Source organism: Amblyomma americanum, chromosome 1, assembly GCF_052857255.1.
Source record: "Amblyomma americanum isolate KBUSLIRL-KWMA chromosome 1, ASM5285725v1, whole genome shotgun sequence".
Classification (NCBI taxonomy): domain Eukaryota; kingdom Metazoa; phylum Arthropoda; class Arachnida; order Ixodida; family Ixodidae; genus Amblyomma; species Amblyomma americanum.
In genome coordinates, this window is record NC_135497.1 from 151,160,716 (window position 1) to 151,217,984 (window position 57,269).

The 57,269-nt window shown below is 47.5% G+C and overlaps 3 protein-coding genes and 1 pseudogene across 4 annotated transcripts; all 4 read left to right on the plus strand.

Annotated features, from left to right (window-relative positions):
* Positions 1-5,248: 5,248 nt before the first annotated feature.
* LOC144114286 (tubulin beta-4 chain-like) lies at positions 5,249-15,450 on the plus strand. The gene is made up of 6 exons (XM_077647919.1): positions 5,249-5,743; positions 11,922-12,030; positions 13,050-13,160; positions 13,407-13,551; positions 14,712-15,148; positions 15,299-15,450. Exons 1-6 carry the CDS (start codon positions 5,249-5,251, stop codon positions 15,448-15,450), a joined length of 1,449 nt encoding a protein of 482 aa, XP_077504045.1.
* A 4,388-nt stretch (positions 15,451-19,838) lies between these two features.
* On the plus strand, positions 19,839-25,873 carry LOC144136439 (tubulin beta-4 chain-like). Of its 2 annotated transcripts, none has more exons than XM_077668762.1 (7): positions 19,839-20,101; positions 20,807-20,915; positions 22,010-22,120; positions 23,038-23,282; positions 23,432-23,631; positions 25,139-25,575; positions 25,722-25,873. In XM_077668762.1, exons 1-7 carry the CDS (start codon positions 20,045-20,047, stop codon positions 25,871-25,873), a joined length of 1,311 nt encoding a protein of 436 aa, XP_077524888.1. In that variant the 5' UTR covers positions 19,839-20,044. The 2 variants fall into 2 exon arrangements, with proteins under 2 accessions (XP_077524888.1, XP_077524898.1); XM_077668772.1 differs by having other exon boundaries at positions 22,013-22,120.
* Positions 25,874-30,383: 4,510 nt separating this feature from the next.
* On the plus strand, positions 30,384-36,353 carry LOC144136448 (tubulin beta-4 chain-like; annotated as a pseudogene).
* A 4,400-nt stretch (positions 36,354-40,753) lies between these two features.
* LOC144136456 (tubulin beta-4 chain-like) lies at positions 40,754-46,745 on the plus strand. The gene is made up of 7 exons (XM_077668796.1): positions 40,754-40,911; positions 41,617-41,725; positions 42,817-42,927; positions 43,839-44,083; positions 44,233-44,432; positions 45,932-46,368; positions 46,517-46,745. Exons 1-7 carry the CDS (start codon positions 40,855-40,857, stop codon positions 46,666-46,668), a joined length of 1,311 nt encoding a protein of 436 aa, XP_077524922.1. The 5' UTR covers positions 40,754-40,854; the 3' UTR covers positions 46,669-46,745.
* The last annotated feature ends 10,524 nt before the right edge of the window (positions 46,746-57,269 follow it).

Consider the following 57,269-nt stretch of genomic DNA (forward strand, 5'->3'; position numbering starts at 1 on the left):
TCGATACTCAAAACGTAACGCGTGTAAGAACGCTTAGTAAATCGCTCATTCTCGCGTATTCGCCGATCACGACAGCCAAGCGCATGGGAACTAGAAATTTAGTCTACACGGACACCCGCCGCGGTGGCTCAGTGGTTAGGGCACTTGGCTACTGATCCGGAGCTCCCGGGTTCGAACCCGACCACGGCGGCCGCGTTTCGATGGAGTCGAAACGCAAAAGACGCCCGTGCGCTGTGCGATGTACGTGCACGTTAAAGATCCCCAGGTGGTGAAATTATTCCGTAGTCCTCCACTACGGCACCTCTTTCTTCCTTTCTTTTTTCACTCCCTCCTTTATTCCTTCCCTTACGGCGCGGTTCAGGTGCCCGCCGATATATGAGACATATACTTCGCCATGTCCTTTCCCCCCGAAACCAACCAACCAACCAACCAGCCTACGCGGACTGTTGTAATGGGTAAACAGCTTTGAAACTTTCGCTCCTTGCAAACGTGTACGGTAGCATTCTCCTATGAGGTCAAAAGACTCAGAAATAGGTCAGTGAATGGCATTGCTTTTGAGCGTCATCTCGAATTCTGTGCGCTTGGGCGGCGGTCTTATGCTAGCCCTATAGGAACGAACAGTTTTGTTAATTAGTGCCACTGCTTTAACACAGATACCTGAGTAGATTCTGTACGGATTCTTCTTGCGGTTCGTTCCGTCCTTGTATACCAGTGGCAGCTATCCCGGGTGACACAGCATATGGTTAGGATACGAAAAATTGGAGGCGACATTTACGCTCCACCTTAAGATTATGACGTGATAGAGTTAATGGGAAATGCCCATATATAAGAAATCGGTCATTCTCGTCTTTAGATTCATAGATCCCTGGGAGTCCTGAAACCACTCGTGGCACAGTGGTGCAGTAATAAGTGATGCGCCACTGCGATGGAATGTGCTGCGGTGGGACTTGTGCAACTCAGGCTGCTTTTTTCGAGCGACCTTTCCCGACCAATCATTAATTTAGCTGCCATCTGCCACGTTGGTCAGTTTGCTCACAATCCGGTGGGCAGGTTGTGATGACACCACAAGGTCACGTGACCTAGGTGGCCCACCTATGTTTCTTCGGAGATTTTTCGCTCACAACGCTGACGCTGATGACGCCGGATTTTCTGCAAAAAATGGATCTGTAAGCAAATCGTTGCGAAATTCGACTTCAGGTCTTCAAATGCAGGAATGAATTTAACATCTATATTCGCGGACCTCTGCGTCTATGATGCCCGCTGTATACGTAATTAAGACCGAGCAAAATGTTATTTGATCAGCTCGGCTTGCCAAATTTGTTCAGGGCACAACAACAACACTGTTAAGACGCCCTTACGCTCTTTCCGGAGCCCTCTGCTTCCCTTCTCTTTCACGCCAACCTCCTTCTCGGCAGACACCTCAACCACGTCGTGGAAGACCACGACGTGGTTGCGGTGTCTGCCGAGAAGTAAGATAGCTTCTATCTTTTCCTTCCTTTTTATAATCATTTTAATAAAAACCACTTACTACTACATTTCCTCAAAGATCGATTTTCAATTTTATTTCGCAACAACATCATGGTGTTCTATTAAAGCTCCCGTAAGAAGGCATTTTCGGCAGAATACAAGGACCTCTGATGGAGCTTCTGTTATCCCATAAATACGAGCATTAATTCGGTCTGAGCGTGTATAATCTACCCTCCACCAGAACCTTCACACGAGGAAACATCTTTCTTCATCCGTCTGCCGAGCTCCAATTGCGTTACCTGCCGCCGTAACAACAGGAATGGTAAATCGAGTATGCCAGCGACACTATTTACTTCCCGCTCACGGCGAGTCGCTAGAGGCGGACAAAGCAAAAGCAGACTACGTCTGCCGTCATTTCCCAACAGAAAACGGGTCTCTTTTAACATCAACGGGTTATCAACATGTGAGATTTTCCTGGAATTTTTGTAGAACTCGGCACTTTGAAGTCTCTGTGACGAGGCAGCGCTGCCGTATCCGTCCTCTAAATTTATATCGCCACAGGTCTGGTTTGGCGCTCTCTCCCCTCTGCGCAATTTTCCGCGAACCCAAATCTATATCTTTTTTGACTCTACTGCCACCGCTACACCTCATTGAGAAAAAGGTTGCTGGAGGAGCCCTTGCAACATCTTGGCCTTAGTTTGAGCAGTCCACTCATGCTGTCATTTAAATTTAAAGTGGTTGTAGGGGGAAAGGAAATGGCGCAGTATCGGTCTCACATCTCCACCACATTTGGTTTCAGCTACAGGTCTGTCCCGCAGATCAAAATTTCTTGCTGGAATTTCATCAACCACCTTGCTAAACCTTACAATATTTTATTTTCTTTGGGTTAGTTCATTTTTAAATATGTTAGATATCATTTTTTAGTTTCAAAATCATTTTTCCTTTCCAGTCCATGCCCTACTTGACTTAGAACCCACCGATGTTGCACTTGCACGTGAGTTTAATCCAAATTTATTTATTCTTTTCATTTTGTTATATTGTTATTATTATTTAGGCCTTTAAATGTACAGGCGAATAGCAATGTATGCCTCCCGATTCTTGGCCGATCCCGCTGTGTGGGTATGTGTCATATATTGTAATGCCAACAACGACAACTAAGTATAAAGACGACTTCGCCTCTGCCGCTTGTCCTGTTGTAAGCCAGAACTCTTGGCGCCATCCTCCGTGTACACGGGGGGTTGGTAGTCCTGACGACCGGAGCTGAAACTTCGCTGTGCGGTCACACGAAATATTGTTTTTGTTAGCCTTACACAAGATGGCACATACCCACACTGGGGGATCGTCCAAGAATCGGGAGGAAGCACGCGGAAGTGCAACAGCGGTGGATTCTACCTCAAATAAGCATGGACTAAAAAGAGATGAGAATTTGTATGAACAAGACAGAGAGAGAAAATATCAATAAATTATTATGACAAAATATGATAATGCACAGAAAAGAAAATATTGTAACGTTTAGCAAGTCAGTCGATGAGATTCCAGCAAGAAATTTTGAACAGCGATGCAAACAGATAGTGGCTGAACCCAAGTGTGATGACGCAAAATCATAGCAAGAGCGGGCTGCTAAAAATAGGGTCAAAATACTGCAAGGGCTCCTCCAGAAACCCTCCCATCTACTCATCCTTCCAATCCCTAAGAACAGGTACGCTGAGCACGACGGAGAACGCAGGGCAGCCCGCGCCGAAGCTCTGCACAAGCTCTATGACAACAGTTCCGAGGTAGTCTACGTGGACGCGGCAGCGCACTCGTCGGGCTCCCGCATGATTCTCGTTGTCGCTAATAATCAGGCCCGACTAATCGCATCAGGATCCGTCACCAGAGACTCATCGGAAGTTGCAGAGGAAGCGGCCATCTTCACCTCTGCCATCAAAATTCTCTCCGACTCGAAATACACCCTATCCAATTTCGCCAAAGGCCTGATATCCCGCACCGCGGCTCGTTTTCTACGCTTCTGGCACCCCATCCATCCCGTAACCCTTATCAGGAACTGCGCACACGCAGGCCTCCCGGGTAACGAGGAGGTGCGCTCCCTCGCCCGAGGTCTCACTTTCCGGGCCGCGTTGGACCTCCTCCACCATCCCAGGAGCGTCTTGCTTACGTTCAAAGATATTCTTACCTACTACCGAGATACCCGGTGCGTTTACGCACCGCCGGCTCCCTCCCTAACCTTAACGCAGGCCTCCCACTGGCGCCGACTCCAGACCCGAACTACTCTCTACCCTATTCGCCTTCATACCCGCTACCCCGATCAATTCCTGTCTTCTTGTAAGCTCTGCGGGAAACCGGGAGACTTTCTTCACGTCCTCCTCACATGTCCTACCTTCCCACACCCCCCACCCAAACCACGGCGGAGTTATACTGGGAGACTCCTGGCCAGCTCCGCTGCTGCTGACCAGCGCCGGAAAATTACCGACGCCCTGAAGCGGATAGCTCTCTAAGGGCTGTCCTCCAAGGGTTGCCTCGTGTCATGTTAGGAGTCTGCCCTCCTCTGTATTGCTTGGCAATAAATGTTTCCACCACTACCACCTCCAGCAACTTTCTTCTAAAAGAGGTGAAGCGGCTACAGTGAAGCCAAAAATGATCGATAGATTCAGGCTCAGGGCAAAATGCACACGCGATATTTTGGTTGGTTGGTTGGCCTCATATAAAGCTGGCACATACCCACTAAAGGGGAGTTACCAAGGCAAAGGCAGTTAACTGCTCGAGACAGGAACGTTTTGAAGGGAAAATGAGTAGTAATAGTGTATAGGCTGACAGATTGGAAGACGCAGACAGGGGCCCTGTTAACTTGTAGATCGAAGACTGGACAATGGCTTAATGCGCATAACCGTATACAACGCCTGTGATGTTGTTGTTGTTGCCTCAAAAGCACATACCCACGGTGGGGGATTCTTGTTGTTGTTGTTGTTGTTGTCTACATACTATGGCACATGCCCACATAAGTGGATTGGCCAAGAATTGAGGGGCACAGAAAGTTTATGAGGTAAATAATACGTGGACGAAATTAAAATGAATGGTAAGGACGGAAGAAGCAAACAAAAAGAAGCAACGAAATGAAACGGGAAATGCACAACGCACGCAGGAGATCGAGACTCATGTTTATAGCCGAGTAGTTAAATGATAATGATAATTGTAATAATAAAAATAATATTGAAAAATAAAAAATTAACAAGGTAGCCGTCTTGATTCCATTAAAATATTTTGCACGGCAGTAAAAACAGACTTGTGGCTGTACCCAAGTATGGTGGCTCCAAACGACAGTAAGACTTGGCTGTTCACACAAAGGGCAAGCTGTTGTAGAGGTTTCTCTAAAAACCGTCTTCGCATCATGGTGTACCGGCGACAAAACAACAAAAAATGGTCCATGGTTTCGTTCTCACCACAAAATGCGCAGAAGGGATTAAGCGCCAACCCAGACGTGTGCAAATAAATATTTAAGGGTGGGATCCGGCACCGGAGCCTTGATAGAGATACCTCAACCTGCCGTGAATGGCATGATTGCCTGCTCCACGAATACTTCAGGTGCAGGTAATCATGAGATCTTAAAAGAGATCCAGCTGTCATTCTTAGCAAATTTTGTCGCCGGAACCTCGCTGCTGTAATGTACGCTGTAGCCGGAACGATAGGTAGCACGGGGCCATTGTGGAACGGCTTTGCCAGGCAGTCCAGGTTTCAATTCCGTACTGAATGAACTTCCTTTTCTTCCCATGATACACCCATCAGCATGGCAGCAGCGCGTGCTGCCACCAACCGCATTCCACCTTCCAGAAAGTCGACCGCTGCTCCACTTCAGGCACCTACATTCGCGATAGAGACCTCCTCGGGTGGCTCCGAGTCGGCCCGCCGCCGCCGCTCCAACCACGAGTTCGTCGCCTGGCTTCCGGTCGCCATGGTTGTGGGCCTGTTCGCGTGGGCCTACTACGTGTACATCTTCGTGTTCTGCGGCTCCCTGGTCAAGGAAGGCGCGCAGCGCTTGGCCTTCAGCATTGTGTTCCACCTGCTGCTGCTGCTGTGCCTCTGGTCGTTCGTGCAGACCACCGTGACCGCAGTGCCGCCCATCCCAGGCTACTTCGGCCTCAGCGAGAGCGACCAGCGTCTGCTGGAGCAATACGCCGACGACGAGGCACGCGGAGAGTTCCTCGATATCCTGGCGGAGAACCGGGGCGTGCTGACGCGGGGTCCCAGCGGGGGCGTGCGCTTCTGCGAACGCTGTCAGCAGGTGAAGCCCGACCGAGCGCACCACTGCTCCCAGTGCCGTAGGTGAGGGTTCGCTATGGCCCTGCTATGTACAGCCTTTGTAAAAATGAAGTGGCTATATTGCCGGCAGCCGGCAGATTCTCCAGAAAAATACACAGGAGGCTTTCTTCCCGTCTTTTCTTAGTCACTCCTTTATTCCTTTCCTTACGGCACGGTTCAGGTGTCGGCCGAGATGCGACAGATATTGCGCCATTTCCTTTCCCCAACAACCAATTTTCATTTTAATAATAAACCCGCCGCGGTGGCTCAGTGGTTAGGGCACTCGTCTACTGATCCAGAGTTCCCGGGTTTTAACCCGACCGCGGCGGCTGCGTTTTCATGGAGGAAAAGCGCTAAGGCGCCCGTGTGCTGTGCAATGTCAGTGCACATTAAAGATCCCCAGGTGATCGAAATTATTCCGAAGACCTCCACTACGGCACCTTTCTCTTTCTTTCTTCTTTCACCCCCTCATTTATCCCTTCCTTTATGGTGTGGTTCAGGTGTCCAACGATATATGAGGCAAATACTGCGCCATTTCCTTTCCGGAAAAAACCAATTATTATTTTAATAATAATAATAGTAATAATAACTCGTATTTGGGGAAAGGAAATGGCGCAGTATCTGTCTCATATATCGTTGGATACCTCAACAGTGCCGTAAAGGAAGAGAAAAAGGAGGGAGTGAAAGATGAAAGGGTAGTGGAGGGCTCCGGAATAATTTCGACCACCTGGGGATATTTAACGTGCACTGACATCGCACAGCACGCGGGCGCCTTAGCGTTCTGCCTCCCTAAAAACGCAGCAGCCGCGGTCGGGTTTGAACCCAGGAACTCCGGATCAGTAGCCGAGCGCGGTCGGGTTCAAACCCGGGAACTCCGGATCAGTAGCCGACCGCGCTAACCACTGATCCCGAGTTCCCGGGTTCGAACCCGACCGCGGGGGCTGCGTTTTTATGGAGGCAAAACGCTAAGGCGCCCATGTGCTGTGCGATGTCAATGCACGTTAAAGATCCCAGGTGGTCGAAATTTTGATTTTCATGTCCCCTTACGGCGCGGTTCGGGTGTCCACCATATATGTGAGACGATTACTGTGGCATTTCATTTCCTCAAAAACGAATTTAAAATTTTCTGGTGTCCTATTATTGGTTACCCGCCGCGGTGGCTCAGTGGTTAGGGTGCTCGACTACTGATCCGGAGTTCCCGGGTTCGAACCCGACCGCGGCGGCTGCGTTTTTATGGAGGAAAAACGCTAAGGCGCCCGTGTGCTGTGCGATGTCAGCGCACGTTAAAGATCCCCAGGTGGTCGAAATTATTCCGGAGCCCTCCACTACGGCACCCCTTTCTTGCTTTCTTCTTTCACTCCCTCCCTCATCCCTTCCCTTACGGCGCGGTTCAGGTGTCCAACGATATATGAGACAGATACTGCGCCATTTCCTTTCCCCCAAAACCAATTATTATTATTATTACTATTATTGGTTCGCTGTAGTCACATGACGTGCACCCCTCTCTCCCCCTCGTTTGTGAGGGTTTTTTGTTTTTATAAAAGAGAAAAAGAAACAGCACAAATCAATATTAGTCCCCTCCCCTCCCCCCTGGGGGATCGAGTGTGTCCCTTTAGGTAGCTAGTTAGTTTAGTTTATGGGGGTTTAACGTCCCAAAGCGACTCAGTCTATGAGGGCGCCGCAGTGAAGGGCTCCGCAAATTTCGACCACCTGGTGTTCTTTAACGCGCACTCTGTGATTCTTTGGGTTAGGTTTGATTACCGGCAGTTTTTTGCGCAGGGTACATTCTGCCGGCAAACAGTTGGAAGAATTCCAGGAGTGTCGTTTCATTAGCTTTGTGCCGTTATTTGACTAGAATTAGCCAATCGGGTCAAAATGCCGGCAATGTTCCCTGCGGGCTATTTTTCCGAGTGCTGGCACACAGGTTTCTTCATAAAAATACGCACTCTTATAGGAGTCTGCTTTTGAAAAAGCCTACTTTTTCAAAATTACTTAGTCTTCCCTGAAACACTAAAGATCCCCAGGGGGTCGCAATTATTCCGGAGAGCTCCACTACGACACCTCTTTCTTCCATTCTTCTTTCACTCTCTCCTTTATCGCTTCCCATACGGTGCGGTTCAGGTGTCCGCCGATATGTGTGACACATACTGCACCATTCACTTTCCCCGAAAACCAATTGTCAGTTTTCAATTTATGCCCTTTTTTTATCCCGCCGCGGTGGCTCAGTGGTTAGGGCCCTCGGCTACTGATCCGGAGTTCGCGGGTTCGAACCCGACCGCGGCGGCTGCGTTTCGATGGAGGCGAAACGCTAAGGCGCCTGTGTGCTGTGTAGTAGTAGTAGAAAACATTTATTCCAAAAAGATAGGATAGAGAGGCGAAAATACAGATTTTGGGTGGAGTCCTTATTTCAGGACCCCAATGTCCACCGCAGTTGCTCTTGCTTGGGATATCAGCTTTCGCTGCGTCGCCAAGTCAGAGCTGAGCAGGGCAGACTCCCATTGTTCCTCGGAGTGATGTTTGTCTAGTTCGGGCGGCTTGGGACCGGAGCAGCCTCATGTTACGTGATATGTTGGAATTCCGCCACACCAGGAGCAGATTCTGTCATATCTGTCGGGGATGATGATGTAGTACTTGTGTAGGCTAGGAAAGGTGTTCGTCTGTAGTTGTCGCCATTCCCTCGCCTCTGCCGCCGTTAGCTTACGGTGTGGTGGGGGATAGACTCGTCTTTGTGTTCCGCGAAGGAGGAGGCGCTCGCCGTACGTAGAGGGGAGATAGGTGAGGTCGGGGAGGTTAGTCGCTCGGTTAGTATATCCTCGAGCTAGAGTGTCCGCGGCCTCGTTTCCCTCGAGCGCCTCGTGCCCAGGAGTCCCAGTGATTTGGTGCTTGCATGCGGAATTTTGAACTTGTGGGGTAGTCAGAATGGGAGCGACGGAGTGTGGAAGTCTGCCAGAGAGGAAGAGGCGACACGCGGAATGGGAGTTGGTAATAATTTTGACTCATTTCCCGTAGCATCGCCGTGCTGGATTGCGAGGGCAATTGCAGCAGTTTCTGCTACTGTGGGAGAGCAGTTCCGTAGGAAGGCGCTGGCGATTTCCTTGAAATTGGTGTCAAAGACGACCGCCACCGCGTTTGTTGAATCGGGGTACATGGCTGCGTCGACGTATGCAGCATTTTGTGCCTGTCGATGTGTGCGACGCAGATAGTCCGGTCGCGCCTTTCGTCGTCCCTTTTGTGGGTCCGAGTGCATGTTCTTCTGGAGTGGAGCTACATACACGCGAGTTCGCAGAGTTGAGGTGCTGTGCTATACCAGTGCACGTTAAAGATCCCCAGGTGGTCGAAATTATTCCGGAGCCCTCCACTACGGCACCTTATTCTTCCTGTCTTCTTTCATTTCCTCCTTTATCCCTTTCCTTACGGCGCGGTTCAGTTGTCACCCGACATGTGAGAGATACTGCGCCATTTCTTTTCCCCCAAACTAATTTTCATTTCCTTTTTCTAGCTATACTGCAGGAAAGGAAAACGTTATAAAGAAAAGTCGAGACACCTTTCTTTGTGGTAGGATGAAATGAGTGAGAAAAGAGAGTGAAAGAAATGAAGCAAATGCACAATACGCAAGGGGTTAAATTTAATCGGGCAGGCCTCCACTGCGGCCCCTCTTTCCTACTTCCTTTTTGCCGTCCCTCCTTCCCTTTCTTCACAGCGTTGTTGATTTGACCACTGAGAGCGACACAGATTGAACCTTTCCATTTCTCAGAGCATGCGGCAGCGCTAGTCGTGAGGGCCAGTAATGGCTGATTACCCTACCGCGCTACTCAGTCGAGTCCACTACAGCCCTGGACTGTCCGAGGAGGAGCATACCCCCTTTTTATCTAGAACCTTCGACTAATAATATATGTAAGCCAAGGACACCGTAACAGGGGGGGGGGTCGAGGGGGGCTGTCGTCCCCCCAATGTTCCTCCACAGTGGTAAGCCCCCCCTCCCAACAGTCTCCAATTGCCTGCACTCAGGTCAGATTTTTGGAAAACGACTCAATTCAATTCTAGGACGTTATTTATACAGAGCACAGTGGGGCCGCAGTGGGGCTCCGCTAGTTGGCTTCGTAGCCAATCGTAAAGCATTTCGTTTCAGTAACCTAAAAAATCCTGTCGTCACAACAGAAGATTGTCTGGTCACTGTTCATGAGCAAGATTAGAAGAATTGAGACAGACTGCACAAGCTTTATTAAAGCACCCCATCGCTCCTCGTTTGTACAACATTATAAAGCTGCCTATTTCTATTGGTTTTATATGTATTGACGAGTACACCTTTGAACAATGAAAAATAAGAAAAATATAAACAAGGAATAGAAAATATATTACGAAAACAAGACTTTGAATAAATAATCAACTTACAATACAATCTGGAAGGCTTGCTCCAGGCGGTCGAAATTATTCTGGAGCCCTCCACTACGGCACCTATTCCTCTCTTCATTCAGTCCCTCCTTTATTCCTTCCCTTACGGCGCGGTTCAGGTGTCCAACGATATATGAGAGAGATACTGTGCCATGTCCTTTCCCCCAAAAAACAATTATTATTATCCCTTACGGCGCGGTTCGTGCCCACCGAGATATGTGAGAGGGGTGTCATTTCCTTTCCTTAAATTGTCCAACGGGCAAGGCATCGCGCCGAACGGGCGATGGCGTTCCATGGACCCCTTGGCAACTCCGCAACACGCTGTGGCGTCCCGCTCTTAAGGCTTAAGCGCCCTCCAATTTTTTATGCAATTGGCTGACACAATATTTTCGGCCATTTCGTCGGAAGAAGGTATGAACCACTAGGTTTGCGAGGCCAACAACAAACTCCGATGACTGCCCATAAATCTGCTCTTTTTTGAACAACTGGAACATCACGTCGACTCGATTTTTTGCGCGGCTCTGAAGGAAGCATGCACGCAAGCTTCCTTGCAAGTATATAATGTGTTTCACCTATGACTTCACACAATTTTTAATACTACGGTTTTTGTGTTAGAAGAGCGCTTTTTTCTGCATTGCGTTTCCAGCAGTGTAGTACATCAGAATATAGGTACAAGACGTGCTAACTAGCGTGCTGATTGACTAATAGTGTACAGTTAACTTTTTAACAATTACTGTTAGGCTGCTTAATTACTGAGAGGCATGTTTTTACAATTTCAAAAACGCGGTTACTGTCGGCGCTGTGGCCCAACAAATTTTGACTAATTCGACGAGTTACGAGCACTGGAGAGCTTGCTTTGCCTGCGGGCTTCTCATAATAATAACAATTGGTTTTAGGGGAAAAGAAACGCCGCCTTATCTGTCTGATATATCGTTGGACACCTGAACCGCGCCGTAAGGGAAGGGATAAAGGAGGGAGTGAAAGAAGAAAGGAATAAAGGGGTGCCGTAGTGGAGGGCTCCGGAATAATTTCGACAACCTAGGGATCCTTAATGTGCACTGACATCGCACAGCACACGGGCGCCTTAGCGTTCTGCCTCCATCAAAACGCAGACTTTCTTACGACCTCAGTGCCTGTTCCGAAGCGTTTTACGCTAGCGATTGCGTTGCGGCCTTAACACCGTGCTCTAGGATGTAGTTTCAGGCTCCGGGTTTAAGTACTTAACTTGTAAAAAAGTCATGGCTGGTAGTAGCCGCACTGCTTTTGTACTTAGTCGTGCCTTCTGTGCGTAGAACGTTGCGCCCCGGCGCAAATGGAATCTCTGGTTCTTGACCATTGTTTTCGAGTTGACATTTTACTTGCCGCTCGCTATTTGAGTTTCTTGTTCGTTTATGTCACCTACCTGAGCCTTTACCGTCGTTCTTGGCGGAGAGGAGGCATGTAGCAGTCTTAGGCCCACTGACTGCCTCAAAAGGGATAACGCGGAGGCCGGGGATTCTTTAATGGGATTTTTTCCCGTATCGTCTAGGTTTCGCGCCTGACGCTATTCAATGGACTGAAGTGCTTTAGGCTCTGCCAGTTTTTCGCCATCAGGAACGCTGATGATTATGAGCCCCAGAAGGCCACCTGAACCGGCTTCAGCTATGGTCTTTAAGGTCTTTGGAGTCATTTCGTGTTAGAAGCGAATTCATGCCTCTAAATGTGCTTTGATAGTGGTCGCTGCTCACTGTGACACCATGATGAGTACCAATGTCTTTACACGTTTGCAGTTTTGGGAGGTCATTTCCGATGAGCACGGCATCGATCCAAGCAGAGCGTACTATGGTGATTCGGACCTGCAGTTGGAGCGCATCAATGTCTACTACAACGAGGCCCCCGGTACACGTCTTCCTGCATTTCGGTTGATAATTTCACTTTGGAACTTTCTCGTACCGTAGAGCGCGCTTTGCTCTTTAACGCTGTTAAACTGACCCCTGGCCTCTCAGCGGAGCATCTTGAGCGGCACGCCCTGGCGAGTTTTACACCGCAAAACCGATCGTCGATGATTTTGATTAGTCGCACTGAACGCGTGATGGCCTCTTCTGCTTGCGGCATGTTATGCCAGTGCAGTTGTTCAGGCCACATTTTTTTCAACACACCTAGGTTCACTTCGAACGTTCTTCATCAAAAACGATTTTTTTTTTCACAAATCAGGATTGTTCGCAATGCCGCTGACGGAGTCATGAATCATAACATGGTCAGGTTTGACGATGACACCGTTAGTCTCACCTCGACAAAGTTTCCTCGTGTTGTCGTGGGTGGGATGAAAGCTTTAACGCCATGTTTGGCAACAGTAACGTTGTTGTGCTTCAGTGGCTATGGCGTTCGGCTTTAGCGGCATCGTGGGATCGAATCTTGCGGCAGCGGCCGCATTTCGATGTAGGCTAAATGTTAAGACATGTGCTCGGTGATGTCATCGCACGTGAAACAGCCCCAAGTGGACCAAAGTAGTCCGTACGCCTGCATTACTGCCCCTCTGATAACCCAGTAGCGCCTTCCCAATTATAATACCATGTACCGCATTAAACGTTTAGTAATAGAGAACAGAATGGCTTAAAGCAACGTTAATTGCAGTAACTACATTTTAATGCATTTAAATTGTCCTAATCACATTGTAAGTGGTTTTGCTACTCCAACCAAATTTAATAAATATTGTTGAAGCTGCTGTTTAAGGATTGGACGGAGGGGAGAGGGTCTAGGGCTATTATAGTGCTGCTTTTATCAGCTGTCACATCTTTATTGTTAGCAGGATCTCATTTCTTTGCTTCTTTTGCTTATTTCTTTGTGATGCACGCATGGCTTGTAACCACAGGAACGTACTTTTGTTGCACCTAAGTGATATTTATTTTTTGTTTGAGGAGGTAAATACGTGCCTCGGGCCATCCTGGTTGACCTCGAGCCGGGAACCATGGACGCCGTCCGCTCGGGACGCTTCGGACAACTCTTCCGGCCGGACAACTTCGTGTTCGGTAAGGGATTGCTCGTCATTTCCTGAAGCAACATATTTAATTTTGCACCATTTCATATTAAAGCACACTAAATCAGCACTCTCACAAGAGCGCACGATATAGACTAAACTTTAATGCGCAGAACTGGCTAAAATTTGTGCCCATATCTCTGTACGCACTGCGTACCCTTGTTGAGTTCAATCCAGTCCAAGTGCCAGTCAGTTTCATGCAGCCACGAAATCAAGTGCCATTGAGTTGAATATGAAGTCACTTTTATAAGTTCCGTTAGAAGGGGCCCCAAGACTCACGCGACTCACAACAGCTTCCGGACGCTGAAGCTCACGACTCCCACCTACGGAGACCTTAACCACTTGGTTTCTGCAACGATGTCGCGTGTGACCACATGCCTGAGGTAAGTATTTCACAGCTTCGTTCAAGGGGTCACTTAAGCGCCTCATGCATGTTCATAAAGAGCCCAAAGAGGTCGACACCGTCCGCCGAATTGCTAGTTCCGACGGCAGTGATCGGTTCATTATGGAACAAGCACTGCAAAGACTGCGGTCGCCAAGGTCTTTTACAAAATATTTAGAGTAATAAACTACAGCTAATCTCTATGTATGAAGTGCATGTGGTGGCAATATTTTCAGAAAATACAATGACGAGCAAGAAAGCAAATAAAAGCACCCTCACCATCCGCATAAAAACTAACAAACACCGCACCCGCTATAGCCAGCCAAGCAGCTGCTCAAGGAAGCTTTGAAAAGCACTTCAAGGAAAGTGAATTCGGCAGCGGCAGCAATAACGAGAAGGCGGCTGTCGTCGGGAATAATGGAGCGGCGCCTAATCTACGGCATGCAATTGCACACATTGGGAATAAAATGGAGGTGTTTAACCCCTGAACCTCAGAAAACTCATGAGTCATTATGGAATAAATATCGGTTGCCATTGTTGGGGGATGGTGTTTTAGGGCCTGGAGAACGATCACATAATTTTAAAGTGCCACGACAACCGGCAGACCGGTGAAGTTAATACCCATCGATGTTCTCCTAATGTAGTAATTTGTATAACCTTTGAAGCTGGATACGAAGCAGTGACCACGTGAATAATCCATTTTTATTTTTTGTGATTTTGCCAATGAATCGAAACCAGCAAAAGAAGAAATCATGTTATCTTACTGGAGCTGGTTTGTTTCTCCGCCGTTGTAATTTGGCTGAGGCAAATAACAGGCATGCAGTTTTAATGTCCTCTAGAACAGACTGACAAAGTGTAAACTATGTCACTTCTGAAATTTCCATGATTTCGTTCTTTCATTGGGCTTCGTTGTCTGCACTGGCGTGAAGAGAACTGAATTTCAAATTTGATGACCCGATATTCAAAAGCTGTGAATGAAGAGCGGCAACATTCGCGACATTTTACAAGATGCCTCCACTTACCGTTGTAGCTGCTCCATAATCTTACCACAATCTTGTTCTGACTGCTCCCAAACAAGAGCGCCCGACATACCTCTGTAAATTCTCTCTCCCCTTGTGAATTAAGCGGGCTTCTAATCAAGCACCGTCTCATTCCTCACAGATTTCCTGGGCAGCTGAATGCTGATCTTCGCAAGCTGGCCGTTAACATGGTGCCCTTCCCTCGCCTCCACTTCTTCATGACTGGCTTTGCTCCACTCACGTCCCGCGACGGCCAGCAGTACCGGGCTCTGACTGTGCCGGAGCTGACGCAACAGATGTTCGATGCCAAAAACATGATGGCTGCTTGCGACCCCCGCCACGGTCGTTACCTGACAGTTGCTGCAGTCTTCAGAGGCCGAATGAGCATGCGGGAAGTCGATGACCAGATGGTCAACATCCAGAACAAGGACTCGAGTTACTTCGTTGAATGGATCCCGAACAACGTAAAGACAGCTGTCTGTGACATACCGCCTCGAGGTCTGAAGATGTCTGCTACTTTCATTGGGAACAGCACCGCCATTCAAGAGCTTTTCAAGCGGATCTCCGAGCAGTTTACAGGTGACCATCGTGTTTGATTTGAAAGTGCTTCTCAAAAGCACATGCTTTTATTGTAGGTACCCATTGCTGTCGATTTTCTGGAACAGCGCATTTTCGGGAACAGTTCTAGGAGTGTGACCCCGCCTGCTTGATATATCATTTTTTTTGCAGCTATGTTCCGCCGCAAGGCCTTTCTGCACTGGTACACCGGAGAGGGCATGGACGAGTTGGAGTTCACCGAGGCAGAGTCCAACTTGAACGAACTGGTGTCGGAATACGAACAGTACCAGGAGGCCACAGCTGAGGATGAAGGGGAATTCTAGGAGACCCAGGCAGAGCCCTAGTTTTTTGTGTGCAGTGCTTTTTTTCTTTCGCTTTACAATAAAGTGTTTGTTTGTCATGGATCCTTCTTTTTGAGCCAGGTGCGTGTGCACTTCAGTATCTCGTAGGCCCGGAGTGCGTCATAAGGATGGTCATGCAAAGCAGCTAACCCTTACTGTATTGCAATGTGCGCACATCTGTAAATAGCCGTGTGACCGGCGTTTTCAGCATTTTGACGAAACTCTAAAATCTGTTAAAATCTTCTCATCGAACCACTTATAGAGCGAACCCAAGGTGATCTTAAGGAAAACAAGTTTTGATGAGCCATTATTGGTCTCGGATACTTCCTGTCTGATGATGTGGCAAATTCTCTGTGCTGTCGAAACTGATATGAGACGAGCCGGTTTTTAGAACATCGCTACGGAGAATACATTTTGCTTATTATTCTCAGCGTTACTTGACTGAGTTTTTTTGGCGTATTATCTAGCCATCATCTTCTGTCTCATTTTTACGATTTTTAACAAAAATTTCAGTGACGGGATCTTCGTCAATACAAGGACGATCGAATCACTTTCCTTGAGAGAGCCTTCTACTTGAGGGAAGGAAAACACGTTGAGAAGACGCCGACAGGACAACAAGTAGCATTTGACGCTGCTTGACCAATTCATTGTTCAGCGATAGTCGAGCTCCTCGGGGCTGCTGAACCTGTAGCCATCGAACCACAAGGTCCATATCTCGTTCTTCTGTGAGCGCCATAGCCCTAACCCGGGACGCAGCGCAGAAAGGTTCGTCGCCAAAGGCTTTGGCGATTCGCCACTGTGAGGAGCCCTCAACCCTTAATACTCAACGAACATTGCCCGTGTTGAATTCTGCGCTATTGATTCAGAATTCCTTAGCGTGGTGTCCACAGAAACGGAGGGTAGGTGCTTTGGAAGCCACGCGAGCTTTCGTGATCTGAAAGCCCTATGGTTGGAGGCGGGAGCGATATTTCCGGCGAGGGCCTGGGGTAAACAGCTCTTTGTCTCTATAGCAGTTTAGCGTCAGCATCACCAGCTCTTAACGCAATAGCGGTAGAGGCCCCGTTCACCCGAAAATCCGGTGCCGATGTTCGTGTTTTCGGTGTTGTGAGTGAAAAATCGCAAGCTCTTGATTGCCCAGGTATTGAATGCCCAGGTATTTTTGGATACAAAGTAGAGAACGACCGTTTGCATATATGGTAATTAACCGATTGCGCTACCGCGTTATACCCTTAGGGCGGAGCTTAAGTGATCCTTCCAAGTTTTGCATGGCAGGTAGGAAAGCGCTTCCTGATGACCCTGAGGGGCTCAAGTATGTCTCCGTAGTACGTTTGCTTTACAGGATAAGTTCCCACTTCGTCGACTACCGCTTGGTTTTATGACCGCGAGCTGTGGCGTTCGTGATTTGATTCCCGGTGTGTAGAGCCCATGTCATGGTAAGTGGTTCTCAGCTGGTACCCCCATGGCGGAATATTTGGGAAACCTTCTCGATGGGGCTACCGCTGGTATAATTACGACTGATTGTCTGCGAGTCGAGGTTACTGTCAAGGATCTATGCCATCTGTTGCTGTCGGCGACTGCGAGGGTTTTCGTGGTCAAATAGCATCCAGGTCGCGGCAGTGTAACGCGAAATTCGGCGACAACTCGTGCACTACTGGATTGGGACTCGTTGCATTTTTATCGCCTTACCGTAATATCCGGTATACAGTCCGCACGCAGTGTATAGTCCGCAACGCACAATTTTGGCTGCTTATGGATTGTAAAACTTTTATTTCCAACAGTTTGAGAGGATTTAGGCCCTTCGCCTAAACGACAGCAAGAATGTCCTGGCTTGTGGCGGCGTCTTCGGCCAGTTGTACGACCTTTGTCTGAATCATCAGATCGGTGCTGAATAGGAGAGCCTCCCATTGGTCAAGCGACAGAACTTTTTTTTCCTCCAGGGGGGCAATAGGGCATTTCCAATATATATGGTTGAGATCCGCGTTGTGGTGACATAGCTTGCACCCATTTGAATATTGTGACGGATAATCAAGACTACACATAACTGGGTTCTGGAATGTATGGTCTGGAGACGGCTGCCAAGAAAAAAAAATTCTAGACTTTCCGCACTCTTTACATACACTATCATAATCAGGCGTGCGAACAGCACATAAAACTATATTTGGCGCAGTTCAAGTATCACAAAACGTGGCAATAGAGTAAGCTTCCCGAACTTTGTGCCACATTCAGCGATGTTGAAAAAGAAAAAAATGCTGTGCAGTGCATATATACAGATGGTCCGCAAAGCGCAAAATATAAAGTTTTTAGCATGTATAACTCGCAGACTGTATACCAGAAACAATAGTATATGTTACAGAATTTCGGTCCCTCCCCCTGTCCCTCCCCCTATATATATATAAAATCAAATTCTTTCTCAGTATACAGGAAATGCTAGGCATCTCACGGCAAGGAAATATGCTACAGATTAGAAATTACGACCTCCACTCCGCTCATCATCCTCGTCCGTAGCGTTTTCCTCGTTCCAATCACTGACAAGCACAAGGCACTCCGAGCGTATGCAAATTCAAAAGCTTCATTTGGGTAAGCACAACGAATGAATGAGTCAAATAACATTTATTTACTTACATTCAACCGCATAAAGGAACAGTTCGATCAGTGTTTATATTTTTTAACGGCAAGCTCATGATTCACCCAAAGATGAGGAAGACGAGGTTTTCGACGTTCCGCGATATGTTCATCTCTAAAAACTCAAATTTCCTTTAAATAATATAAGGTACACTTTTTACGCACTTCTTGGCCTTCGCCGGATTCTGAGCTGATCCCTCTTTATGGGAGTGAGTCATTAACCTTGCGAGACCAACGACAACCAAAGACGGTTGACCACAAATCACCTGCTCCTTCAGTGCAGATGCCCGCCGCGGTGGCTCAGTGGTTAGGGCGCTCGACTACTGATCCGGAGTTCCCGGGTTCGAACCCGACCGCGGCGGCTGCGTTTTTATGGATGAAAAACGCTAAGGCGCCCGTATGCAGTGCGATTTCAGTGCACGTTAAAGATCCCCAGGTAGTTGAAATTATTCCGGAGCCCTCCACTACAGCGCCTCTCTCTTCCTTTATTCTTTCACTCCCTCCTTTATCCCTTCCCTTGCGGCGCGGTTAAGGTGTCCAACGAAATATGAGACAGATACTGCGCCATTTCCTTTCCCCCAAAACAAATTATTATTATTTAAACGACTGCCATCATGATCTGTAGTTTTACACCTTCTATCCATTTATTTCGGTCTTCTCATTTTATTACATTCCTATTGCTGTTTTTCTTTTCTTACCACCCTCAACCATCTCTGAGAGAAACTGAGTTGCTCAAATTTGAAATATCGTCTCATTTCTGCCCCATGCAATCTACAAAAGTGGTAGTCACCGCCGGGTCATGGCCAATGCCTCTTGTGAGTATGCGCGATTTTTCTCAGGCCAACAACAACAACTGATATCTTTGCCTTCCTATTTTTAGCGGATCCTCTAGTGCGGGTACGGGCCATCTTTTGTAAGGGCAACAACAACAACAGCAACCCTGTATATCCTGGAGGGCCAGCAGGAATTCATCCAACAAGTTCGCCGGGCGGCCAACGCCAGTCGAATCCTGAAATGAGCAAACCACCCACCGAGCTTAAGGGAAGTCCCGCCATACGATCCTAATAAAGTTTCTTCTCTCCCTTGTATTTTTCCATCTGCCTCCTCCCATCATCATCATGTCCCGTCGTGACCCTCTTTTTTCTCCTCTTCCCGTTCCCCAGTGCAGAGTAGCAGGCCAGATATTTATTTTTCAGGCCAGCCTCTTTCTCTTCTTTTCTACCTATTTTTAGCCGATCCTCTAGTGCGGGTACGGGCCATCTTTTGTAAGGGAAACAACAACAACAGCTACCCTGTATATCCTGGAGGACCAGCAGGAACTCATCCAACAAGTTCGCCGGGCGGCCAAGGCCAGTCGAATCATGAAATGAGCAAAACCACCCACCGAGCTTAAGGGAAGTCCCGCCATACGATCCTAATAAAGTTTCTTCTCTCCCTTGTATTTTTCCATCTGCCTCCTGCCATTATCATCATGTCCCGTCGTGACCCTCTTTTTTCTCCTCTTCCAGTTCCCCAGTGCAGAGTAGCAGGCCAGATATTTATTTTTCAGGCCAGCCTCTTTCTCTTCTTTTCTACCTCTCGAGCACTGAGAAAAGAAAGTAAAAGCTGGCCATGACGCGTGCCAGCGCGTTCGCCCCTGCAGCCAGGTGTGAGCACCCCGTATGGCCGGATGATATCCGCAACGAGAAAAAGTTCGTATTGTACTGCGCATATGCTCTACACGGCATCTATTACGTGTACTGAAAGTCTTACATACGGGCTCAAAGGCACATTTACCTTGGGAGAAAGAGCCTGTAGCGCTTTCTTAGGTGCTATCAAGTTGCCACGTGTAAACATAGGAAAACAGTTGAGGAAGAAGTTAGCGACGTTGCGGCGCAAGGCTACAGATACGTGCACCCCTGACCCAGGCTTGCAGTCGGCACCTTGGCAGCTGAGTCGCGGAGAGGCATCCAAAATGCGCGAGATACTCCACATCCAGACAGGACAATGCGGAAACCAGATTGGAGCGAAGGTAAGCCACCTCTTTCACCTCGGGATATTTCGTGGCTGGAGCTGTCGCGACTTTCTTACGACCTCAGTGCCTGTTCCGAAGCGTTTTACGCTAGCGATTGCGTTGCGGCCTTAACACCGTGCTCTAGGATGTAGTTTCAGGCTACGGGTTTAAGTACTTAACTTGTAAAAAAGTCATGGCTGGTAGTAGCCGCACTGCTTTTGTACTTAGTCGTGCCTTCTGTGCGTAAAACGTTGCGCTCCGGCGCAAGTGGAGTCTCTGGTTCTTGACCTTTGTTTTCGTGTTGACATTTTACTTGCCGCTCGCTATTTGAGTTTCTTGTTGGTTTATGTCACCTACCTGAGCCTTTACCGTCGTTCTTGGCGGAGAGGAGGCATGTAGCATTCTTAGGCCCACTGACTGCCTCAAAAGGGATCACGCGGAGGCCGGGGATTCTTTAATGGGATTTTTTTCCCGTATCGTAGGTTTCACACATGACGCTATTCAATGGACTGAAGTGCTTTAGGCTCTGCCAGTTTTTCGCCATCAGGAACGCTGATGATTATGAGCCCCAGAATGCCACCTGAACCGGTTTCAGCTATGATGTTTAAGGTCTTTGGAGTTATTTCGTGTTAGAAGCGAATTCATGCCTCTAAATGTGATTTGATAGTGGTCGCTGCTCACTGTGACACCATGATGAGTACCGATGTCTTTACACGTTGGCAGTTTTGGGAGGTCATTTCCGATGAGCACGGCATCGATCCAAGCGGAGCGTACTATGGAGATTCGGACCTCCAGTTGGAGCGCATCAATGTCTACTACAACGAGGCCCCCGGTACACGTCTTCCTGTATTTCTGTTGATAATTTCACTTTGGAACTTTCTCGTACCGTAGAGCGCGCTTTGCTCTTTAACGCTGTTAAACTGACCCCTGGCCTCTCAGCGGATCATCTTGAGCGGCACGCCCTGGCGAGTTTTACACCGTAAAACCGATCGTCGATGATTTTGATTAGTCGCACTGAACGCGTCATGGCCTCTTCTGCTTGCGGCATGTTATGCCAGTGCAGTTGTTCCGGCCACATTTTTTTCAACACACCTAGGTTCACTTAGAACGCTTTTCATCAAACACGATTTTTTTTTCACAAATCAGGATTGTTCACAATGCCGCTGACGGAGTCATGAATCATAACATGGTCAGGTTTGACGATGACATACCGTTAGTCTCACCTCGACAAAGTTTCCCCGTGTTGTCGTGGGTGGGATAAAAGTTTTAACGCCATGTTTGGCAACAGTAACGGTGTTGTGCTTCAGTGGCTATGGCGTTCGGCTTTAGCGTCATCGTGGGATTGAATCTTGCGGCAGCGGCCGCATTTCGATGTAGGCTAAATGTTCAGACATGTGCTCGGTGATGTTATCGCACGTGAAACAGCCCCAAGTGGACCAAAGTAGTCCGTACGCCTGCATTACTTACTGCCCCTCTGATAACCCAGTAGCGCCTTCCCAATTATAATACCATGTACCGCATTAAACGTTTAGTAATAGAGAACAGAATGGCTTAAAGCAACGTTAATTGCAGTAACTATATTTTAATGCATTTAAATTGTCCTAATCACATTGTAAGTGGTTTGCTACTCCAACCAAATTTAATAAGTATTGTTGAAGCTGCTGTTTAAGGATTGGACGGGGGGAGGGGGTCTAGGGCTATTATAGTGCTGCTTTTATCAGCTGTCACATCTTTATTGTTAGCAGGATCTCTTTTCTTTGCTTCTTTTGCTTATTTCTTTGTGATGCACGCATGGTAATGCTTCGCAGAACAACCGTGCGCCAGAGAGGCTCACCACGGTATTGATGTGCACAGCATACATGCAGCGTTTGTAACCACAGGAACGTACTTTTGTTGCACCTAAGTGATATTTATTTTTTGTTTGAGGAGGTAAATACGTGCCTCGGGCCATCCTGGTTGACCTGGAGCCGGGAACCATGGACGCCGTCCGCTCGGGACGCTTCGGACAACTCTTCCGGCCGGACAACTTCGTGTTCGGTAAGGGATTGCTCGTCATTTCCTGAAGCAACATATTTAATTTTGCACCATTTCATCTTAAAGCACACTAAATCAGCACACTCACAAGAGCGCACGATATAGACTAAATTTTAATGCGCAGAACTGGCTAAAATTTGTGCCCATATCTCTGTACGCACTGCGTACCCTTGTTGAGTTCAATCCAGTCCAAGTGCCAGTCAGTTTCATGCAGCCACGAAATCAAGTGCCTTTGAGTTGAATATGAAGTCATTTTTATAAGTTCCGTTAGAAGTGGCCCCAAGACTCACGCGTAAGCTTGAAGGTTCAACACGACTTTAATGTGCAGCGAAACGGGCGTAAGTACGAGAGTGGCAATATATGTGCTTTTTCCAAATTAAGATTCTATCCGCAGTTGGTATACCGCAGAACACAACGCCCCACATCACTCCAGCAAAACAAGTATGTGACATATTAATTAACGACTGGATGTAGTCCTCAGGGGGAGAAATCTGGCAGAGTGCAAAAAAAAATTAGGACAGCGATAAAAGATGGGTCCTGCAGAGAGCCTCCTTCTGTCCTCGTCTTGTCTGCCACATAGCTCTTTTACCAGAGTGACTTATTGCCGAGATTGAGTTCTGAAGGCCCAGTGAAACATAGCCATCACTTGTTATAGTCTTTACATGCCTGAAAATTAATTAAATTAATTCACACGTAACAGCATCCTAATATTATCCAAACTTAACTTTACCTATGAAATGCGGTGTTTATCCCCCTATTGGCTACGGCCATCTGGCCACTTAAGTCAATTTTTGTTGCCTTTCTGGCTGCTGTGTGAAGTGTGTTTGGATAGTGGCTTTCCTTTATTGCATATTCCAGTACTGATTTTCTTCAGGATACAGTTTCTGCAAGCATATGCCTTTCACAACCTGCCCCTTCAGGTCAGAGTGGTGCTGGCAACAACTGGGCCAAGGGCCACTACACCGAGGGTGCTGAACATGTGGACTCGGTGCTCGACGTTGTGCGCAAGGAAGCGGAATCCTGCGACTGTCTGCAGGGATTCCAGCTGACCCACTCCCTGGGCGGTGGTACTGGATCTGGCATGGGCACACTGCTCATCTCGAAGATCCGTGAAGAGTACCCCGATCGCATCATGAACACCTACAGTGTAGTGCCCTCTCCAAAGGTGTGTGACATTATCTTCAGGACCCAATTTCTGCATCTTTGAAACAAATCAAACATGACATTTCGGCCTTGCTTTATAAGGCGTCTTCCTTGAATTTTGATTAGCCGTTATGCACAAAGTCCTCATTCTCTTCCTGCGGCTACTTCTAGGTTTCGGACACTGTCGTCGAGCCCTACAATGCTACTTTGTCAGTGCATCAGCTTGTGGAGAACACCGACGAGACCTACTGCATCGACAACGAAGCACTCTACGACATCTGCTTCCGGACGCTGAAGCTCACGACTCCCACCTACGGAGACCTTAACCACTTGGTTTCTGCAACGATGTCGGGTGTGACCACATGCCTGAGGTAAGTATTTCACAGCTTCGTTCAAGGGGTCACTTAAGCGCCTCATGCATGTTCATAAAGAGCCCAAAGAGGTCGACACCATCCGCCGAATTGCTAGTTCCGACGGCAGTGATCGGTTCATTATGGAACAAGCACTGCAAAGACTGCGGTCGCCAAGGTCTCTTACAAAATATTTAGAGTAATAAAATACAGCTAATCTCCATGTATGAAGTGCATGTGGTGGCAATATTTTCAGAAAATACAATGACGAGCAAGAAAGCAAATAAAAGCACCCTCACCGTCCGCATAAAAACTAACAAACACCGCACCTGCTATAGCCAGCCAAGCAGCTGCTCAAGGAAGCTTTGAAAAGCACTTCAAGGAAAGTGAATTCGGCAGCGGCAGCAATAACGAGAAGGCGGCTGTCGTCGGGAATAATGGAGCGGCGCCTAATCTACGGCATGCGATTGCACACATTGGGAATAAAATGGCCGTGTTTAACCACTGTACCTCAGAAAACTCATGAGGCGAAAATGTAAATTAAGGCCTCGCGCTGTAAATGATGAAAAACTACTCTGTTCAAAAAGCAAACATCTCAAATCTCTTGAAAATATTTTAGGTGTGTGTCAGGGGAGAATGCTTTTTGAACTGTTTCTCCTTTATAAAGCGCACATTTATCTCGTTCAGCTCCTTAATCCTAGCGTACAGGACCTCTATATAAAGCCTCACGTACAGTGAAATCAGTTATCCCCGTTTTCTCTTCGGGAAAAGGGAATACAAATTCCCACGTTTTGGTATGGAAGTTTTTCTTCGATAAATAGTGGCACTTTCTGAGGAAGTTGGGAGCAGAGTACCACATCAGCCTGCTGAGCAGTCATTCTGGAATAAATATCGGTTGCCATTGTTGGGGGATGGTGTTTTAGGGCCTGGAGAACGATCACATAATTTTAAAGTGCCACGACAACCGGCAGACCGGTGAAGTTAATACCCATCGATGTTCTCCTAATGTAGTAATTTGTATAACCTTTGAAGCTGGATACGAAGCAGTGACCACGTGAATAATCCATTTTTATTTTTTGTGATTTTGCCAATGAATCGAAACCAGCAAAAGAAGAAATCATGTTATCTTACTGGAGCTGGTTTGTTTCTCCGCCGTTGTAATTTGGCTGAGGCAAATAACAGGCATGCAGTTTTAATGTTCTCTAGAACAGACTGGCAAAGTGTAAACTATGTCACTTCTGAAATTTCCATGAGTTCGTTCTTTCATTGGGCTTCGTTGTCTGCACTGGCGTGAAGAGAACTGAATTTCAAATTTGATGACCCGATATTCAAAAGCTTTGAATGAACAGCGGCAACAATCGCGACATTCTACAAGATGCCTCCACTTACCGTTGTAGCTGCTCCATAATCTTACCACAATCTTGTTCTGACTGCTCCCAAACAAGAGCGCCCGACATACCTCTGTAAATTCTCTCTCCCCTTGTGAATTAAGCGGGCTTCTAATCAAGCACCGTCTCATTCCTCACAGATTTCCTGGGCAGCTGAATGCTGATCTTCGCAAGCTGGCCGTTAACATGGTGCCCTTCCCTCGCCTCCACTTCTTCATGACTGGCTTTGCTCCACTCACGTCCCGCGACGGCCAGCAGTACCGCGCTCTGACTGTGCCGGAGCTGACGCAACAGATGTTCGATGCCAAAAACATGATGGCTGCTTGCGACCCCCGCCACGGTCGTTACCTGACAGTTGCTGCAGTCTTCAGAGGCCGAATGAGCATGCGGGAAGTCGATGACCAGATGCTCAACATCCAGAACAAGGACTCGAGTTACTTCGTTGAATGGATCCCGAACAACGTAAAGACAGCTGTCTGTGACATACCGCCTCGAGGTCTGAAGATGTCTGCTACTTTCATTGGGAACAGCACAGCCATTCAAGAGCTTTTCAAGCGGATCTCCGAGCAGTTTACAGGTGACCATCGTGTTTGATTTGAAAGTGCTTCTTAAAAGCACATGCTTTCATTGTAGGTACCCATTGCTGTCGATTTTCTGGAACAGCGCATTTTCGGGGACAGTTCTAGGAGTGTGACCCCGCCTGCTTGATATATTTTTTTGCAGCTATGTTCCGCCGCAAGGCCTTTCTGCACTGGTACACCGGAGAGGGCATGGACGAGTTGGAGTTCACCGAGGCAGAGTCCAACTTGAACGAACTGGTGTCAGAATACCAACAGTACCAGGAGGCAACAGCTGATGATGAAGGGGAATTCTAGGAGACCCAGGCAGAGCCCCAGTTTTTTGTGTGCAGTGCTTTTTTTCTTTCGCTTTACAATAATGTGTTTGTCATGGATCCTTCTTTTTGAGCCAGGTGCTTGTGCACTTCAGTATCTCGTAGGCCCGGAGTGCGTCACAAGGATGGTCATGCAAAGCAGCTAACCCTTACTGTATTGCAATGTGCGCACATCTGTAAATAGCCGTGTGACCGGCGTTTTCAGCATTTTGACGAAACTCTAAAATCTGTTAAAATCTTCTCATCGAACCACTTTTAGAGCGAACGCAAGGTGATCTTAAGGAAAGTTTTGATGAGCTATTTTTGGTCTCGGATACTTCCTGTCTGATGATGTGGCAAATTCTCTGTACTGTCGAAACTGATATGAGACGAGCCGGTTTTTAGAACATCGCTACGGAGAATACATTTTGCTTATTATTCTCAGCGTTACTTGACTAAGTTTTTTTGGCGTATTATCTAGCCATCATCTTCTGTCTCATTTTTACGATTTTTAACAAAAATTTCAGTGACGGGATCTTCGTCAATACAAGGACGATCGAATCACTTTCCTTGAGAGGGCCTTCTACTTGAGGGAAGGCAAACACGTTGAGAAGACGCCGACAGGACATCAAGTAGCATTTGAGGCTGCTTGACCAATTCATTGTTCAGCGATAGTCGAGCTCCTCGTACTGCTGAACCTGTAGCGATCGAACCACAAGGCCCATATCTCTTTCTTCTGTGAGCGGCATAGCCCTAACCCGGGACGCAGCACAGAAAGGCTCGTCGCTAAAGGGTTTGGCGATTCGCCACTGTGAGGAGCCCTGAACCCTTAATACTCAACGAACATTGCCCGTGTTGAATTCTGCGTTATTGATTCAGAATCCCTTGGCGTGGTGTCCACAGAAACGGAGGGTAGGTGCTTTGGAAGCCACGCGAGCTTTCGTTATCTGAAAGCCCTATGGTTGGAGGCGGGAGCGATATTTCCGGCGAAGGCCTGAGGTAAACAGCTCTTTGTCTCTATAGCAGTTTAGCCTCAGCATCATCAGCTCTTAACGCGATAGCGGTAAAGGCCCCGTTCACCCGAAAATCCAGTGCCGATGTTCGTGTTTTCGGTGTTGTGAGTGAAAAATCGCAAGCTCTTGATTGCCCAGGTATTGAATGCCCAGGTATTTTTGGATGCAAAGTAGAGAACGACCGTTTGCATATATGGTAATTAACCGATTGCGCTACCGCGTTATACCCTTAGGGCGGAGCTTAAATGATCCTTCAAAGTTTTGCATGGCTGGTAGGAAAGCGCTTCCTGATGTCCCTGAGGGGCTCAAGTATGTCTCCGTAGTACGTTTGCATTACAGGTTAAGTTCCCACTTCGTCGACTACCGCATGGTTTTATGACCGCGAGCTGTGGCGTTCGTGATTTGATTCCCAGTGTGTAGAGCCAATGTCATGGTAAGTGGTTTTCAGCTGGTACCCCCATGGCGGAATATTTGGGAAGCCTTCTCGATGGGGCTACCGCTGGTATAATTACGACTGATTGTCTGCGAGTCGAGGTTACTGTCAAGGATCTGTGCCATCTGTTGCCGTCGGCGACTGCGAGGATTTTCGTGGTCAAATAGAATCCAGGTCGCGGCAGTGTAACGCGAAATTCGGCGACAACTCGTGCACTACTGGATGGGAACTCGTTGCATTTTTACCGCCTTACCGTAATATTCGGTATACAGTCCGCACGCAGTGTATAGTCCACAACGCACAATTTTGGCTGCATATGGATTCTAAAACTTTTATTTCCAACAGTCTGAGAGGACTTAGGCCCTTCGCCTAAACGACAGCCAGAATGTCCTGGCTTGTGGCGGCGTCTTCGGCCAGTTGTACGACCTTTTTCTGAATCATCAGATCGGTGCTGAATAGGAGAGCCTCCCATTGGTAAAGCGACAGAATGTTTTTCCCTCCAGGGGGGGGCAAAAGGGCATTTCCAATATATATGGTTGAGATCCGCGTTGTGGTGACATAGCTTGCACCCATTTGAATATTGTGACGGATAATCAAGACTACACATAACTGGGTTCTGGAATGTATGGTCTGGAGACGGCTGCCAAGAAAAAAAAATCTAGACTTTCCGCACTCTTTACATACACTATCAGAATCAGGCGTGCGAACAGCACATAAAACTATATTTGGCGCAGTTCAAGTATCACAAAACGTGGCAATAGAGTAAGCTTCCCGAACTTTGTGCCACATTCAGCGATGTTGAAAAAGAAAAAATGCTGTGCAGTGCATATATACAGATGGTCCGCAAAGCGCAAAATATAAATTTTTTAGCATGTATAACACGCAGACTGTATACCAGAGAAACAATAGTATATGTTACAGAATTTCTGTCCCTCCCCCTGTCCCTCCCCCTATATATATATAAAATCAAATTCTTTCTCAGTATACAGGAAATGCTAGGCATCTCACGGCAAGGAAATATGCTACAGATTAGAAATTACGACCTCCACTCGGCTCATCATCCTCGTCCGTAGCGTTTTCCTCGTTCCAATCACTGACAAGCACAAGGCACTCCGAGCGTATGCAAATTCAAAAGCTTCATTTGGGTAAGCACAACGAATGAATGAGTCAAATAACATTTATTTACTTACATTCAACCGCATAAACGAACAGTTCGATCAGTGTTTATATTTTTTAACGGCAAGCTCATGATTCACACAAAGATGAGGAAGACGAGGTTTTCGACGTTCCGCGATGTGTTCGTCTCTAAAAACTCAAATTTCCTTTAAATAATATAAGGTACACTTTTTACGCACTTCTTGGCCTTCGCCGGATTCTGAGCTGATCCCTCTTTATGGGAGTGAGTCATTAACCTTGCGAGACCAACGACAACCAAAGACGGTTGACCACAAATCACCTGCTCCTTCAGTGCAGATGCCCGCCGCGGTGGCTCAGTGGTTAGGGCGCTCGACTACTGATCCGGAGTTCCCGGGTTCGAACCCGACCGCGGCGGCTGCGTTTTTATGGAGGAAAAACGCTAAGGCGCCCGTGTGCTGTGCGATTTCAGTGCACGTTAAAGATCCCCAGGTGGTTGAAATTATTCCGGAGCCCTCCACTACAGCGCCTCTCCCTTTATTCTTTCACTCCCTCCTTTATCCCTTCCCTTGCGGCGCGGTTAAGGTGTCCAACGAAATATGAGACAGATACTGCGCCATTTCCTTTCCCCCAAAACAAATTATTATTATTTAAACGACTGCCATCATGATCTGTAGTTTTACACCTTTTATCCATTTATTTCGGTCTTCTCATTTTATTACATTCCTATTGCTGTTTTTCTTTTCTTACCACCCTCAACCATCTCTGAGAGAAACTGAGTTGCTCAAATTTGAAATATCGTCTCATTTCTGCCACATGCAATCTACAAAAGTGGTAGTCACCGCCGGGTCATGGCCAATGCCTCTTGTGAGTATGCGCGATTTTTCTCAGGCCAACAACAACAACTGATATCTTTGCCTTCCTATATTTAGCGGATCCTCTAGTGCGGGTACGGGCCATCTTTTGTAAGGGCAACAACAACAACAGCTACCCTGTATATCCTGGAGGGCCAGCAGGAACTCATCCAACAAGTTCGCCGGGCGGCCAACGCCAGTCGAATCCTGAAATGAGCAAACCACCCACCGAGCTTAAGGGAAGTCCCGCCATACGATCCTAATAAAGTTTCTTCTCTCCCTTGTATTTTTCCATCTGCCTCCTCCCATCATCATCATGTCCCGTCGTGACCCTCTTTTTTCTCCTCTTCCCGTTCCCCAGTGCAGAGTAGCAGGCCAGATATTTATTTTTCAGGCCAGCCTCTTTCTCTTCTTTTCTACCTATTTTTAGCCGATCCTCTAGTGCGGGTACGGGCCATCTTTTGTAAGGGCAACAACAACAACAGCTACCCTGTATATCCTGGAGGACCAGCAGGAACTCATCCAACAAGTTCGCCGGGCGGCCAAGGCCAGTCGAATCATGAAATGAGCAAAACCACCCACCGAGCTTAAGGGAAGTCCCGCCATACGATCCTAATAAAGTTTCTTCTCTCCCTTGTATTTTTCCATCTGCCTCCTGCCATCATCATCATGTCCCGTCGTGACCCTCTTTTTTCTCCTCTCCCCGTTCCCCAGTGCAGAGTAGCAGGCCAGATATTTATTTTTCAGGCCAGCCTCTTTCTCTTCTTTTCTACCTCTCGAGCACTGAGAAAAGAAAGTAAAAGCTGGCCATGACGCGTGCCAGCGCGTTCGCCCCTGCAGCCAGGTGTGAGCACCCCGTATGGCCGGATGATATCCGCAACGAGAAAAAGTTCGTATTGTACTGCGCATATGCTCTACACGGCATCTATTACGTGTACTGAAAGTCTTACATACGGGCTCAAAGGCACATTTACCTTGGGAGAAAGAGCCTGTAGCGCTTTCTTAGGTGCTATCAAGTTGCCACGTGTAAACATAGGAAAACAGCTGAGGAAGAAGTTAGCGACGTTGCGGCGCAAGGCTACAGATACGTGCACCCCTGACCCAGGCTTGCAGTCGGCACCTTGGCAGCTGAGTCGCGGAGAGGCATCCAAAATGCGCGAGATACTCCACATCCAGACAGGACAATGCGGAAACCAGATTGGAGCGAAGGTAAGCCACCTCTTTCGCCTCGGGATATTTCGTGGCTGGAGCCGTCGCGACTTTCTTACGACCTCAGTGCCTGTTCCGAAGCGTTTTACGCTAGCGATTGCGTTGCGGCCTTAACACCGTGCTCTAGGATGTAGTTTCAGGCTACGGGTTTAAGTACTTAACTTGTAAAAAAGTCATGGCTGGTAGTAGCCGCACTGCTTTTGTACTTAGTCGTGCCTTCTGTGCGTAAAACGTTGCGCCCCGGCGCAAGTGGAATCTCTGGTTCTTGACCTTTGTTTTCGTGTTGACATTTTACTTGCCGCTCGCTATTTGAGTTTCTTGTTGGTTTATGTCACCTACCTGAGCCTTTACCGTCGTTCTTGGCGGAGAGGAGGCATGTAGCATTCTTAGGCCCACTGACTGCCTCAAAAGGGATCACGCGGAGGCCGGGGATTCTTTAATGGGATTTTTTTCCCGTATCGTAGGTTTCACACATGACGCTATTCAATGGACTGAAGTGCTTTAGGCTCTGCCAGTTTTTCGCCATCAGGAACGCTGATGATTATGAGCCCCAGAATGCCACCTGAACCGGTTTCAGCTATGATGTTTAAGGTCTTTGGAGTTATTTCGTGTTAGAAGCGAATTCATGCCTCTAAATGTGATTTGATAGTGGTCGCTGCTCACTGTGACACCATGATGAGTACCGATGTCTTTACACGTTTGCAGTTTTGGGAGGTCATTCCCGATGAGCACGGCATCGATCCAAGCGGAGCGTACTATGGAGATTCGGACCTCCAGTTGGAGCGCATCAATGTCTACTACAACGAGGCCCCCGGTACACGTCTTCCTGTATTTCTGTTGATAATTTCACTTTGGAACTTTCTCGTACCGTTGAGCGCGCTTTGCTCTTTAACGCTGTTAAACTGAACCCTGGCCTCTCAGCGGAGCATCTTGAGCGGCACGCCCTGGCGAGTTTCACACCGTAAAACCGATCGTCGATGATTTTGATTAGTCGCACTGAACGCGTCATGGCCTCTTCTGCTTGCGGCATGTTATGCCAGTGCAGTTGTTCAGGCCACATTTTTTTCAACACACCTAGGTTCACTTAGAACGCTTTTCATCAAACACGATTTTTTTTTCACAAATCAGGATTGTTCACAATGCCGCTGACGGAGTCATGAATCATAACATGGTCAGGTTTGACGATGACATACCGTTAGTCTCACCTCGACAAAGTTTCCCCGTGTTGTCGTGGGTGGGATAAAAGTTTTAACGCCATGTTTGGCAACAGTAACGGTGTTGTGCTTCAGTGGCTATGGCGTTCGGCTTTAGCGTCATCGTGGGATTGAATCTTGCGGCAGCGGCCGCATTTCGATGTAGGCTAAATGTTAAGACATGTGCTCGGTGATGTCATCGCACGTGAAACAGCCCCAAGTGGACCAAAGTAGTCCGTACGCCTGCATTACTGCCCCTCTGATAACCCAGTAGCGCCTTCCCAATTATAATACCATGTACCGCATTAAACGTTTAGTAATAGAGAACAGAATGGCTTAAAGCAACGTTAATTGCAGTAACTATATTTTAATGCATTTAAATTGTCCTAGTCACATTGTAAGTGGTTTGCTACTCCAACCAAATTTAATAAGTATTGTTGAAGCTGCTGTTTAAGGATTGGACGGGCGGAGGGGGTCTAGGGCTATTATAGTGCTGCTTTTATCAGCTGTCACATCTTTATTGTTAGCAGGATCTCTTTTCTTTGCTTCTTTTGCTTATTTCTTTGTGATGCACGCATGGTAATGCTTCGCAGAACAACCGTGCGCCAGAGAGGCTCCACCACGGTATTGATGTGCACAGCATACATGCAGCGTTTGTAACCACAGGAACGTACTTTTGTTGCACCTAAGTGATATTTATTTTTTGTTTGAGGAGGTAAATACGTGCCTCGGGCCATCCTGGTTGACCTGGAGCCGGGAACCATGGACGCCGTCCGCTCGGGACGCTTCGGACAGCTCTTCCGCCCGGACAACTTCGTGTTCGGTAAGGGATTGCTCGTCATTTCCTGAAGCAACATATTTAATTTTGCACCATTTCATCTTAAAGCACACTAAATCAGCACACTCACAAGAGCGCACGATATAGACTAAATTTTAATGCGCAGAACTGGCTAAAATTTGTGCCCATATCTCTGTACGCACTGCGTACCCTTGTTGAGTTCAATCCAGTCCAAGTGCCAGTCAGTTTCATGCAGCCACGAAATCAAGTGCCTTTGAGTTGAATATGAAGTCATTTTTATAAGTTCCGTTAGAAGTGGCCCCAAGACTCACGCGTAAGCTTGAAGGTTCAACACGACTTTAATGTGCAGCGAAACGGGCGTAAGTACGAGAGTGGCAATATATGTGCTTTTTCCAAATTAAGATTCTATCCGCAGTTGGTATACCGCAGAACACAACGCCCCACATCACTCCAGCAAAACAAGTATGTGACATATTAATTAACGACTGGATGTAGTCCTCAGCGGGAGAAATCTGGCAGAGTGCAAAAAAAAATTAGGACAGCGATAAAAGATGGGTCCTGCAGAGAGCCTCCTTCTGTCCTCGTCTTGTTTGCCACATAGCTCTTTTACCAGAGTGACTTATTGCCGAGATTGAGTTCTGAAGGCCCAGTGAAACATAGCCATCACTTGTTATAGTCTTTACATGCCTGAAAATTAATTAAATTAATTCACACGTAACAGCATCCTAATACTATCCAAACTTAACTTTACCTATGAAATGCGGTGTTTATCCCCCCTATTGGCTACGGCCATCTGGCCACTTAAGTCAATTTTTGTTGCCTTTCTGGCTGCTGTGTGAAGTGTGTTTGGATAGTGGCTTTCCTTTATTGCATATTCCAGTACTGATTTTCTTCAGGATACAGTTTCTGCAAGCATACGCCTTTCACAACCTGCCCCTTCAGGTCAGAGTGGTGCTGGCAACAACTGGGCCAAGGGCCACTACACCGAGGGTGCTGAACATGTGGACTCGGTGCTCGACGTTGTGCGCAAGGAAGCGGAATCCTGCGACTGTCTGCAGGGATTCCAGCTGACCCACTCCCTGGGCGGTGGTACTGGATCTGGCATGGGCACACTGCTCATCTCGAAGATCCGTGAAGAGTACCCCGATCGCATCATGAACACCTACAGTGTAGTGCCCTCTCCAAAGGTGTGTGACATTATCTTCAGGACCCAATTTCTGCATCTTTGAAACAAATCAAACATGACATTTCGGCCTTGCTTTATAAGGCGTCTTCCTTGAATTTTGATTAGCCGTTATGCACAAAGTTCTCATTCTCTTCCTGCGGCTACTTCTAGGTTTCGGACACTGTCGTCGAGCCCTACAATGCTACTTTGTCAGTGCATCAGCTTGTGGAGAACACCGACGAGACCTACTGCATCGACAACGAAGCACTCTACGACATCTGCTTCCGGACGCTGAAGCTCACGACTCCCCACCTACGGAGACCTTAACCACTTGGTTTCTGCAACGATGTCGGGTGTGACCACATGCCTGAGGTAAGTATTTCACAGCTTCGTTCAAGGGGTCACTTAAGCGCCTCATGCATGTTCATAAAGAACCCAAAGAGGTCGACACCATCCGCCGAATTGCTAGTTCCGACGGCAGTGATCGGTTCATTATGGAACAAGCACTGCAAAGACTGCGGTCGCCAAGGTCTCTTACAAAATATTTAGAGTAATAAATTACAGCTAATCTCCATGTATGAAGTGCATGTGGTGGCAATATTTTCAGAAAATACAATGACGAGCAAGAAAGCAAATAAAAGCACCCTCACCGTCCGCATAAAAACTAACAAACACCGCACCTGCTATAGCCAGCCAAGCAGCTGCTCAAGGAAGCTTTGAAAAGCACTTCAAGGAAAGTGAATTCGGCAGCGGCAGCAATAACGAGAAGGCGGCTGTCGTCGGGAATAATGGAGCGGCGCCTAATCTACGGCATGCGATTGCACACATTGGGAATAAAATGGCCGTGTTTAACCACTGTACCTCAGAAAACTCATGAGGCGAAAATGTAAATTAAGGCCTCGCGCTGTAAATGATGAAAAACTACTCTGTTCAAAAAGCAAACATCTCAAATCTCTTGAAAATATTTTAGGTGTGTGTCAGTGGAGAATGCTTTTTGAACTGTTTCTCCTTTATAAAGCGCACATTTATCTCGTTCAGCTCCTTAATCCTAGCGTACAGGACCTCCAGATAAAGCCTCACGTACAGTGAAATCAGTTATCACCGTTTTCTCTTCGGGAAAAGGGAATACAAATTCCCACGTTTTGGTATGGAAGTTTTTCTTCGATAAACTTTCTGAGGAAGTTGGGAGCAGAGTACCACATCAGCCTGCTGAGCAGTCATTCTGGAATAAATATCGGTTGCCATTGTTGGGGGATGGTGTTTTAGGGGCCTGGAGAACGATCACATAATTTTAAAGTGCCACGACAACCGGCAGACCGGTGAAGTTAATACCCATCGATGTTCTCCTAATGTAGTAATTTGTATAACCTTTGAAGCTGGATACGAAGCAGTGACCCACGTGAATAATCCATTTTTATTTTTTGTGATTTTGCCAATGACTCGAATCCAGCAAAAGAAGAAATCATGTTATCTTACTGGAGCTGGTTTGTTTCTCCGCCGTTGTAATTTGGCTGAGGCAAATAACAGGCATGCAGTTTTAATGTTCTCTAGAACAGACTGGCAAAGTGTAAACTATGTCACTTCTGAAATTTCCATGAGTTCGTTCTTTCATTGGGCTTCGTTGTCTGCACTGGCGTGAAGAGAACTGAATTTCAAATTTGATGACCCGATATTCAAAAGCTTTGAATGAACAGCGGCAACAATCGCGACATTCTACAAGATGCCTCCACTTACCGTTGTAGCTGCTCCATAATCTTACCACAATCTTGTTCTGACTGCTCCCAAACAAGAGCGCCCGACATACCTGTAAATTCTCTCTCCCCTTGTGAATTAAGCGGGCTTCTAATCAAGCACCGTCTCATTCCTCACAGATTTCCTGGGCAGCTGAATGCTGATCTTCGCAAGCTGGCCGTTAACATGGTGCCTTTCCCTCGCCTCCACTTCTTCATGACTGGCTTTGCTCCACTCACGTCCCGCGACGGCCAGCAGTACCGCGCTCTGACTGTGCCGGAGCTGACGCAACAGATGTTCGATGCCAAAAACATGATGGCTGCTTGCGACCCCCGCCACGGTCGTTACCTGACAGTTGCTGCAGTCTTCAGAGGCCGAATGAGCATGCGGGAAGTCGATGACCAGATGCTCAACATCCAGAACAAGGACTCGAGTTACTTCGTCGAATGGATCCCGAACAACGTAAAGACAGCTGTCTGTGACATACCGCCTCGAGGTCTGAAGATGTCTGCTACTTTCATTGGGAACAGCACAGCCATTCAAGAGCTTTTCAAGCGGATCTCCGAGCACTTTACAGGTGACCATCGTGTTTGATTTGAAAGTGCTTCTTAAAAGCACATGCTTTCATTGTAGGTACCCATTGCTGTCGATTTTCTGGAACAGCGCATTTTCGGGGACAGTTCTAGGAGTGTGACCCCGCCTGCTTGATATATTTTTTTTGCAGCTATGTTCCGCCGCAAGGCCTTTCTGCACTGGTACACCGGAGAGGGCATGGACGAGTTGGAGTTCACCGAGGCAGAGTCCAACTTGAACGAACTGGTGTCAGAATACCAACAGTACCAGGAGGCAACAGCTGAGGATGAAGGGGAATTCTAGGAGACCCAGGCAGAGCCCCAGTTTTTTGTGTGCAGTGCTTTTTTTCTTTCGCTTTACAATAAAGAGTTTGTCATGGATCCTTCTTTTTGAGCCAGGTGCGTGTGCACTTCAGTATCTCGTAGGCCCGGAGTGCGTCAAAAGGATGGTCATGCAAAGCAGCTAACCCTTACTGTATTGCAATGTGCGCACATCTGTAAATAGCCGTGTGACCGGCGTTTTCAGCATTTTGACGAAACTCTAAAATCTGTTAAAATCTTCTCATCGAACCACTTTTAGAGCGAACGCAAGGTGATCTTAAGGAAAGTTTTGATGAGCTATTATTGGTCTCGGATACTTCCTGTCTGATGATGTGGCAAATTCTCTGTACTGTCGAAACTGATATGAGACGAGCCGGTTTTTAGAACATCGCTACGGAGAATACATTTTGCTTATTCTCAGCGTTACTTGACTGAGTTTTTTTGGCGTATTATCTAGCCATCATCTTCTCTCTCATTTTTACGATTTTTAACAAAAATTTCAGTGACGGGATCTTCGTCAATACAAGGACGATCGAATCACTTTCCTTGAGAGGGCCTTCTACTTGAGGGAAGGCAAACACGTTGAGAAGACGCCGACAGGACATCAAGTAGCATTTGAGGCTGCTTGACCAATTCATTGTTCAGCGATAGTCGAGCTCCTCGGGGCTGCTGAACCTGTAGCCATCGAACCACAAGGCCCATATCTCGTTCTTCTGTGAGCGGCATAGCCCTAACCCGGGACGCAGCGCAGAAAGGTTCGTCGCCAAAGGCTTTGGCGATTCGCCACTGTGAGGAGCCCTCAACCCTTAATACTCAACGAACATTGCCCGTGCTGAATTCTGCGCTATTGATTCACAATCCCTTAGCGTGGTGTCCACAGAAACGGAGGGTAGGTGCTTTGGAAGCCACGCGAGCTTTCGTGATCTGAAAGGCCTATGGTTGGAGGCGGGAGCGATATTTCCGGCGAGGGCCTGGGGTAAACAGCTCTTTGTCTCTATAGCAGATTAGCGTCAGCATCACCAGCTCTTAACGCGATAGCGGTAAAGGCCCCGTTCACCCGAAAATCCAGTGCCGATGTTCGTGTTTTCGGTGTTGTGAGTGAAAAATCGCAAGCTCTTGATTGCCCAGGTATTGAATGCCCAGGTATTTTTGAAGGCAAAGTAGAGAACGACCGTTTGCATATATAGTAATTAACCGATTGCGCTACCGCGTTATACCCTTAGGGCGGAGCTTAAATGATCCTTCAAAGTTTTGCATGGCTGGTAGGAAAGCGCTTCCTGATGTCCCTGAGGGGCTCAAGTATGTCTCCGTAGTACGTTTGCATTACAGGTTAAGTTCCCACTTCGTCGACTACCGCTTGGTTTTATGACCGCGAGCTGTGGCGTTCGTGATTTGATTCCCGGTGTGTAGAGCCAATGTCATGGTAAGTGGTTCTCAGCTGGTACCCCCATGGCGGAATATTTGGGAAGCCTTCTCGATGGGGCTACCGCTGGTATAATTACGACTGATTGTCTGCGAGTCGAGGTTACTGTCAAGGATCTGTGCCATCTGTTGCCGTCGGCGACTGCGAGGATTTTCGTGGTCAAATAGAATCCAGGTCGCGGCAGTGTAACGCGAAATTCGGCGACAACTCGTGCACTACTGGATAGGAACTCGTTGCATTTTTACCGCCTTACCGTAATATTCGGTATACAGTCCGCACGCAGTGTATAGTCCGCAACGCACAATTTTGGCTGCATATGGATTGTAAAACTTTTATTTCCAACAGTTTGAGAGGCTTTAGGCCCTTCGCCTAAACGACAGCCAGAATGTCCTGGCTTGTGGCGGCGTCTTCGGCCAGTTGTACGACCTTTGTCTGAATCATCAGATCGGTGCTGAATAGGAGAGCCTCCCATTGGTCAAGCGACAGAATTTTTTTTCCCTCCAAGGGGACATAAGGGCATTTCCAATATATATGGTTGAGATCCGCGTTGTGGTGACATAGCTTGCACCCATTTGAATATTGTGACGGATAATCAAGACTACACATAACTGGGTTCTGGAATGTATGGTCTGGAGACGGCTGCCAAGAAAAAAAAAATCTAGACTTTCCGCACTCTTTACATACACTATCAGAATCAGGCATGCGAACAGCACATAAAACTATATTTGGCGCAGTTCAAGTATCACAAAACGTGGCAATAGAGTAAGCTTCCCGAACTTTGTGCCACATTCAGCGATGCTGAAAAAGAAAAAATGCTGTGCAGTGCATATATACAGATGGTCCGCAAAGCGCAAAATATAAATTTTTTAGCATGTATAACACGCAGACTGTATACCAGAAACAATAGTATATGTTACAGAATTTCTGTCCCTCCCCCTGTCCCTCCCCCTATATATATATAAAATCAAATTCTTTCTCAGTATACAGGAAATGCTAGGCATCTCACGGCAAGGAAATATGCTACAGATTAGAAATTACGACCTCCACTCCGCTCATCATCCTCGTCCGTAGCGTTTTCCTCGTTCCAATCACTGACAAGCACAAGGCACTCCGAGCGTATGCAAATTCAAAAGCTTCATTTGGGTAAGCACAACGAATGAATGAGTCAAATAACATTTATTTCCTTACATTCAACCGCATAAACGAACAGTTCGATCAGTGTTTATATTTTTTAACGGCAAGCTCATGATTCACCCAAAGATGAGGAAGACGAGGTTTTCGACGTTCCGCGATGTGTTCATCTCTAAAAACTCAAATTTCCTTTAAATAATATAAGGCACACTTTTTACGCACTTCTTGGCCTTCGCCGGATTCTGAGCTGATCCCTCTTTATGGGAGTGAGTCATTAACCTTGCGAGACCAACGACAACCAAAGACGGTTGACCACAAATCACCTGCTCCTTCAGTGCAGATGTCCGCCGCGGTGGCTCAGTGGTTAGGGCGCTCGACTACTGATCCGGAGTTCCCGGGTGCGAACCCGACCGCGGCGGCTGCGTTTTTATGGAGGAAAAACGCTAAGGCGCCCGTGTGCTGTGCGATTTCAGTGCACGTTAAAGATCCCCAGGTGGTTGAAATTATTCCGGAGCCCTCCACTACAGCGCCTCTCCCTTTATTCTTTCACTCCCTCCTTTATCCCTTCCCTTGCGGCGCGGTTAAGGTGTCCAACGAAATATGAGACAGATACTGCGCCATTTCCTTTCCCCCAAAACAAATTATTATTATTTAAACGACTGCCATCATGATCTGTAGTTTTACACCTTTTATCCATTTATTTCGGTCTTCTCATTTTATTACATTCCTATTGCTGTTTTTCTTTTCTTACCACCCTCAACTATCTCTGAGAGAAACTGAGTTGCTCAAATTTGAAATATCGTCTCATTTCTGCCACATGCAATCTACAAAAGTGGTAGTCACCGCCGGGTCATGGCCAATGCCTCTTGTGAGTATGCGCGATTTTTCTCAGGCCAACAACAACAACTGATATCTTTGCCTTCCTATTTTTAGCGGATCCTCTAGTGCGGGTACGGGCCATCTTTTGTAAGGGCAACAACAACAACAGCTACCCTGTATATCCTGGAGGGCCAGCAGGAACTCATCCAACAAGTTCGCCGGGCGGCCAACGCCAGTCGAATCCTGAAATGAGCAAACCACCCACCGAGCTTAAGGGAAGTCCCGCCATACGATCCTAATAAAGTTTCTTCTCTCCCTTGTATTTTTCCATCTGCCTCCTCCCATCATCATCATGTCCCGTCGTGACCCTCTTTTTTCTCCTCTTCCCGTTCCCCAGTGCAGAGTAGCAGGCCAGATATTTATTTTTCAGGCCAGCCTCTTTCTCTTCTTTTCTACCTATTTTTAGCCGATCCTCTAGTGCGGGTACGGGCCATCTTTTGTAAGGGCAACAACAACAACAGCTACCCTGTATATCCTGGAGGACCAGCAGGAACTCATCCAACAAGTTCGCCGGGCGGCCAAGGCCAGTCGAATCATGAAATGAGCAAAACCACCCACCGAGCTTAAGGGAAGTCCCGCCATACGATCCTAATAAAGTTTCTTCTCTCCCTTGTATTTTGCCATCTGCCTCCTGCCATTATCATCATGTCCCGTCGTGACCCTCTTTTTTCTCCTCTTCCCGTTCCCCAGTGCAGAGTAGCAGGCCAGATATTTATTTTTCAGGCCAGCCTCTTTCTCTTCTTTTCTACCTCTCGAGCACTGAGAAAAGAAAGTAAAAGCTGGCCATGACGCGTGCCAGCGCGTTCGCCCCTGCAGCCAGGTGTGAGCACCCCGTATGGCCGGATGATATCCGCAACGAGAAAAAGTTCGTATTGTACTGCGCATATGCTCTACACGGCATCTATTACGTGTACTGAAAGTCTTACATACGGACTCAAAGGCACATTTACCTTGGGAGAAAGAGCCTGTAGCGCTTTCTTAGGTGCTATCAAGTTGCCACGTGTAAACATAGGAAAACAGTTGAGGAAGAAGTTAGCGACGTTGCGGCGCAAGGCTACAGATACGTGCACCCCTGACCCAGGCTTGCAGTCGGCACCTTGGCAGCTGAGTCGCGGAGAGGCATCCAAAATGCGCGAGATACTCCACATCCAGACAGGACAATGCGGAAACCAGATTGGAGCGAAGGTAAGCCACCTCTTTCGCCTCGGGATATTTCGTGGCTGGAGCCGTCGCGACTTTCTTACGACCTCAGTGCCTGTTCCGAAGCGTTTTACGCTAGCGATTGCGTTGCGGCCTTAACACCGTGCTCTAGGATGTAGTTTCAGGCTACGGGTTTAAGTACTTAACTTGTAAAAAAGTCATGGCTGGTAGTAGCCGCACTGCTTTTGTACTTAGTCGTGCCTTCTGTGCGTAAAACGTTGCGCCCCGGCGCAAGTGGAATCTCTGGTTCTTGACCTTTGTTTTCGTGTTGACATTTTACTTGCCGCTCGCTATTTGAGTTTCTTGTTGGTTTATGTCACCTACCTGAGCCTTTACCGTCGTTCTTGGCGGAGAGGAGGCATGTAGCATTCTTAGGCCCACTGACTGCCTCAAAAGGGATCACGCGGAGGCCGGGGATTCTTTAATGGGATTTTTTTCCCGTATCGTAGGTTTCACACATGACGCTATTCAATGGACTGAAGTGCTTTAGGCTCTGCCAGTTTTTCGCCATCAGGAACGCTGATGATTATGAGCCCCAGAATGCCACCTGAACCGGTTTCAGCTATGATGTTTAAGGTCTTTGGAGTTATTTCGTGTTAGAAGCGAATTCATGCCTCTAAATGTGATTTGATAGTGGTCGCTGCTCACTGTGACACCATGATGAGTACCGATGTCTTTACACGTTTGCAGTTTTGGGAGGTCATTTCCGATGAGCACGGCATCGATCCAAGCGGAGCGTACTATGGAGATTCGGACCTCCAGTTGGAGCGCATCAATGTCGACTACAACGAGGCCCCCGGTACACGTCTTCCTGTATTTCTGTTGATAATTTCACTTTGGAACTTTCTCGTACCGTAGAGCGCGCTTTGCTCTTTAACGCTGTTAAACTGACCCCTGGCCTCTCAGCGGATCATCTTGAGCGGCACGCCCTGGCGAGTTTTACACCGTAAAACCGATCGTCGATGATTTTGATTAGTCGCACTGAACGCGTCATGGCCTCTTACGCTTGCGGCATGTTATGCCAGTGCAGGTGTTCCGGCCACATTTTTTTCAACACACCTAGGTTCACTTAGAACGTTTTTCATCAAACACGATTTTTTTTTTCACAAATCAGGATTGTTCACAATGCCGCTGACGGAGTCATGAATCATAACATGGTCAGGTTTGACGATGACATACCGTTAGTCTCACCTCGACAAAGTTTCCCCGTGTTGTCGTGGGTGGGATAAAAGTTTTAACGCCATGTTTGGCAACAGTAACGGTGTTGTGCTTCAGTGGCTATGGCGTTCGGCTTTAGCGTCATCGTGGGATTGAATCTTGCGGCAGCGGCCGCATTTCGATGTAGGCTAAATGTTAAGACATGTGCTCGGTGATGTCATCGCACGTGAAACAGCCCCAAGTGGACCAAAGTAGTCCGTATGCCTGCATTACTGCCCCTCTGATAACCCAGTAGCGCCTTCCCAATTATAATACCATGTACCGCAATAAACGTTTAGTAATAGAGAACAGAATGGCTTAAAGCAACATTAATATCAGTAACTATATTTTAATGCATTTTAATTGTCCTAGTCACATTGTAAGTGGTTTGCTACTCCAACCAAATTTAATAAGTATTGTTGAAGCTGCTGTTTAAGGATTGGACGGGCGGAGGGGGTCTAGGGCTATTATAGTGCTGCTTTTATCAGCTGTCACATCTTTATTGTTAGCAGGATCTCTTTTCTTTGCTTCTTTTGCTTATTTCTTTGTGATGCACGCATGGTAAGGCTTCGCAGAACAACCGTGCGCCAGAGAGGCTCACCACGGTATTGATGTGCACAGCATACATGCAGCGTTTGTAACCACAGGAACGTACTTTTGTTGCACCTAAGTGATATTTATTTTTTGTTTGAGGAGGTAAATACGTGCCTCGGGCCATCCTGGTTGACCTGGAGCCGGGAACCATGGACGCCGTCCGCTCGGGACGCTTCGGACAACTCTTCCGGCCGGACAACTTCGTGTTCGGTAAGGGATTGCTCGTCATTTCCTGAAGCAACATATTTAATTTTGCACCATTTCATCTTAAAGCACACTAAATCAGCACACTCACAAGAGCGCACGATATAGACTAAATTTTAACGCGCAGAACTGGCTAAAATTTGTGCCCATATCTCTGTACGCACTGCGTACCCTTGTTGAGTTCAATCCAGTCCAAGTGCCAGTCAGTTTCATGCAGCCACGAAATCAAGTGCCTTTGAGTTGAATATGAAGTCATTTTTATAAGTTCCGTTAGAAGGGGCCCCAAGACTCACGCGTAAGCTTGAAGGTTCAACACGACTTTAATGTGCAGCGAAACGGGCGTAAGTACGAGAGTGGCAATATATGTGCTTTTTCCAAATTAAGATTCTATCCGCAGTTGGTATACCGCAGAACACAACGCCCCACATCACTCCAGCAAAACGGGTATGTGACATATTAATTAACGACTGGATGTAGTCCTCAGGGGGAGAAATCTGGCAGAGTGCAAAAAAAAATTAGGACAGCGATAAAAGATGGGTCCTGCAGAGAGCCTCCTGTCCTCGTCTTGTCTGCCACATAGCTCTTTTACCAGAGTGACTTATTGCCGAGATTGAGTTCTGAAGGCCCAGTGAAACATAGCCATCACTTGTTATAGTCTTTACATGCCTGAAAATTAATTAAATTAATTCACACGTAACAGCATCCTAATATCCAAACTTAACTTTACCTATGAAATGCGGCGTTTATCCCCCTATCGGCTACGGCCATCTGGCCACTTAAGTCAATTTTTGTTGCCTTTCTGGCTGCTGTGTGAAGTGTGTTTGGATAGTGTCTTTCCTTTATTGCATATTCCAGTACTGATTTTCTTCAGGATACAGTTTCTGCAAGCATACGCCTTTCACAACCTGCCCCTTCAGGTCAGAGTGGTGCTGGCAACAACTGGGCCAAGGGCCACTACACCGAGGGTGCTGAACATGTGGACTCGGTGCTCGACGTTGTGCGCAAGGAAGCGGAATCCTGCGACTGTCTGCAGGGATTCCAGCTGACCCACTCCCTGGGCGGTGGTACTGGATCTGGCATGGGCACACTGCTCATCTCGAAGATCCGTGAAGAGTACCCCGATCGCATCATGAACACCTACAGTGTAGTGCCCTCTCCAAAGGTGTGTGACATTATCTTCAGGACCCAATTTCTGCATCTTTGAAACAAATCAAACATGACATTTCGGCCTTGCTTTATAAGGCGTCTTCCTTGAATTTTGATTAGCCGTTATGCACAAAGTTCTCATTCTCTTCCTGCGGCTACTTCTAGGTTTCGGACACTGTCGTCGAGCCCTACAATGCTACTTTGTCAGTGCATCAGCTTGTGGAGAACACCGACGAGACCTACTGCATCGACAACGAAGCACTCTACGACATCTGCTTCCGGACGCTGAAGCTCACGACTCCCACCTACGGAGACCTTAACCACTTGGTTTCTGCAACGATGTCGGGTGTGACCACATGCCTGAGGTAAGTATTTCACAGCTTCGTTCAAGGGGTCACTTAAGCGCCTCATGCATGTTCATAAAGAGCCCAAAGAGGTCGACACCATCCGCCGAATTGCTAGTTCCGACGGCAGTGATCGGTTCATTATGGAACAAGCACTGCAAAGACTGCGGTCGCCAAGGTCTCTTACAAAATATTTAGAGTAATAAATTACAGCTAATCTCCATGTATGAAGTGCATGTGGTGGCAATATTTTCAGAAAATACAATGACGAGCAAGAAAGCAAATAAAAGCACCCTCACCGTCCGCATAAAAACTAACAAACACCGCACCTGCTATAGCCAGCCAAGCAGCTGCTCAAGGAAGCTTTGAAAAGCACTTCAAGGAAAGTGAATTCGGCAGCGGCAGCAATAACGAGAAGGCGGCTGTCGTCGGGAATAATGGAGCGGCGCCTAATCTACGGCATGCGATTGCACACATTGGGAATAAAATGGCCGTGTTTAACCACTGTACCTCAGAAAACTCATGAGGCGAAAATGTAAATTAAGGCCTCGCGCTGTAAATGATGAAAAACTACTCTGTTCAAAAAGCAAACATCTCAAATCTCTTGAAAATATTTTAGGTGTGTGTCAGTGGAGAATGCTTTTTGAACTGTTTCTCCTTTATAAAGCGCACATTTATCTCGTTCAGCTCCTTAATCCTAGCGTACAGGACCTCCAGATAAAGCCTCACGTACAGTGAAATCAGTTATCACCGTTTTCTCTTCGGGAAAAGGGAATACAAATTCCCACGTTTTGGTATGGAAGTTTTTCTTCGATAAACTTTCTGAGGAAGTTGGGAGCAGAGTACCACATCAGCCTGCTGAGCAGTCATTCTGGAATAAATATCGGTTGCCATTGTTGGGGGATGGTGTTTTAGGGCCTGGAGAACGATCACATAATTTTAAAGTGCCACGACAACCGGCAGACCGGTGAAGTTAATACCCATCGATGTTCTCCTAATGTAGTAATTTGTATAACCTTTTAAGCTGGATAGGAAGCAGTGACCACGTGAATAATCAATTTTTATTTTTTGTGATTTTGCCAATGAATCGAAACCAGCAAAAGAAGAAATCATGTTATCTTACTGGAGCTGGTTTGTTTCTCCGCCGTTGTAATTTGGCTGAGGCAAATAACAGGCATGCAGTTTTAATGTTCTCTAGAACAGACTGGCAAAGTGCAAACTATGTCACTTCTGAAATTTCCATGAGTTCGTTCTTTCATTGGGCTTCGTTGTCTGCACTGGCGTGAAGAGAACTGAATTTCAAATTTGATGACCCGATATTCAAAAGCTTTGAATGAACAGCGGCAACAATCGCGACATTCTACAAGATGCCTCCACTTACCGTTGTAGCTGCTCCATAATCTTACCACAATCTTGTTCTGACTGCTCCCAAACAAGAGCGCCCGACATACCTCTGTAAATTCTCTCTCCACTTGTGAATTAAGCGGGCTTCTAATCAAGCACCGTCTCATTCCTCACAGATTTCCTGGGCAGCTGAATGCTGATCTTCGCAAGCTGGCCGTTAACATGGTGCCCTTCCCTCGCCTCCACTTCTTCATGACTGGCTTTGCTCCACTCACGTCCCGCGACTGCCAGCAGTACCGCGCTCTGACTGTGCCGGAGCAGACGCAACAGATGTTCGATGCCAAAAACATGATGGCTGCTTGCGACCCCCGCCACGGTCGTTACCTGACAGTTGCTGCAGTCTTCAGAGGCCGAATGAGCATGCGGGAAGTCGATGACCAGATGCTCAACATCCAGAACAAGGACTCGAGTTACTTCGTCGAATGGATCCCGAACAACGTAAAGACAGCTGTCTGTGACATACCGCCTCGAGGTCTGAAGATGTCTGCTACTTTCATTGGGAACAGCACAGCCATTCAAGAGCTTTTCAAGCGGATCTCCGAGCAGTTTACAGGTGACCATCGTGTTTGATTTGAAAGTGCTTCTTAAAAGCACATGCTTTCATTGTAGGTACCCATTGCTGTCGATTTTCTGGAACAGCGTATTTTCGGGGACAGTTCTAGGAGTGTCACCCCGCCTGCTTGATATATTTTTTTTTGCAGCTATGTTCCGCCGCAAGGCCTTTCTGCACTGGTACACCGGAGAGGGCATGGACGAGTTGGAGTTCACCGACGCAGAGTCCAACTTGAACGAACTGGTGTCAGAATACCAACAGTACCAGGAGGCAACAGCTGAGGATGAAGGGGAATTCTAGGAGACCCAGGCAGAGCCCCAGTTTTTTGTGTGCAGTGCTTTTTTTCTTTCGCTTTACAATAAAGAGTTTGTCATGGATCCTTCTTTTTGAGCCAGGTGCTTGTGCACTTCAGTATCTCGTAGGCCCAGAGTGCGTCACAAGGATGGTCATGCAAAGCAGCTAACCCTTACTGTATTGCAATGTGCGCACATCTGTAAATAGCCGTGTGACCGGCGTTTTCAGCATTTTGACGAAACTCTAAAATCTGTTAAAATCTTCTCATCGAACCACTTTTAGAGCGAACGCAAGGTGATCTTAAGGAAAGTTTTGATGAGCTAGTATTGGTCTAGGATACTTCCTGTCTGATGATGTGGCAAATTCTCTGTACTGTCGAAACTGATATGAGACGAGCCGGTTTTTAGAACATCGCTACGGAGAATACATTTTGCTTATTATTCTCAGCGTTACTTGACTGAGTTTTTTTGGCGTATTATCTAGCCATCATCTTCTGTCTCATTTTTACGATTTTTAACAAAAATTTCAGTGACGGGATCTTCGTCAATACAAGGACGATCGAATCACTTTCCTTGAGAGGGCCTTCTACTTGAGGGAAGGCAAACACGTTGAGAAGACGCCGACAGGACATCAAGTAGCATTTGAGGCTGCTTGACTAATTCATTGTTCAGCGATAGTCGAGCTCCTCGGGGCTGCTGAACCTGTAGCCATCGAACCACAAGGCCCATATCTCATTCTTCTGTGAGCTGCATAGCCCTAACCCGGGACGCAGCGCAGAAAGCTTCGTCGCCAAAGGCTTTGGCGATTCGCCACTGTGAGGAGCCCTCAACCCTTAATACTCAACGAACATTGCCCGTGCTGAATTCTGCGCTATTGATTCACAATCCCTTAGCGTGGTGTCCACAGAAACGGAGGGTAGGTGCTTTGGAAGCCACGCGAGCTTTCGTGATCTGAAAGGCCTATGGTTGGAGGCGGGAGCGATATTTCCGGCGAAGGCCTGAGGTAAACAGCTCTTTGTCTCTATAGCAGTTTAGCCTCAGCATCACCAGCTCTTAACGCGATAGCGGTAAAGGCCCCGTACACCCGAAAATCCAGTGCCGATGTTCGTGTTTTCGGTGTTGTGAGTGAAAAATCGCAAGCTCTTGATTGCCCAGGTATTGAATGCCCAGGTATTTTTGGATGCAAAGTAGAGAACGACCGTTTGCATATATGGTAATTAACCGATTGCGCTACCGCGTTATACCCTTAGGGCGGAGCCTAAATGATCCTTCAAAGTTTTGCATGGCTGGTAGGAAAGCGCTTCCTGATGTCCCTGAGGGGCTCAAGTATGTCTCCGTAGTACGTTTGCATTACAGGTTAAGTTCCCACTTCGTCGACTACCGCTTGGTTTTATGACCGCGAGCTGTGGCGTTCGTGATTTGATTCCCGGTGTGTAGAGCCAATGTCATGGTAAGTGGTTCTCAGCTGGTACCCCCATGGCGGAATATTTGGGAAGCCTTCTCGATGGGGCTACCGCTGGTATAATTACGACTGATTGTCTGCGAGTCGAGGTTACTGTCAAGGATCTGTGCCATCTGTTGCCGTCGGCGACTGCGAGGATTTTCGTGGTCAAATAGAATCCAGGTCGCGGCAGTGTAACGCGAAATTCGGCGACAACTCGTGCACTACTGGATTGGAACTCGTTGCATTTTTACCGCCTTACCGTAATATTCGGTATACAGTCCGCACGCAGTGTATAGTCCGCAACGCACAGTTTTGGCTGCATATGGATTGTAAAACTTTTATTTCCAACAGTTTGAGAGGCTTTAGGCCCTTCGCCTAAACGACAGCCAGAATGCCCTGGCTTGTGGCGGCGTCTTCGGCCAGTTGTACGACCTTTGTCTGAATCATCAGATCGGTGCTGAATAGGAGAGCCTCCCATTGGTCAAGCGACAGAATTTTTTTTCCCTCCAAGGGGACAAAAGGGCATTTCCAATATATATGGTTGAGATCCGCGTTGTGGTGACATAGCTTGCACACATTTGAATATTGTGACGGATAATCAAGACTACACATAACTGGGTTCTGGAATGTATGAGTCAGGAGACGGCTGCCAAGAAAAAAAATTCTAGACTTTCCGCACTCTTTACATACACTATCAGAATCAGGCGTGCGAACAGCACATAAAATTATATTTGGCGATGCTGAAAAAGAAAAAATGCTGTGCAGTGCATATATACAGATGGTCCGCAAAGCGCAAAATATAAATTTTTTAGCATGTATAACTCGCAGACTGTATACCAGAAATAATAGTATATGTTACAGAATTTCTGCCCCTCCCCCTAAAAGAGCCGCTTGCTATATATATATATATATATATATATATATATATATATATATATATATATATATATATATATATATATATATATATATATATATATATATATATATATAAAATTCTTTCTCAGTATACAGGAAATGCAAGGCATCTCATGGCAAGGACATATGCTACAGATTAGAAATTACGACCTACACTGCGCTCATCATCCTTGTCCGTAGCGTTTTCCTCGTTCCATTCACTGACAAGCACAAGGCACTCCGAGCGTATGCAAGTTCTAAAGCTTCATTTGGGTAAGCACAACGAATGAATGAGTCAAATAACTTTTATTTACTTACATTCAACCGCATAAACGAACAGTTCGATCAGTGTTTATATTTTTTAACGGCAAGCACATGATTCACCCAAAGATGAGGAAGACGAGGTTTGCGACGTTCCGCGATGTGTTCATCTCTAAAAACTCAAATTTCCTTTAAAAGATATAAGGTACACTTTTTACGCACTTCTTGGCCTTCGCCGGATTCTGAGCTGATCCCTCTTTATGGGAGTGAGTCATTAACCTTGCGAGACCAACGACAACCAAAGACGGTTGACCACAAATCACCTACTCCTTCAGTGCAGATGCCCGCCGCGGTGGCTCAGTGGTTAGGGCGCTCGACTACTGATCCGGAGTTCCCGGGTTCGAACCCGACCGCGGCTGCTGCGTTTTTATGGAGGAAAAACGCTAAGGCACCCGTGTGCTGTGCGAAGGGACACTGAGGAGAAATTGAAGTTGGCTTGTATCGATAGAATACCAGCTCCTGATCACAAAAACGCCGCTCTTACTGAAAACAAAGCTCTTGTAAGGTAGAAAATAGCAAGAACCAAAATACAGGTATCGCCGCCACAGGCCAAACTCGCAAGTACAAGCGTGGTGACGTCGTAGTATAAGAGACGCCACCTTGGAGGAATTTTCCTTTCTACATGAGCGCGAATCTCTGAGGCTGACAAAGGTAGGTTGCGCAGATCAATATTGAAGTAAGTTTTGTTTTAAAACCAATAGTGCACTTTTATCACACCAGGAAGGCAGGCAAGAGTCAGCCTGAATGTTGGAAGCAAAGAAAACGGATGCTTGGCGGCGCCACAGGCGGCCAGGAGAGTTTCGATTTGTTATGGCGCTTCGCGTCTATGAGCTTTGCGTGCCCCGTGGTTTTGTTTTTGACGCGCCTCGATTTAGAAGCGCCGAACAGCAGAGGAACTCCAAGTGCCGCTTCAAGTGCTGTTAACCTTTGAAGGAGCCTGTTAAGGCTTGTCAGATAATCACCGCGGTCGATGAAAAGCTATGATGGCACGATGGTCGGTGATCGTACAAGGCAGCACTTGTGTATTCGCACGCTTGCCCGGCGAAACATTCCCGGCTGTGCCAGTCAACTTCAAACTACTTAACGGAAATGGTTTATTAGGGACGGGAGACAAGATACAAGGCAGTTCAGAAAAATTGCTGATGGCCTAGCTCTGTTAGGCCAGGATATACCTAGCGAAAGCGCGGACATTTCTGCATCAGAAGAGTGCATTCACTAGATGCGCCTTTATTGACGGCTATAAATTGAGCCATCGTGGCGGAGCGGTAGCGTTTCCACCTCAAACGCCGACGGCCCTGGTTCGATTCCGAACCTCGGCACCGGATTTCTTTTCTTTTATTTAGTGAGTGGACAGGGGGTTTCAGAGGCTCCCATGGATGCCGCCGCTGAATACGTTGGTTAGCGGTTAAGCGCAGGCTCTGTTAAGGCGCGTTTATGCTGCGGTGAGGCGCGCGCGCGCGCGCCCTGCACGGCGAAGTCACGTCGGTCAAAGCTTCAGCGCCAACGCGTTCGGCGGCTTCGGCGCACTCTGACCGCATTGGCGGAGAGATTGGATCATGTATCTATTTCGCGCCGAGTGCGCCAGCCGCCGCCGGCCCGGCCAGACTGATTTGGCTCCGCGGCGACATGCGCGTTATATTCAATAGCTGCGGCAGTTGGGCGGAGCTGTTCTTTTCGAGCTCGGCTATTTTAATCTATTCACAGTACATATCTGAAGGTACATGCAAGTTGGCGAGAGAGCCAGATCCAGTGGACCCGTTACATCTAGCGGAAGCCGTTGAAGCGTCGTGCGCCGGTGCGCGACCGCCCTCGAGCACCCATTTGTTTTTTGTGGCAAAAAATAAATAAATAACTTGGCCCCTGCAACCGTGGGAGACCTCGACGCTGCCTGCTGCGCCGTGCAACCGCTCCGTTCAAGGAATCACAATCCGTTGGCCCCAAAGCCCCGGCCAGCCTCCGATGGGCGCAACGCACCCCTCGCGACTCCCCGCACTGAGGTTATGATATTTAGTTTGTAACGGCTGCTCTCTGAGGAAGGGGGAAACCACCCGCCGGCGCCTAACCTAACCGTGCTCCCTCAAAAGCATCGCACGCTCTGTGGGGCTGGAGTCTCTGAAATGCAGGCCAGAGTTTTTGCGAGAACTACGTCTTCGGGTTCGGGAACGGGATCCATCGTAACGCTGGCAAGACGCCGGTGCAAACGTAAACGAAGCGACGGTGGCGACCCCCGATAGATGCCTTCAACGTGCGGCGGCGGTAGCTTTCATTTCGGCAGCTGCTAGACCGCACCGCTAGCGACCAGAAATCACGGAGTCTCCGTTTACGTCACGTTTCACGTCACTCCGTTCTGTGTCGTCATAAGAGTTCTCCGTGTCGTCATAAGAGTTCTCGAGTTTGAATCGGAGCGGCGGGAAAAAATTTTTCAAATTCGAATCCAAATTTCTTTGAAATAAATGCATTTTTCGCTCCCAGACAAGCGTCAACAAAGCCATGAAATGCCGAACTATCAGATACTGCTAACAAAAAAATTTTGATAGGGTTCTCCTCAGTGTCCCTTTAAAGATCCCCACGTGGTCGAAATTATTCCGGAGCCCTCCACTACGGCACCTATTCATTTCTTCTTTCACTCCCTCCTTTATTCCTTTCCTTACGGCGCGGTTCAGGTGTCCAACGATATATGAGACAGATACTGCGCCATTTCCTTCACCCCAAAAAAAACAATTATTGTTATTATTATTCAGCGCAGATCGGGTTTGGAGTAGATGACGCATTTGTAAATATACCAGCGCAAAACGTAAGCCCATGCTACGGCAGAAGGGAAGACATTACGACAAACCCATTGCTCGCCTCATTGTAGTCGCGTCTCTTTTTGTGTACTCACTTCGTTTTTACAATGCGTGAGTATCGTTACAACTGATCCTGGTTGGACGAGCGTAATGAAAACGCCTGCTCGATGCTGCGGGCATCTTGGAAGCCTTAACGTGGGAAGCAATGCGCAAGCTGTGCAACATACTCTGAAAAGCTGTTAAAATTGTATGTACTGAATTTTGCGAGATCGGGGTCAGAGTCATGTTCTCACAAAAAAATCCTCAGCCGCTAAGGCGCCCGTGTGCTGTGCGATGTCAGTGCACGTAAAAGATCCCCAGGTGGTCGAAATTATTCCGGAGCCCTCCACTACGGCACCTCTCTCTTCCTTTCTTCTTTCACTCCCTCCTTTACCCTTCCCTTACGGCGCGGTTCAGGTGTCCAACGATATATGAGACAGATACTGCGCCATTTCCTTTCCCCTCAAAACCAATTATTATTATTATTATTTAATCCAGTTAATGAACAATTTCGAGCGTAGGGAGGCCCGTACCAAATCGCACTCAGCTTGCCACCGTTACAAATGCTGGTAAGGAATTGTCTGTTTTGCTGCTGGGGCCTGATGTTTAATTCACAGGAAGTTATTTTAAACACCTGTTTTGATGCACAGCACGGGGAAGGCGCAAATGCAACCATTTTCGCTTAATTTTGTACACTAGGTGTGCAGATATCCATGGCTATTGAGGAAGGCTCCAATTTTGTTCCTCTTACGTTATGTTAAGGTCTGTTTACACTATGAACCCCATATCGGAGACGCCGCAGTGCCTTTGGCGGTCGTCTACTGATACCAAGGTCGCCAGTTCGATTCTTGCCGCGGCGGCCATATTTCGATGGAGGCGTAATACAAAAATACCCGTGTGCTGCAGCGACAAGTGGCGCATGTTAAAGATCCCCATTTGGGTAAATTATTCTGCAGCCCTCCACTACGGTGTTCCTCATACCCCATGTGTCGGTTCGAGACGTTAAACTCGGCAATTACAAAAAAGAACAGTGGCGTGACCAGCATATGCACGAGAAAGACTCATGCTAGCATCTGCTTTCAAGTCTCTTGACACCAGCCCCTCTCGGAGGATTTGATCCTCGGCGCTTGGCCAGATAGTTCAAAAACTACAGGAAACGCGAGCGCTCTCACGCTTTTCAAGCAACACGAGACTTGACTAGCGTTTGTGATGTTAGAAAGTGTGCCTTTTTTTTTTCATCTGCCTCCTCCCATCATGAGCCTCTTTTTTTCTCCTCTTCCCGTTCCCCAGTGCAAAGTAGCACACCAGATATTCATTTTTCCGGCGAACCTCTCTGCCTTTCCCTTCAGTAAACACACTCTCTCTCTCTGATCACGACATAAAATGTGCCTTCACTCGGTAAACGTTTTTTATAATTTCTTCTCTGTGATTTCGGTTTCAGCAGTCAAGAAGTTGTTGTGATGTCATAAATAAGATTATGCAAGGCATGGAAAAATTGCAGCCCCTGTCTGCTCACTCACCGCAATTCCAGCTTCTGAAGTAGGCTAGCATAAGAGGTGGAGCAAATTACAACAAAGCAGCAATTAAGTTTTTGTGGATTTCACATGATCTCATAAAAACTTGTGGAGTTCCAAAGCACAAGAGCTGGAGAAAATTACAACAAAGCAGCAATTAACTTTTTGTGTACCTCACATGATCTCATAAAAACTTGTGAAGTTGCAACAACCATACGGCTACTGAAACAGAGAGTGGAAGAAAAAATTCGAGATCACTGCCGCAACCCGCATTGGAGTAATGCGATAGCATTGACGCCTCTTCGGCACTCGTCGCCTCTTTCTCTTTACCCCTCTCTACATGTGATCTGGACGCTGAAGCTGCACTACGCGAAGGCCACGGAGCAGACGCAACTCATGCAACCAGAAAACGTTACAGTGGAGGAGAGGGAGGGAGGTCGGCTTCCATGGCGCGCGGCAGACGGCGCTAATGCGCGGTGCCCGCTAGTGTTCCTGTATATGCTCCCTCAGGGAGCATATACAGTAACACTAGTGCCCGCTGTGCCCGCCTGGGCCACGGAGGCCTGGGCAGCGCAAGGCACCGCGGTGCGCGGTGCATGGCGTGGTTTCGGGACGGCGGGGCATGAAAAGCAGAGCGAGAATACTTTTGCGCGGTGTTACAGGGAACCCCTCCGTTTGTGGTCTGGGGCCGCTGATGGGGTACCAAGAATGTTGCCATTCCAGCTGGCTTGCACGGAGAACCGCGGCTAAGGGCGTAGGCGTCGTGCTTCTTTTCTAGCTTTGGCTAAGTTTGCAAGCAAGCCCACGGACAGGCTCACTTTTTTTTTTTTTCAAAGAACACTGAACCCTTCTCTGTTCATCCCCTGCGGCCAGAGGGACCTTGAAGCGGGCTTCCAAACGCTGTACTTTCCCAGCAAAGCGGGTCGAATCCCAGGAGGGACAAGCCCAGCTGGCTCCTTATCTCCCCTGCTCCTTTAGCTGCAAGAGCGCCGCAACGCTGTCGCCGCTAATTGGGCTCTAGCTGCACACACCGATATGCCTTCGTGTCACGGAGCGGCCTCTTCCATCTTGTCGTGGAGCGGTTCGTGGTAGCTAGTGAAGCCTGAGGCGTCAGGCTCTTCAGTTTGGGTATTCGGGTCAAAATGGGCTAACAATATGCTTCGCTCCCCCGCTCAGACTGCCTTGAGAACGGCGAGGAAGACGGCCGTGCTTGTGCGCAGTGACGGCTGTAAAACGCCCTCCCCTCCCTGCAGAGGAGCTTCGACAAATCTTTCAACAGCGTCGGTCACAAACTGGCGAAAGACAAGAAACCAAAAAAGGAAGAAAACAATACTCTGACACGTAACACCCTCGAAACAGTGGGTGGGGTAGTGTTCTCTAGTCTCCATGGAGAAGCTATGTGGCCGGCAACGTTGCATTGGGAAAAGACGGGACAATGAGAAAACAACAAAAGAAAGGAAGAAAATGTCAAGACTTTCTAAGCACTGAGACCACGCGAAACATCAAGCATTTGTGCGAGTTGTGCTACACAATAAATTCAAGAAGGTCCCAGTACCAGGCGTCTGCGCACCAGAAAAATGCAGCATAGAAACGGTGACTGCTGTGTTAACTATTTGACAAAGACATATGGAAAGTGGCGTAGGAAAAGAACTTTGACAGAAATTTTCACAGTATTAACTGACGCCGTTTATATGTAAATACATTTGTATATAATGTGACGCTTTTCACAAACATTTCATGTTGTGCGTCCCCCTCGGAGCCAATGTGAATAAGTGCGATGCCTTCGTATATTGTCCATTTGTCCGATCTTACGCCTTAAATGGATTTTGAGAACAGCCTGACGCTGAATTTTATTTGACTGATTTGATCTGGCTGTACAGGACACGTGAATCAGCAGGCTATAGGTGTACTTATACGTGTAGCCTTAATTATGACTGATGCTGTCTTCGGGAGCTTATGCTCACCTCTATCTTTTACTTCTTCAGCAAACTTAGAATGCATGTCTCTCGTGGTCCCTGCATCCCTCAAGGTAAGTGCACAAAGCTAAAATCATTCACGTGCCCCTTCACGACCGTCAAGTAAAAGGGTAGCCATCGCGCGGCACTCCCCGTGCACAATCATGCGGAAGAGCGCCGAGACGCAGGCCCTTCACCGGTTGGCATTCGAACGTAATTGCATCCCGTACTATAAACCCACGTCTTCCCACACGGTAGGTCAGGGCAGCACGATTATTGCGAAGCAAATGCTCTCCCGCGGAGGCGCGGAAATGCGCGCGACGTCCTCCACGGGAACCTGACGACGGCGACATCCGGCGGAGGCCGAAGGAAGCATGCAGCGCCTGTGACTCTCCCCGGTCGCGGGAGAGTTTCGCCTCCTAAATGTTTCTATCTTCGTGGCGAAGGCACAAACATGACGCCACACGCCCACCCAACGCACAATTACGCGCGCGAACACAGCATCTGCACGCGGAAACGGCGAGAGTGACCGGCGTACAAGCGGCGCGCTGAAGCGGGCCGCATACTCACTTCAAATTGTTTTTGGTGCCCCGTCGCTTCATGTCTCTCACGTGATCGTGAAGTCACTTCACCAAACCGCCAATAGCGTCGGAGCGACGCATTGAAGCGGATGGGGCCGTATACTCATTTCACGTTTGGCGTGGCATCACTCCGCGCCGCACCGCTACACCATTAATTCACCCTAATGCGCGCTCAACACTTTTCATTAATTGCTTGTATTTCGACTAACTGCACATTTTTTCTCGTTCCATCTCAGCCTTCATTTCGGGTGATCAAATTTGGCACCACACGTTGGCTGCGCACACTTCCGGCGTTTTCAAATTTGGCGCAACTTTTGCTCTGGTCCCTCCCACTTTTAGGACATTTTTGGCTCGTTTAACTATCCATCCAATTTCGAAAATTTTTGTTCCGGCAGCATCCTCACATCATCTTTTGATTACACCACTCGTTTGACGCCAGCTTTTCCGAGTTGCCCACAACTGCTGCCGACACATCTGGCAGACACGATCCCAGTCGACCTAGCCTAGTAAAGCTTTCGCTGTAATAAAATGGAAATTGTTAACGGCGTGTAAGTAAATTCAGTGTGGTGATCCATGCTTGTTAATGCTTTACGTACCACCCCAAAGCAAAAACATACAAAAAATTTGTTCTCTATCCGTTAGCCTCATATTTATCTGGAAACTACGGCTGCAGAATTTTGTTGCATCAAGATTATGGCAACTGCGTGTCTGAAACGATACTGACAAAAGCAAAAATAGTACTTCTGCAGACTTCTCTGTACATAGCTGGAACACAGTTTCCAAATTCTACAAATATGTGAAACAAACCTACGTTTTTCGCCATAGTTAACACTTCCCAGCACACCAGCAGTTGCAAATGATTGTGGCACCACTTGTCCCACAAGGTATACCATATTTTTCGCATACTGAACCCAACTTTTTTCCCCAGAAAAATTGACATCAATTTCAGGGAAAGGTTCATTACACAAGGAAAAAGTTTCAAATAATTTTTTTGCGAGTAAAATATATCAATGTCTGCCTTCCCGTCCTTTCATTCCTCAACAAAAGCACACAGTCAGCTGTGTTCGTACA

Excerpts from the sequence above, each read along its gene's own strand:
- LOC144114286 (XM_077647919.1), top strand. The coding sequence starts at position 5,249 with ATGGCAGCAGCGCGTGCTGCCACCAACCGCATTCCACCTTCCAGAAAG. Across the intron at positions 13,552-14,711 it reads CGTGTGACCACATGCCTGAG|ATTTCCTGGGCAGCTGAATG; the intron begins GTAAGTATTTCA and ends CATTCCTCACAG. Across the intron at positions 15,149-15,298 it reads GATCTCCGAGCAGTTTACAG|CTATGTTCCGCCGCAAGGCC; the intron begins GTGACCATCGTG and ends TTTTTTTTGCAG.
- LOC144136439 (XM_077668762.1), top strand. The coding sequence starts at position 20,045 with ATGCGCGAGATACTCCACATCCAGACAGGACAATGCGGAAACCAGATT. Across the intron at positions 20,102-20,806 it reads GAAACCAGATTGGAGCGAAG|TTTTGGGAGGTCATTTCCGA; the intron begins GTAAGCCACCTC and ends ACACGTTGGCAG. Across the intron at positions 22,121-23,037 it reads GCCGGACAACTTCGTGTTCG|GTCAGAGTGGTGCTGGCAAC; the intron begins GTAAGGGATTGC and ends CTGCCCCTTCAG.
- LOC144136456 (XM_077668796.1), top strand. The coding sequence starts at position 40,855 with ATGCGCGAGATACTCCACATCCAGACAGGACAATGCGGAAACCAGATT. Across the intron at positions 44,084-44,232 it reads GTGTAGTGCCCTCTCCAAAG|GTTTCGGACACTGTCGTCGA; the intron begins GTGTGTGACATT and ends GGCTACTTCTAG. Across the intron at positions 46,369-46,516 it reads GATCTCCGAGCAGTTTACAG|CTATGTTCCGCCGCAAGGCC; the intron begins GTGACCATCGTG and ends TTTTTTTTGCAG.